Here is a 71,619-nt window from a genome sequence, read left to right as displayed (position 1 = left end):
CTGCCACCCAACTCAATCACTACGTGGGGAGATGCTTGTGAAAAATTCATGCTGAAATACTACCCAAGCCATAAGACACAGGAGTTGAGAACAAAAATAATGGAGTTCACCCAAGGAGCGGACGAGCCTTTGCATGAAGCTTGGGAGAGATATGAAGAACTCCTCCGTCAATGCCCTCAACATCAATTCACTAATGTTATGTTGATGCAGTTCTTTTACGATGGGTTAGTGCAAACTGCCCAATTTATGGTGGATAGCACGGCAGGAGGTAACATAGCTCGGAAAACAGCAACTGAGTTAAAAGGGATTTTTAAAACTTTAGCTGAGAGCTCCCAACAAAAATCCGTCCGTGGAAGAAGAGTTGAAGCCAGCGCAGTGACGAATCAATTTGAAATACAACAACAATTGGCTTCAATCATGCGGGACGTACAACAGCTGAAGATGGGCAAGATGGATACACCTTCCGTTCCGGTGCAGAATTCAGCTCTGCAGAATGCAGCGCTGCCGACGCCAGCTCTGCAGAATGCAGAACTGCCGATGTCAGCTCTGCCGGACCCAGCTATGCAGAATATGGAGCCTTGTGGTATTTGTGGAGATTTCAGCCACGGAGCTAATGAGTGCCATAGAATGGGAGAGTTTACTCCGGAAGGACAAGCCGAGGTCTATGCGGCACAAGGATTTCAAAGCTATAATCAAGGGCTAAGTAGACCATATGGGCAGAACATGAATCAAGGGCAACAGAATGTCAATGGAGGATGGAGAAGTCAACCGAATGCTGGATGGGGAAATCAAAATTTTGGGGGGAATCAATACCGTCGACCACCCCAAATGGGCCACCAACAGCAACCACAATATTTCCCTCCGCAGCAAAGCTCCTCTCAACCATATAGACCGCAATACCAACACCAACAATCAGCCCTGCAGCAGAGTGCACAGCCCATGCCACCACAGAAAACATCCCTAGAGGATACTTTGCAAGCTTTCATGGAGATTAGTAAGCAAAATATGGAGATGACTAAGCAGAATATGGAGTCCCAAGCATCTACCATAAAAAGGCTTGAAACAACTGTCGGTCAACTTTCTGGTACTTTGAATCAAATCCAACAACAACAGCAGCCCGGAAAGTTTCATGGCCAACCTGCTCAGCCGCATCAAGCTCTAGCTGTAACTGTTCTTCGTAATGGTAAGATGGTGGATAACAAAGTGGAAGTGCCAGCGCTGCCAAGATCATCCCTGACGAACTCAGCATTACAGAATCTCTCAAAGCCTAATTCAGCGCTACTGCAGTCAGCGCTGCCGAATCCAGCTCCGCCTAATTCAGCGCTGCCTAATTCAGCTCTGAATAGCTCTGCCTGCACAAGAGCAGAGCTGCCGAGCTCAGCACAGCCCAGACCAGAGATGCCGAGCTCAGCTCTGACCAGCCCTACCAATGGAGAGAAGGCAGATCAACAAAAAGATGGAGAGATGGAGGAAGAAAAGGAGAATAAACTTCATAAGTCTACCACACCCTATCGACCTCCGATCCCTTTTCCTAGCAGATTGAAGAATGAAAAGCTGGATAAACAGTTCGCCGACTTCTACAACATGCTTGCCAAGGTGAACGTGAATCTTCCTCTCCTTGATGTGATCAGAAAAGTACCGGCGTATGTGAAGTTTTTCAAGGAGTTGGTTTCCAACAAGCGAAAGTTCGGGGACAATGAGAAAATTTTAGTCTCGGAAGTAGCGACCTCAATCATGCAGCAATTCTTACCACCAAAGCAGCGCGATCCAGGTAGCTTTGTGATTAATATTGCTTTGGGAAATGGTAAGAAGGCCACGGGTATGTTAGATCTGGGAGCGGGAATTAATTTGATGCCTTACTCTATTTTTCAACAATTAGAGTTAGGTAATTTGAAATCCACTCGCATGTGTCTACAACTAGCTGATAGGTCTGTTAGGTACCCCCGTGGGATAGTAGAGGATATTCTGGTTAGAGTCGGGGGTTTGATTGTGCCTGTTGATTTCGTAGTGCTTGAGATTGGGGATGTGCATGAGAATGGTAGAGACCACACTCTACTATTAGGAAGACCCTTTATGGCGACCACTAACACTTTGATTGATGTTAAACATGGAACTATTAAAATGACGGTGTTAGGGGAGTCGGTGTCTTTTTCGGTGCATGAAAATCGTGCAATGCCTTCTACGAATTTCATAAATGAATGTTCATATATAGATGCTATTAATGGCTTGGTTGAGAAGGTATTTATTCAGGAACAGGAGTATATGGAAGCTTTTGCTGGATCGGCCGACATGGAGGAATTAGCTAAGGAAGCTGAAGAATCAGCGCTGCCTGAAGAGTCAGCGCTGTCGCAGCCAGCTCTGCCGACTCCCGCGCTGCTACAGTCAACTCTGCCGAGCTCAGCACCCTTCAGCACTGCCCAGCCAGCTCTGCCACCCTTTAGCGCTGACCAGTCCGCTCTATCGAGCTCAGCGTTGTCCAGCCATACCGAGCTGCCCTTTGATGAACAGATGGAAACCAAGAGGTCAGCGCTGGAACTAAAGGAAGTCCCTGCCAATCTCAAGTATGTATTTTTAGAAGCAGGTGAGGAGAAGCCAGTGATCATATCTTCCACGCTGACTTGGGAGCAAGAGGCAGCGTTGCTCAAGGTATTGAAGAGAAACAAGGCAGCGTTGGGATGGAGCCTGGCAGACATACGTGGCATAAGTCCAGCCACATGCATGCACAAAATCAACCTAGAGGAGGGAGCAACACCCAAGCGAGACGCCCAGCGACGATTGAATCCTATTCTGATGGATGTCGTGCGCAAGGAGATCCTTAAGCTGCTGGCCGAAGGGATCATCTACTCTGTCGCTGATAGTGAGTGGGTGAGTCCCGTGCATGTCGTGCCAAAGAAAGGAGGAATGACGGTTGTGCGCAATGACAAGATGGAGTTGGTACCGACGCGTCCTACGATGGGGTGGCGGATATGCGTTGACTATAGGAAACTCAATGCCGTCACCAAGAAGGATCACTTCCCTCTCCCTTTTGTTGATCAAATGTTAGATCGTTTAGCTGGGCATGATTTTTATTGTTTTCTTGATGGTTTGTCAGGATATTACCAGATCGCGATCGCCCCGGAAGATCAACTCAAGACTGCCTTCACCACTCCTTTTGGGACGTTTGCATGGAAGAGGATGCCATTCGGGTTGTGCAATGCACCCGGGACGTTTCAACGATGCATGATGTCCATATTCTCTGAAATGATTGGTAAATTCGTGGAGGTTTTTATGGATGATTTTTCGGTTTTTGGGCAGTCCTTTCATGATTGTTTGACGAAGATTGATGTAGTGTTGCAAAGGTGCATTGAAAGTGGCCTAACCTTGAGTTGGGAAAAGAGTCATTTCATGGTTACACGTGGTATTGTCTTGGGTCATGTGGTGTCTAAGCATGGACTAGAGGTCGACAGAGCTAAAGTGGAGGTAATCCAAAAGTTGCCACCCCCTATTGATGTTAAAGGAATTAGGAGTTTCTTAGGTCACGCCGGTTTTTACCGACGTTTCATTAAAGATTTCTCTAAAATTAGCCAACCTCTATGCAAACTGCTAGCTCAGGACATTCCGTTTAATTTTGATGACTTTTGCATGAGTGCATTTGAAACATTAAAACTAAAATTGAGCTCTGCCCCGGTGGTGATTGCGCCTGATTGGTCATTGCCCTTTGAAATTATGTGTGATGCATCTAACTCTGCTGTAGAAGCTGTGCTAGGTCAGCGTGTGGATAAGATGTTACGTGTAATTTACTATGCTAGTTTAACTCTGAACAGTGCACAAGTAAATTACACCACTACTGAAAAAGAGATGCTTGCTGTGGTCTTTGCCTTAGATAAATTTCGTGCCTACATCATTGGGTCTAAGGTTATTGTTCATAGTGACCATGCTGCGCTGCGATATTTGATGACTAAACCTCAAGCTAAAGCTCGTCTGATCCGTTGGGTTTTACTGTTGCAAGAATTTGATGTAGAGATCAGGGATAGAAAAGGGAGCGAGAACCATGTAGCTGACCACCTTTCACGCTTGGATAATCATCGGATAGAGTCGAATCTTAATTGCATCCCTGAATCTTTTTCTTTTGAGCAAACATATGCATTAACCTTTGACAAGTGCAGCGCTGCAGAGTCCAGCTCTACCGAGCCCAACTCCACCGAATGCAGCGCTGCCCAGCCCAACGCGGCTCAGTTCATCCCTGCGAGCCTTGCCGAAGTCAGCATTGATCAGCTCAGCGCTGTCCAGCCCAGCACTGCCGAACTCAGCGCTGCTAAGTACAGCCCTGCGAGCGCCGAGCCCTGGTATGCCGATATTGTCAATTACTTAGTTTGTGGTATTCTACGACCTGAGCTGACATCGCAGGAGAGAAAGAGGTTTTTAGCTCAGTGCAGGCACTACTATTGGGAGATTCCTCACCTCTTCAAGCTTGGAAAGGATGATGTCATTAGACGGTGTGTGCCGACAGAGGAGCAACAACAAGTGTTGAAGATGTGCCATGAAGATCATTGTGGTGGACACTTTGGGGGGCAGAAAACAGCACATAAAATTCTTCAATCAGGTTTGTTTTGGCCTTCCATTTTCAAAGATGCACACATTTTCACTCTTGCATGCGATAGGTGCCAGAGAGTAGGAAATATCGGCCGCAGGAATGAGATGCCTCTCCAAAGCATATTAATTGTTGAAATTTTTGATGTGTGGGGCATTGATTTCATGGGGCCATTTCCTACTTCGCATGGGTTTCAATATATTTTACTTGCTGTAGATTACGTGTCCAAGTGGGTTGAGGCTATTCCCACGCGAACATGTGATGCTAATGTGGTACTTAAGTTTGTGCAAGAGAACATTCTTTCTAGATTCGGATTTCCTAGAGCCATCATTAGCGATGGAGGCAAGCACTTCTGTAACAAGTTGTTTGCAAAGCTCATGAAGAAGAATGGGATCACGCACAAGGTAGCAACACCTTATCACCCGCAGACCTCTGGCCAAGCCGAGACGAGCAATCGGCAAATCAAGGGAATTTTGGAGAAAACGGTTCAACCCTCGCGCAAGGACTGGTCCGCAAAGTTGAATGATGCTCTTTGGGCGTACAGAACTGCCTTCAAGGGCGTGCTTGGGATGAGTCCGTACCGTCTCGTCTATGGCAAGGCCTGCCATCTGCCGGTGGAAATTGAGCATAAAGCTTATTGGGCGATCAAGGCTGCTAACTATGACTTGGACTCTGCTGTGAAGCAGCGCACGCTACAAATGGAGGAGCTAGATGAGCTACGCAATGAGGCGTATGAGAATGCGAGAATTTACAAGGACAAAGTGAAGCGACTCCACGATCGCCGCATTTGCCACAAGAATCTTTGCCCTGGAATGAAGGTGCTCTTGTTCAATTCTCGACTTAAGTTATTTCCAGGAAAGCTGAAATCCAGGTGGAGCGGTCCATTTTTACTCAAAGAGGTGTTCGAGCATGGTGCGGTAGAGCTGTTGAACGAGCACACAAAGGAGAGTTTCCGAGTGAATGGCCATCGAGTGAAGCCGTACTACGAGCACCAGAGCTCGCCTATGGAGGAGGAGTCTCAAGCTCTGCACAACCCTAGCTGAAGTTCAGCTCTGAAGTCGGGCTGGAGACTTTAACTCTAGCGCTTGGTGGGAGGCAACCCACCTTTAGTTTGTTTTTAATTTTTATTTTTCTTTTGCTTTCTTTGTTTTCGTTGATTGTTTTGAGTCTTTCCTCAGTTTTGATTGCCAACGCCGACAAAGGGAAGAAGGGAGCCAACGCTAAAAAAAAAAAAAAAAAAAAAAAAGCTGAAGGAGTTCGTTGCCTAAAAGATTGAGAATACACCAAGTCTAAGAGAAGGCGTTGAATTAAAATGTGTGGGCCAAAGCTGATTAAGGTGTTAAAAATTGCTAAAAGAGAGGGGAAGGAGTCAGCGCTGGCCAAACGTCGAATGGAGCGGGCTAGCAAAAGAAGGAAAAGTCACCAAAAATTGCAACCCGCAAGCGGCGCCCAGCCTGCCCAGCCATGCACCCGTCAACGCCGCACGCCTCGGTCACACGCCAGCGCTGCCAGCCGCCAAGACCGCCCAGCCACGCCCGCGGCAGCGCTGCCACCCGCCAGCGCTGCCACCCCGCCAGCCACGCCCCGCCCAGCCACACGCCGGCGCTGCCAGCACTGCCAGCCACCCCGCCCAGCCACGCAACCGTCAACGCCGCACACCCCGAACCGCCCAGCCCACCCGCCAACCGCAGCCCACCCCCCGTCAGCGCTGCCAGCACCGCCACCCGTCACGAGAGTCGTGTCAGCGCTGCCACCCCGAAACGCCCAGCCCACCCGCCAACCGCAGCCCACCCTGTCAGCGCTGCCAGCACCGCCACCCGCACCCGCCCAGCGCTGCCAGCCACCCTCGTCAGCGCACATGCCAGCCCGCTCAGCCGGCCCAGCCACGCCAGCGCTGCCAGCCCGCCAAGCCCGCCCAACCACGCCCGCGGCAGCGCTGCCACCCGCCAGCGCTGCCACCCCGCCAGCCACGCCCCGCGCAGCCCACCCCGTCAGATGTTTACCACGATTCCCGGCGTTGACAGGCGGGAATACTTACCACCCCGCCAGCCACGCCCCGCGCAGCCCACCCCGTCAGCGCTGCCAGCACCGCCACCCGCACCCGCCCAGCGCTGCCAGCCACCCTCGTCAGCGCACATGCCAGCCCGCTCAGCCGGCCCAGCCACGCCAGCGCTGCCAGCCCGCCAAGCCCGCCCAGCCACACCAGCGCTGCCAGCGCTGCCAGCCGCCAAGACCGCCCAGCCACGCCCCCGCCAGCGCTGCCACCCCGCCCAGCCACGCCCCGCCCAGCCCACCCGCCAACCGCCAGCACCCCGCACCGCTCAGCCACACGCCACATGCCAGCGCTGCGAGCCCAGCCAACCGCACCCGTCAGCGCTGCCTCATGCCCAGCGCTGCCCAGCGCCTTGCTCTCGCGCACCATGCCTCATGCGAAGATTAGTCTTCTATGCTTAGTGCACCATGCCTTCCGCGCACCATGCCTCTCGCGCACCATGCCTCATGCGAAGATTAGTCTTCTATGCCAGCGCCTTCGTTCTCCAAATTCAACAAGGCAGAACGTCAGCGCTGCTACATGAAAGCGCTGCCAGCACCTTCACTCTCCATATTCAGCGCGGCATAATGCCAGCGCTGCCAAATGCAAGTACCTTCACTCCCAAAGATTCGGCCCTGCTGCCACCACGCCCTGCTGCGCCCAACACCCGTCAGCGCTGAACTGCCCTAGCGTGGGGAACTCGTTAGGCGACTTGATTTCAAATTTGGCGATGGCGTTGAAAGGCGGGGCCGACGACACGAAGGTGGCGATATCTAGCTGCTACGTGGAGCCGCTCTTCAACACACTGGTAGGGCTGGGATTCTCTCTCGTGTTGGCGTCATTTAAGGTTTATCCGGCGGGATATACTATTCCCAAAGATTCGGATGTGTATGAAACCGTGGAATTCTTGATGGGAGTCAATTACTTTGGGGATTGGTTTGTTAGCAATTTATTTCTGTTTTCTGTTTTTACTCACTCTGTCGTGCAGAGTCAGCGCTGCCTTTCTAGTCTGCAGCTATCAATGCTGCTACTCTCCACACTTGCAACAAACCGCAAAACCCTTTCTTAACCGCCTCTCACGATGCTTCAGTTTTTCAATGCCGATAATCAGGGACGTTTTCTAAACTATTCGTATTTCTTTTCTTCCCTGAGGACATGGCATGCTTTAAGTGTGGGGGTGTTTTCTTGTGCTTATATTTAAAAAAAAATAATAATAAAAAAAAAAATTGGCGAGATTAGTCTTCTATGCTTAGTTTTTGGTCTTTGTCTCATGCGAATTTTTATGAATTTGTGGAAGAGAAAATGGTTTTTGATGTGCATTTAGGGTTTGTGAATGAATGGTGGTTATTCTTGTTTTATTTTTAATATGCGTCTCTTGATTATGCAAAGAATTATGAGTTTTGTTGCAACATGATTGTAAGTTAGTAAAACGTGATTTGTCCGATAGATACTAGAAGGAGTATTGTCAGTGTGATTACCTACGATTGTATCTTATCTGTGAAATGTGAAAAATGTTGGACGAATTGCCAACTCTGAAAATTCCAGCTCTGAAACATCTGGCCTGTTCTGAAAACGTGACAGCTCTGAGTCTCTGCTCCTCTAGACTAAATCTATGAGCATGGGAAACCACGTGAAAAGACTTTGGATTACATCCAAATGGTTTTATTTCATGAATTTTGGCTCAACTGTTGAAAATCTTAAGCACAAAAAGTGTGAAAAATGGGGATATTGATTATAAAGGTGATCACATTAGGGAATTCACTTCTAGCGGAGAATCGGGTCTGATCGAATTACTTGCATTACTCTTTTGTTGCGTCTTAAACTTTGAGTTACTTGCATGATCAAAAGATGTGTGTTGTTGATAAAATTTTGAATTGACTTTGTGAATGTTTGGATGAAAATTTGCATTGTTGAAATCAATCTCTTCCTAGGATTCATATGGATTTTGCTTGAGGACAAGCAAAAGGCTAAGTGTGGGGGAGTTGATTTATGCTTAATTGTTCTAATTTTAGGGGTTTGCATGTGCATATTTTAAATTAAATCTTCTGGAAATTGGTGCGTTTTATGGTTTGTTTGATGCTTTGCAGGAGATTTAGGTTTATAGATGGAAGAATGCAATTTTGGAGATTTTTGGGTTAAAAATGGTGTTTTTAGCAGACATCGACATAGCAGAGCTAAGTGCCAGAGTCAACTGCCAGCGCTGACCATTTTAAGCTCAGCTCATAACTGCCAGCGCTGACCATTTTCAGCTCCGCCCATTCTTGCTAGCGCTGACCATTTTCAGCTCCGCCCATTCTTGCCAGCGCTGACCATTTTCAGCTCCGCCCATAAATGCCAGCGCTGACTACTTTCCAGCTCCACCTATTTCGCCAACGCTGACTACCTTTCCCAAGCATAATCATCGGAGTTCACTTTCCAGAGCTATGTTTATTCTTTCCAGCTCCGCATATTCTTGCCAGCACCATTACTTTCCAGCTATGTTTATTCTTGCCAGCACCGATTACTTTCTAGCTATGCTTATTCTCACCAGAGCTAGGTCTATAAATAGGGTTTCATTTCTATTGTAAAATCATCTATCTTTTGCTATAGTTTTAGACTCCATCCTTGAGATCTCTTGGCATCCGAAATTTAGAATTTATTGCTTTCATAGTTCTTTTTCATAGTATTGAAAATTCATTGTTTTTAGTTAGTTTTCGATTAAGTTAAGTTTTTAGTTATTTATTGGATTGTGATTGCGTGACACAATTACACGTTCAAGACATTTACGGTATTTCGTATTTCAATTCAATTTATTTTCGTTTAATCATGTTTATGTTTTTAGTTCATGTTTATGCTTTCTTTTTAATTATGCAATTTAAATTATGCACTTTAGTTTCATGCCTAGATTAGTTTTATTTTTAATTTACAAGTACTTAATTTCTTAAGTTAGATTTTATTTAAGTTGTTTTAATTCTGCCTAGGGTTAATAATTTAATTCGCCTAGTAATTTTACAATTTGGTTTTAATTCAGTTTTAAGTTTCAGTTCTAGATTAATAATCAAACTCTTTACTGCTTTCTTTTATTACTTTTTCCACGATACTACTAGAAGCCCTTTAAGACTTTCCTTGAGAGATGACACTGGGTCAACTTACCATCACTAGAATGTCCTTGTTCTATTGCAAGTCAAACTAGAGGTGTTCTAGGTTGAGTCAAATTTTGATGTTTTCACATGGTACCGACATTGATAAAGAGAAGAAAGGTTTAGATGGCTGTAAAGACTGTGTTTTTGTTTGTATTGCTTGATTTTTTTCTGTGAATTACATCTACCCTTTATAGGGCTGAAAAGCAATATACAAGGAAAGTTACAAACTAGGAAACTCTAAATCATTGATCTTGATTTGATCTCCAATCAATGTAAATGATTCTTTCCTTTCCAACAAACCCGATTGTTCAACGAACCTCGGTCTTCCGGCACTCCTGCTGCGACAATAAGTAGATCAAGTCCCATTCTCAGCGTTTCTAAAAGGACGTTAAGCAGTGAGAGTTGATCTACAACAAGTGTCGCGCCACTTGGGGAGTAAAATGAGTAATGATCAAATCACTGAACAAACACCTGAGAACTATAATATCAACTATAAAGCTAGCTTCTAGTATTTCAAAGTGTGACAGACGCTTCGAGTCTATCGGCGATGATATCAACTCGTCGAAGCGCTCTAAGGGCTCGGATGGAAAGGGTACGACTACATCATCTGAGCTAAGCATAACGACCATGCCCTAAGGACATAAAACGGCCAAACGCAACAAAAGAAATAGGAAGAAGGCGAAATCCTCGACGGGCATGGACAAGGCTCAATACTACGACGCAATGGATCGCGTCGCCAAAGGAATCGAGCTTTTCAACACCACTCAAAAGGAAGCCCTCGATTTTAAAACGTGAGCATCTCAAAGATGGATCAATTAATATAAAATTATTGTAAATGATGAATGTATTTTTTTAATTATTGTAATTTTATTTTAATTAATATAATGTGATAATTTTAATTTTAATAAAATATTAGTAAAATTTTGGGTTAATAGCCGAAAAATACACGAACTTTCACGAAATTTGCAAATTGCACATGACCTTCAAAAATAGCCTCAGAATACATAACCTTTTAATTTTGTTGCAAATTGCACACGCGTTGACCATCACCTTGATCGGTGTTGACGTGGCACCGGAGTTTTCAGACGTGGACGCACCGGCATTCAAAACGACGTCGTTTTGAATGAGTATAAATTAAAAAAAAAGGAAAAATCCCCATCTTCTTCCTCCGATTTCCATCTCTTCCCGTCTGCACCTTCTTCCCGCCGCACCTTTTTTCTCCGATTTCCTCAAACAATGCTCCGACGACTAGCGCATCAAGGAAATCGGCTGCTCAAACGACGCTTTGATAGACCGGAGGCGGCTGAAATCTGTAAATTTGCAGGTCGCCGCAAATCTGTAAAACAAGGGGGAAATCCCAGATCTGGGGCCGGCGGCGAGGTGGAAGAGGATCTGGGGGGGTTTGGTGTTTGTTGTTGTGTGGTGTGTGTGGGTGGGAGAACATCTATTTAGGGAGCCATGGCGAATTTCTTCCCCAATTTCTTCTTCCTCCGATTTCCCTAAATCCAAACCCACAAAAACTGATGTTGACATAAATGCAGAGAGCTTGCTGGCTTCCGCCTCCATCAACATCGGCTTTGCTCTCCTCATTCTCCATCCTCCAGAAGTAATTTCGTCTCCCTCCACCCCCGCCTCACCGTCCGCCGCCTCCTCCCCTCGCTCGCCTGGATCCGCTCACCCTCTCCATAACCGAGGACGAGATCCTCGACACTTGCGGCCTCGAGATCCAGAGAAGCGGGGTTTGGCGGAGGAAGGTGAGGCAGCGAGAGGTGACAGCGTCGATGAGGAATGGGTGGTGGAGGTGGTAGTTGAGTGGAGGTGGAAGAGAGGAAGCAGCGATTGAACGACGTAGCTGCTCCTCGCCGGAGGAGCAGGGAGGCAATTTTTTTTTATAGCAAAATTCTTCAAATTATCAAAACGACGTCGTTTTGCCCACGTGGCTTGCCAGCGTGTAAAAAAGCCACGCAATATGCCATGTAATGTCCATGTAATCACCGGTCAAACTTATTCCTCGCCGAAAATCTCGCCATGTGCAATTTGCAACAAAATTAAAAGCTGATGTATTCTGAGGCTATTTTTGAAGGTCATGTGCAATTTGCAAATTTCGTGAAAGTTCGTGTATTTTTCGGCTATTAACCCTAAAATTTTTAAATTAAAGAGTTAAAATAGAATTAAAAAAATAGAATCCTCATTAAAATTCTTTGACCGTAGAACGAAGACTCTAAGATGAAAATCACCCTCTCGGATCCCCTTTGCTAGGACTGGAGATGCTCTAACTCGGCTTTGGTTGTGGTGTTTGGACTTTGGTGGCGGGCGTAGGAGGTGTTGGTGAATGGTGGTATGGCGTCGCCGCTGTCTCTTGGGAGGATGACGTGGGGGAATAGAGAGTGTAGAGTGGCATCGTTGGTAAATGGTGGTATGGCACTGCGGCTGTCTTTTGGGAGGATGACGTGGGGAAGAGAGAGTGTGGAGTGGCATATCGATGGATTTGATTTTCTTAATTTTAGATAAATGAAATAGATAATTTTATTGTTTTCATATGTGTGTTCTCATGTGAAATTTGATTTTTGGGGAATTTGATTTTATGAGCAATTTCAAATAAATAAATAAATAAATTATGTATTTACAAATTTTTAAAAAAGATGTAAAATTAGAAATAATTTGTATTTACATGCTACTACTATCTCATGAATAAATAGTTTATCTTCCACATATTTGAGTAGTTCCATTTTCTTCCTCTTCCCCCAAAACAGTGGCACAAAAAACCCTCAATCTCCAATCAGAACCCTACGCCGATGAAAAACCCCAATTCCTACTCTTACAGGAGCAGCACCGCTGTCGATTACGACGACGAGGACAACGATTTCGACGACAATGAAGACAACCCCGACAAGAGCTTCGCCCAGAACGGCAATTTCTACAATTTCGAGAATTCCAAGAGGCACCCCAAGAAGCGGAAGCTCGAATCATTCGTTTCCAACTACGAATTCGCGCCGCGCAGCGAGGCATGGAGCGAAGACGAGAGCTTCGTGCTGCTGGAGGTGTGGGGGGAGCGGTACATGGAGCTCGGGAGGCGGAGCCTGAGGGCAGAGGACTGGGTCGACGTGATGGAGAAGGTGGCGGAGATGAGCGGGCGGGAGAGGACGGAGGCGGAGTGCCGGAGCCAATTGGACGTGCTGAAGAACAAGTACAAGAAGGAGATGGCGAAGGTGGAGAGCGGGAGTGTGAGCAAGTGGGTGTTTTTTAAGAAGATGGATGCGTTGTTGAACCTCAGGACGAGAGGGTATGGCGGGTTGGGGTGTGGTCTGGATTCGGGGGAGTACGTGTTTATGAATCCGCGAGTGTATTTGGACAGGTCGAATGTGTTGGATGAGATGAGGGATAGCCCGGGGCAGTCGGATGAGGATAATGAGGAGGATGGGGGTGATGATGATGAGGAGGATTTGAGTGGGGATAATGTGGTGGATGATGAGTCTGCTAGAATGTTGGCGGATTCGATTCAGAAGTTTGGAGAGGTGTATGAGAAGATTGAGGAGAGTAAGAGGAGGCAGATGGTAGAGTTGGAGACCATGAGGCAGGATTTTCAGAGGGATTTGGAGTTGCAGAAGAAGCAGATTGTTGAGCGTGCGCAGGCTGAGATTGCTAAGATACGAGAACTGGATGATGACGAGGATGAGAACACTGATACTTCTGCTGAGAATTTTGGAGATTGATGCAGGTAATTTTTCAGCTCAACATATGAGTGGTTATGGCAGCTTAATGCTCTTAGTTGACTTGGTGAATTTGCCTTTTTGGTTGATTGTGGTGGCCTTTGAGTTATATTACATATGGTTTTTGGTTCTACTTCTTGATGAATGAAGATTTTAAGGTGAAAACTATTGGCTTTGTAAGAGATTTCTTGTTAGAAAGTGTTTCAGACACGTCTTGAGTTATGACAATGCTATTTAAATCTCCTTTAGACTTAGAAATATGCTTTCTCTGTTATTGTTGCTTATCTTGAGGAACTCATGTTAATATTGATGCTATTTCCTGAGTTCACAAATTTTATTTCTTATAAATGTTCATCATATTAGCTTGTGCATGTATCCATTGTTTCAAAGTAGAAAGAATTCTGTAAATTAGTAAGCTGGGGACTGTAAATTGAATGAATTGTCTCTGTTATTCTTTTCCATATTTCCTACTGTTATAGTTCTTAAACTTTGATCTTACTATTTTTGAGGAATGTCTGTCAATGTACCTTTTTGCTTAATTTATTGGAAATAATCATGCTGCTGTGCTCTGAAATTTAGAACTGACGAGAATAGAGAAAAGGATGGTTTTCCTTATGTAGGACGAGATAATGAATTGTTCAATTTTTGTTTATATCTATAGGAATACTGTGTACTTTACATATAGGTTGCTGAGAAAGAATGCATATTGCTGCTTCATAGCTGGTTTTTATGCGAATAGTTATAACTTACAACAACTAGTGCCCTTCATGAAGAACTGACAGCAGGTTTTATAGAATGAGAGTGCTCTAATTAAATTTTTTCAACTACCTTGCATCAGTGGTTTTCTGAATGGTAGTCGGAGGCAAAGGTGTTCTTTTTTCTTGTCAGAATATTATGTGTTGATTATATATTTTCATAATAATGTAACACGGGAGGAGCAAAAGATATGGAATAACATTAACGAAAATAAGGCTTTGCAAAATATTGTAGTTTCTTTATAGCTGCAACTTCCCTTTAGTTACTATATTTCTCTTGAACTTTTTCAGTTTCCTTAATAAATTGAGGAATGCATAAGCAGAGGTAATGCCTCTCACGAAGTGTTGAATCAGTGAACACATCAGTTTCTAATTTTGTATTTTTATTTCTGTTTTCAGAATTTAAGTAGTGTGTTCACAACACGTTTCTTTTAGTGGCGGCGTGGTGCCTTTAGCTTTCCTTTTCTTTTTTCCCAATTCTTTTAGCCCATCATAACTTTATTTCCTTTTCCAAATATTACCCTCCCTTTTCCTTAGATTTGATAAAACTTCCATTTTATCCAGTAAATGCGGACTCTAATCTCTGCTGAGGTGTGACTGGGCTCCAAAAACTCCATGACATTCAACAACTGGAATACTTAAGTCATTGGATTGGAAGTGTGTAAGTGCTCGAATTTCAACAACCACTAATGTTTCGTTACCTAGTATGATTATACTTGGCGCACTTCTGAAATTGGTTATGCTTGTTGAGATGCTACTTTACGGCTACCAAACCATAGGATGAACATTTAGAAATGCTAGAATTTCACCATCTTGCTCCTCTGCATTCTATAGACAAGATGTTCATTGTATAAAGGGAAAAAAAAAAAAAAACATCAAAATCACCCTAGGCTCGATTTCAATGATTTTGCAGATTTACAGTGCATTGGATTCACTGTGACTGACTTTGCACTACTCACATCAATTTATGAATGAATCAATCATTCATTCAGTCTGTAGGGTGGGCCTTACAGTTGATAAATTTATGCAAAAATTGTTCTATATGCTGCTGAACTTTTTCATCTTTGTCCTCCTCCCTTTATTGTTTTCCCAATGCATCTACGGTTCTAAAGCATGACATGCCAATAGGTTTGCATCAAATAACTTCCTAGTCTAACTATGCCTTTATAAGAAGCTTGTTGATCTGTGGGGTTTACTTTACTCATATAGTTGTCGTACTCGCGCCATCTTATTCTCGGACAGAGAAGTAAAGTTTGTCTTACTTGTTGCAGTATTTTCTTGGTCGGTCGGAGAAGGTGACAAGTTAAACCCTGGCAAAGAAGGGGAGTGATTTCTCAATGCGAGCAGTATAATGATGCACGTGCTTGTACTAGATTCTAGATGGTATCTCCGTGTCCCTTTAAATAGTAAACTCGATGCGGCTTTGCTGCAGCAGACTGCATATTTATGTGTAGAAGGATCCTCCTTGTTACTAATATTTATTAATATTGTCAATATTTCCAGGTTCCAAAAAATAAAATATTTCCAGCTTCTAAATCTCACTAAGTATGCATCAGGCATCACGTATTATTGCAACTTCCATTCACCATTTTTATGCTATTATTAACTAGAGTTGGAATGCTGCTATCAATTCCTTCTTTTCCTTTATTGAAAAATTGCATTACTATAAGTGTAACTTTTATTTTATATATATACGCATATTATGCGGCGATAGGTTCAGATAAGAATATAAAAAGGTAACGAGAATTATTTTCATTCATTCGATCATTTAGATATATGGTGGATGCATTGAATTTTAGAGGGAGCAATTTTTTTTAGCACATTAATTTTAACATTGGATGTATTACAAAGAATCATTTTAGCCTTTTAACAGCCAAGATTTATGGCAAATGCATCATCTTGATGGTTGAATGTAGTATTAGATTTTGAATTTTATGTGGGGTTTATTTTTATAGAGCAATTACTTACTAAGTTAATGCAGTAACTTTATATGTGTAGTATAATATTTTTAGCTTTCATGATAAAATGTACATATCCAATCATGAGTGTTACATGTATATTTTTTAAGGAATATAGTTTATAATATACTATATCCGATCATAAAAATTAGAATCTTATTATTACTTTCGTTTGTCCATGAAAATTAGAATTTATTTACTTTTTAAAATTACCCTTTATATTTTAAATTCTATTCACACTCAATATTTATAAAGAAATCTAATCATTTAACACATTATTATACCACATTATTGACTAAATAATGTATGATTATGGTGATTTATAAAATTTGTGTAGTTTTTTATTCACAAACATAAGATACAAACTCAAAATTTATAATTGTATACGTGCATCACACAAGCTATCCGAAAAATTAGTCAATTATTTAAATATATAATTAAAAATAAAAAGCAGTCAATTATTTGAATACAACGATTTTTTATTATTATTTTGTTTTAAATTATTTTTAGAAGATTGAATACGTTTTGGTAGACAATCAAACATATTTAACTCTTTATGAACACATCTCAACGATCATAATTTGAGAATTGTTCTGGTCGATTATTTTTAATGATGAATTTAATAATGATTAGCAGTCAATCGTAAATTCGTAACCACTGTTATATATATATATATATATATATATATATATATACTAGTGTATTACCCGTCAAAATTCGAGGGGTACATATTTTCTTGTAATTTATATATTTTATGTTATTCTTATGATAATTATATAAAATAATTTTTTATGTAAATTATTTATATAATTAATTAAATTAAATTAAATTAGTAATACATTTTAAATTATATTAATCTCAACAACTTTTAGCAATTAAATTATTAATTTTGTTGAGATCATAAAAATACCCATTAGTTTTCATATGAAATTATATAAAAAGTTGACGCGTAAGAAAAAAAAAAAAGAGTAGAAATACATATAAATTTGACATAGGTATGAACCGTATGATGGAGGATTGATTTGTTGCATTTGTTGTTACAAGATTTATTAATTTTTTTCAAATTTTTTTTTATTTTGCCTTTTGACCATAATTTTATATGGAATTTGAAAAATCATAATTGAATTGTGAGTATCATATAATTCCGAACTTCTAAAAGCATAACTAATTATGAAAATAATCTCGTATGATATTTAAAAGACCATAACTGATTTATCGAACATCATATCATTTGGAGTTTTAAGACCAACCAAGTTGTGGGCATCATCTCGTCGCAAACTTGACAGATCACCTCTAACTTCTGAGCATCTTCTTGTCTGAAACTTGAAAGAGAATCATCTCGTCTAAAACTTGAAAGAGCATCATCTCGTCTAGAGTTTTGAGCATCATCTCATCTAGAGTTTGAGAGAGCATCATCAAATATGAAATTATATTCAACCATGACTCCAATTGTCAACTATCTAACAAACATAACTCTAATAATTTAGATATTTTATTTATATATGTAATTTTATTAGTTCAAACTCTAGAGAGAAAGGAAATAGAAGAGTTCTTAAAGCAGTAAAAGAGAGAGCGTGTGCTTTAATTCATCATCGTAGGTATTTATAGGCATTACAGTCGGGGTAAAGTAGTAAATTCGTCTGGTCATCTATTCCGCGTGCTCGCCATTAAACTAATTAAGGCTATTATTAGATTATAACTTGTCAGGTCGTTGTCCCCCAATTACAGAGCTGGATTCTATCCTCATCATCCCGCTCTGGATTTCCTTCCTTGGGGCAGACTTCTACTCTTTGGCTCTGCTCTGCTAAGTAGCTCCGCCTTCTGGCAAATTGTCTCTGGCATGTGGCTCTGCGCTCTGGCTCCAATAGCTTAGCTCTGACTCTGGATTTGGCGATTTGGCTCTGGCTCTGACTCTAATGACTTAGCTCTGACTCTGGATCTGGCGACTTGGCTCTGGCTCTGACTTTAATGACTTAGCTCTGGCAGCTTTGCTCTGGCCCTCTGCTCTGGAAGCTCTGCTCTAGTTAGCTCTGGCTCTGGAAGCTCTGCTCTGGCAACTCTGCTCTGGCATCTCTGCTCTGGCAACTTGGCTCTGGCCCTCTGCTCTGGTTAGCTCTGGCTCTGGCAGCTATGCTCTGGAAGCTCTGCTCTGGCAACTTTGCTCTGGTTAGCTCTGCTCTGGACTTTCCCTCTGCCTATTTCTCACAGCTTCTTTGCTCCCTGCTGCTCATCTTTGGTATTCCAAGCAAAGCCATAACTCTAATAATTTAGATATTTTATTTATATATGTAATTTTATTAGTTCAAACTCTAGAGAGAAAGGAAATAGAAGAGTTCTTAAAGCAGTAAAAGAGAGAGCGTGTGCTTTAATTCATCATCGTAGGTATTTATAGGCATTACAGTCGGGGTAAAGTAGTAAATTCGTCTGGTCATCTATTCCGCGTGCTCGCCATTAAACTAATTAAGGCTATTATTAGATTATAACTTGTCAGGTCGTTGTCCCCCAATTACAGAGCTGGATTCTATCCTCATCATCCCGCTCTGGATTTCCTTCCTTGGGGCAGACTTCTACTCTTTGGCTCCGCTCTGCTAAGTAGCTCCGCCTTCTGGCAAATTGTCTCTGGCATGTGGCTCTGCGCTCTGGCTCCAATAGCTTAGCTCTGACTCTGGATTTGGCGATTTGGCTCTGGCTCTGACTCTAATGACTTAGCTCTGACTCTGGATCTGGCGACTTGGCTCTGGCTCTGACTTTAATGACTTAGCTCTGGCAGCTTTGCTCTGGCCCTCTGCTCTGGAAGCTCTGCTCTAGTTAGCTCTGGCTCTGGAAGCTCTGCTCTGGCAACTCTGCTCTGGCATCTCTGCTCTGGCAACTTGGCTCTGGCCCTCTGCTCTGGTTAGCTCTGGCTCTGGCAGCTATGCTCTGGAAGCTCTGCTCTGGCAACTTTGCTCTGGTTAGCTCTGCTCTGGACTTTCCCTCTGCCTATTTCTCACAGCTTCTTTGCTCCCTGCTGCTCATCTTTGGTATTCCAAGCAAAGCCACGTGTCCTGATCTTAGGACCTTGCATATTTCACCCCTCATCAGAGTTGATAAATCATATTGCTTCCATGCAACAATCACAACACGCTTGATAGCAGATGCCAACATTCTTCAAACAAAATACCATTAGTGAGAAAGTAGTACCAGCAAATGAGAGAAGTCAAGCTCCTTGTGTGTGACTGAGAATTCAATATAAAATCCTACTTATATTCTTAGGCATTTATCAAAAAATTGGTGAGCAATACCATATCATAGATCTTTAAATAAAAGGAAAATAAAAACACAATAGAGAGAAGAACAGTTACTTTAATTTGATGGATAGCTTTGACACGGCAACGACGACGACGACGAAAATTTCTCTCAAATTAAGCTTGTATCTGACTTGATTGTAGTAAAAAAATAAACCTTTCAAACCATGTTTTAGAGTGGTTTCCTGACTTGATTGTAGTGAAACGTCTGTGAGATTGAGAGAATTTTTAGGGGAATAGATTGGTAAGGATGAAGCAGAAACACTGAATCTCTCTCAATTAACTTATCTGCACAGTCTAAATCTCTACCATCCGAAACAAAAATCACGGAGCGGGATTAGGAATACAAGAGCGGGAAGTATTACCGTGACTGAGGGCAGAAAATGCGGCTGGGTGAATTGGGAGTGATTGAGAGAGCCGAATTTTGTGTTAGATCCACGTAGGCTAAGGGATTGAAAAGTTGGGATTTGAAGCATGCCACGTAGGCTAAGGCCTAATCGTATTATAGAATATATATATATATATATAGGGTCGCATTCAATTGAGACCATTTCTTATATGAGAATGAAGACCAAATCAAGGCCATTCATCTCAATCCAATCAATGATCCAGATTATTTCCTGATTTGATTTTTCATGTAATTAAATAATGATTAATTACATTTATTTAATCCAAGGGCAAAAACGTCCACTCAAATCCACGAATTATGGCATCTGGTTGAACAAATCCCGAAAATTACTCTCTTCCAATTCTGGGACCTGATTCGTCAATGAACATAATAGGTGAACATTACTATGTTCATTTGTTTTCCTATGAACATATTGATGAACATTAGTATGTTCATTTGTTTTTCTACGAACATTGTCATGTTCATTTATTTTTCAACGAACACAGTACAAAAAAATCGATGAACATTTTTTTTTCTACAAACACACTACGAACACACTACAAACATGACAATGAACATTATAATGTTCGTTATATTTTTCTACGAACACAGTACAAAAATATCGATGAACACATGGAAAAAATCGATGAACAAGGGCGATAGGCGGCGTCCTCACCGGAGGAGCAAGGGCGGCGACGGCGATGTAAAATCTGAAAAAGGGAGGCGGCAGCTGGGCGGATTTGCGGTCGTTGCTGCCGCCGATCGAAGTACAGATGAGTGCATGAACTAGCGGAGCAGAGGAGGAGGCGCCCACGACGATTGGGGAGGCGGCGGAGCAACATGAGGAGAGATGGAGGCGATTGGGGAGGCGGCGGAGCAGCAGCAGGAGAGATGTTATATATTGGGAAGGTGGCGGGGAGGAAGGCGGCGGAGCAACAGCAGGAGAGATGGAGGCGATTGGGAAGGTGGCGGGGAGGGAGGCGGCGGAGCAGTAGGAGAGATGGGGAGGCGGCGGAGCAGCAGGGGATTGGGGAGGCGGCGGGGGAGGGGGGAGAGTGATTGAGAGAGAGAGATAGAGAGAGCGTGAATGAGAGAGAGTGAGTGAGATTAGGGTTAAATAGAAAATGACATGTTTAACCTTTTGATTATAAAATAAATGAAAATTAATAAATTTAATCAATTAAATTACCACCATTAGATTAAGTTAGATCAAGGAACCAGATTTGGTCTTCATTCTCTATATAAGGGAGTGGTCTCAATTGAACTCTCCCCTATATATATATATATATATATATATATATATATAAAACATCTCATCAATTGAAATTTCAATAACATATAACCTTACTAATTAAAGAGAATTTATTAGATAATACTTAAACTAGCATTCAATTATAAAACTCATAATAGTATCATCCAATTGCACGAAACTTACTAAACTAATGATCAAACATTCAAATACTCCATTCGTCCCGGTCAAAGTGGTGCATCTCTTTTGGACACAAGATTTAAGGAGAATAAGATTGTAGTGTAAAGGTGTGTAAATGTGTGTGTGATCATATTGTTTGTAGTGTAAAATTATTACCAAAAAAGGAAATGCACCACTTTCGATGAAACAGCCCAAAAAGGAGTACACACACTTTCGATGGGACGGAGGAAGTAATTAATTTTTGGGTTAGACCTATAAAGTCCTCAAGGGATACCAAATGGTGCGACTTCCTGTATGTAAACAGTGACCGGCCCCTCCCAAACTCCCCCGAGTAAAAAAAAAAAAAAAAAAAAGCTTAGACCTATAAATAAATAAGTCGATCAAAATTTACGCGGCATTTTATACTTGACGAGCACAGCAGCACGCGCATCTATATAAATATGATTTGGCATCGCTACACTGCCATTTGGGGATTGTATTTTGGCGCCAGTTTCTGACCTCCCAACTAGTAAGCCCTCGCCACCGGAAATCCAAAATGCAGCGGCAGAAATCCATACTCTCCTTCCTCAAGAAACCAGAGGCCTCCGCCGGAGGCAAACCCACCGTTGCCGACGGAGAAATCAGAGGAACCGACACTCCACCCGAGAAGGTGCCCCGTCGGATATTTTCGGACAGCCGGCCTTCTCTCTTCTCCAGCATTAAGCACAAGTTCGCAAAAGTTGACAATTCCACAAACTCTTCATCTAACACCAGGTACGGCCGCCCAAAGTTTGTCTTTGTTTTTTGTGTGTCGAGAACTAGATGCTTCACAGAAATGTTTGGCATTTGTGTTATGATTTATGTTGATTCTCTGTTTTTAGTATCAATGTCACAATTCTTTAGTGCTGTTTTTTTTCCTCGCATTTTTAAACTGCATGTGCCTGTAGACTTGTAGTAGAATTGTGACATTGATTTGTGTTGGCTTGAGGCACGTAACAAAATGAAGTTTGGTATCATGATTAGACATTTATCATCAATTGCTTTGTGATATCATGCTAACAGTTGCGGGTGATGAAAAAGGACTAGACGTATTCCCCCATAAATGTCACTATATGTGTTATGGGGAAGGTTGATCAAACAATTACCGAGTTCAGTTCACTGTTTTTTTAATAATTTTTATTTTTTAGTTTTCCTTTGCTATATCGTTTTTGTGGTAGATAGTGTTTAGGAAATTGCAGAAGTGCCTACAAAATGTTGGAATACTGGTTTGGTCAGGGGTGTGAAGGCAAGAGGACTTTGGTACTCCTAAAACTTGTGTATTTGTATATCTGGGTGCTGAGAAATCTCCTCTGCTAGTGAGTTCTAAAGGCAACATTGTGACTTTGCAAATTATTTTAGTAATGTACAATTGTACGTACACTGGTGCATATCTTTGTGAAAGTGGAATGTGTATTAGTAGTTATCTAGTTTCTTTTTTAATTTTGTAATTCATTTATACTTCTGATGAAACATGATTTTCAGAGGCATTAGAGTGAAGCATGTTTTGGCATGCTCATGTTCAAGTATGATATTTTAATTGTTTGGTGCAACATGCAGGTGTGATGGGGATGAAAATTTTACTATTCGGTCTCTTCCCCTTAGGTTTGATGCATCAGAGGATTTAGGCAATGGATATTTGGTCTCCAAGCAACCCAGTGACCAGCATGTGTTAAGTTCCAGCAGAACAGTGTGTCCTGAAGGGGGCAAAGGTTCTTTGTTTCTAAAAACTTTGGAGGATGACGTTCTTGGCCCAGAGACACCAGGCATGAGACCACTTGTCCCTAGGTTAAAGCGAGTGCAAGAGGATATCTATAATCTTGAGGAGAAAGCTGATTTTTCTTTGCAAGATAATAGGAAAAGAATGAAACTTGAGCAGGCTTCTGATGTTTCAAAGAAAATTCATGATGAGGACTGTGATACAGTTAGCAAGTTTGAATGGTTACATAAATCCCGAATCAAGGATGCCAATGGAAGAAAGCCAATGGATCCTCTTTATGATAAGAGGACACTTTACATCCCTCCTGAGGCATTGGGAAAGATGTCAGCATCTCAAAAGCAATATTGGGATGTCAAACGCCAGTATATGGATGTGATTCTCTTCTTTAAAGTGGTCAGTTTCATATTCGGTCCATTTTCCTTTGCTCAGTTTGAAAGTGATTGCTAATCTGTTTTGTGCCTGTGAATTGTTGTATGGTGATCTTGATTGTTTTTATACTTGAGAGCCCTCCATGTGTTGAGTAACCTTATGGATTAAACAAAATGCATATATGAGTAGTGAAATCTCACATCATCATTAATATTAAGGCGCCTGAGGAGAAGAGGCTTAGCAGGAGAATATCTGTTGGGTTCTTTCTATCACAATCCCTAACTACAATGTTAAATTTTGAAATATTTAGTCATCATAGGAGGGACATGTTTGTATCCAATAAATTGCCCTCATAGGAAGTATATCAAGGAATTGCTTTTATTTTGTCCATAACGTTACTTCCTTTCCAATAATTTTTCTGAAACTATCAAAATTCTAGATATTCATATTTTTTCTGGGCACTCTTTATATATGAGTTATAGTATTCCTTAACAGTGGTATCATCACTCTGTACAGGGAAAGTTCTATGAGCTTTATGAACTAGATGCTGAAATTGGTCATAAGGAACTTGATTGGAAAATAACACAAAGTGGTGTGGGGAAGTGTCGACAGGTGAGCTCAATGTCATCATCTTATGTTTACATGCCTTTATGAATATTTCTGTAAGCATGCTGGGTATCTAAGATTTCTCTTATCCATGAAGCTGATGTCTCCATAAATTATTGCTACTTGCTCTAGGTTGGTGTATCTGAGAGTGGAATTGACGATGCTGCTCAGAAGTTGATAGCTCGTGGGTATGAATAATTCTCTGATTGGTTTGGTTCCTCCTAAAAATATGTCATCTCTCAGTTGGTGAAGATAACTTGGCTTTGATATGTCTACTCCTTATTCATCTGGAATTCCTCCTTTAGTGAAAAGTAATTTGAATAAACATTTCATTTTTTGGCATAAAGCACCGTCAGTTGAGGATATCAGATAATTTGTACTGATTTTCCAGTATATGATAAGATTCACTTTAAAAAAAGAAAAAGAAAAAGAAGGTAGCGACCTAACTATGGCAACTAATACGATGTCATTGTTTTTCTGTGGCATCCTTTTCGGAAGGTACAAGGTTGGTCGAATAGAACAGTTGGAGACATCAGAGCAGGCGAAATCCAGGGGCTCTACATCTGTAAGTACCTCACAATCTTTTGATTTGTACATTGTTCTGTCCACTTGCTGGAGATTAAGGATGGTACCGTGCTGTAATTGGCTTAGCTATGAGTAATTTACATATCTACATTTCCATTGCTACGAAGAAATAGGAGCATCTGAAAGTTTATTGAGTCTTTTGGCTATAAAATGTCAGAAGTGCAACCTTTTCCAACTTTAATCTGAAAAGTGAAAAGAACACACTTGATATGCAGCAGTGATGATACCATGGTCTATTTAAAATGATAGCTGTATATGAACACTTCTGTGAAATTACGTAGTGTGGTTGGAAGGGTGGTGGTAAAAAACTTAGGATGTCCAGAGGTGGGTGCACATACTTAAGGCTTTCTGTATAGATAATGTTTTCCCCCTCTTTCTCTCTCTCTCCCTCTCCCTCTTCTTCTTCCTCTTCCTCTTTTTGGTTCTTCTTTTTTCTTTCCTCATATATTTCAGAAAATTTCCATTGCATTATGGTAAATGCCTCAGGCAAACTAATAAGAGGTGGTTTCTACAGGTCATTAGAAGAAAGTTGGTTCATGTACAAACTCCTGCAACTACTACTGAGGGCAATATTGGACCTGATGCAGTTCATCTTCTTGCTATAAAGGAGGTTAGATATTTTGCATTTCCTATTTTTTCTTTCTTCATGAAAATCTGACATTATTGGTAACATATTATTGTCACCTATAGGCGTAAAACTAAGATTTGTTGCTCCCTTATGCTGCTCCTATGTTTGCATCCAGGGCGGCATGCTGGAAGATGGTTCCATTCTTTTTGGGTTTGCATTCGTTGATTGTGCTGCATTGAAATTTTGGGTTGGTACTGTCAGGGATGATGCTTCTTATGCAGCATTGGGGGCTTTGTTAATGCAGGTATGCTCTTCTATTTAGAGTTCTATATGAGACACTGGTGAATATGAAACTTTTTATATCATAATGTATCTAATATTGCTTTGAATTTCACCTTAGGTGTCTCCGAAGGAAATTATTTTTGAAGGACAAGGTAAACGTATTTTATGTACAAATTAATGTACAGGCAATTTTGTTTTCATGTGCTTTTTCTTGCTGATGTATTTTCTCTTTATTCTCCATATAGGGCTGTCTAAAGATGCTCAAAGAGCTCTCAAAAAGTTAAATTTGACAGGTAATAGTCAAGAAAACCATTTTATCACATTATGATGTGCATCAACTTCTTTGTCTCATGTGAAATTATCTCCAGTCCTAGTTTGGCTTATTCCATTTTCCTGGCATAAACTCTCACATGCAGAAACCGTCATTTTCTCTGTGCACATTTGGGTACGTTTTGTCTATTTTGTTTTCTGATACTATCTTATCTTTAAAAAAGATAAAATAATATTTTTTCTGTCTTTAGCTATAGGGAAATATTTTTCTTTTATCAATCCACTTGAAAAAGTTTATTTTCTGAATTGTTCATTCACATGATTTTATTTCCTTGTGAAATATTAACCTTATGGGTTTTAGATTCTTTACATGCTCAGTCAACATTATGTGGATAGTCTTATCAAAGTTGTTTGTCAGATAACTATATAGTTTTACAGACACTACTTCAATAAAAATAAATATAAGTATCAAACAAGCAAGTGAAAATTTTGATAATCTCTAATATCTGCAGGATCAAATTCATTCCAATTGAATGCAAGTGACACTTTTCGTGATGCATTTGAAATTAGAAGTATTATTGATGCGAATAAGTACTTCATTGGGTCTTCTGATTCATGGAACCGAGTTCTCGATGGAGTTGTGCACTGTGATCTTCCTTTGTGTGCACTAGGGGGGCTTATTAGTCATCTATCAAGATTGATGGTAAGGAGATGTATTTTAGTTTGAATTGTTGCTAAGATTAGAATTTAATGTTTTTCTGCTTATTTAACAGTTTTCCTTTGTGACTTGTGCAGTTAAATGATGTCATCCGCAATGGAGATATTTTTTCTTACGAAGTTTATAAGGGTTTCCTTAGAATGGATGGTCAGACTCTGGTAAATTTGGAGATCTTTAATAATAATGCTGATGGTAGCCAATCAGGCTAGTGACTCTCTCTGACTCTCTCTCTCTCTTTCTCTCTCTCTCTCTCATATGTGAAATGAATTAATATATCTGCAGGCACTCTGTACAAGTATCTTGATAATTGCATGACTTCATCTGGGAAGCGGCTCTTAAAGAACTGGATATGTCATCCCCTTCAAGATGTAGATAAAATAAACAAAAGGCTTGATGTGGTTGAGAACATGATGGCAAATTCAGAAGTTGTGTCACACATTGCCCAATTGCTTCGCAAGCTTCCAGATGTGGAAAGGTTGCTTGGACGCGTAAAGTCCAGCTTTCAATCTTCTTCTGTGCTTTCATTGCCCTTACTTGGCAGCAAGTTACTGAAACAGCGAGTAAGAATTTTTTCCTGAAACTGATTGCTTTTTTCTTTTGGTCTATAACTCCGCCTAGTTTAGATAAAGCAAGGGAAACTGTTATGTTGTCTTCTCTTTTCGAAGTCTTTCTTTCTGTATCTCGTCCTTAAAAAATTGACCTGAGGAAGTTCCTTAGGTTCTTAACCTCTGTATTTTCTTAATGGAGACCATTGCCTATTCCCCAGATTGGCTTTAATATTTTTATTTCTATTGAATATTGATGGATGGAGTAATTGAATATGATGATGGGTTTCACTAATTGAAATGGGTTTAGATGGCTTCATGCTGGACAGCATGGGGTTATTTTAATTATTCGTTTCTGGAAGCTCTGAGAGTTACCATCACAATCATAGCCCTCACTTTTTGTTTAGCACGTTTGGTTCTGGGTCAAACTTCAGCTTCTGACAGTATTATTGAGGTAATCGTGATTCATAATTTTTGTTTTGTTCTCCAAAATCTTGAACTGGAGAGTGTATACCTGATAATGCTTAAAAAATCACAGAAAATGTTTGGAGTTTAATACCTACATTACGTCAAGTATACTACATAGAATTGCATACAAAGTGCACTTCCTTTTGCAACTATCTTTAAGTATTTTGCATTGCTACCCAGTGTGTCCTTCAATTTCAACTTTAGCATGTCCAGCTTTATATATCATAGTTTATATCTTATTAAATGAAATTTTCAGAACTTAGATTTGACACATCATCCCTTGAAATAATCAAAGATGAACCTGTGCTTCCACAGCTAAAAGCTTTTGGATCTCTTGTACGAGGACTGCGAATCGGAATAGAAATGCTAATGCTTTTGCAAAAGGATGAAGTCATGACTGCTTCATTATCAAAAGTTGTACCTGTTCCTGTGCTAAGTGGCAACAAGGGGCTTGATGAATACCTTTCTCAATTTGAAGCAGCAATAGATAGCGAGTTCCCTAATTACCAGGTATGTTTTATTGATTTCTTGACATAGTTGTGCATTTGAAATATATGATTCTGGTTTGGTGCTTTTCACTATACTTTATACTTAGATTCTTACACAAACTCTGTATTTTTTATGTATTCTGATGCTTATGACTTGGAAAAGATTTAGTAAATGAAATTAATTCTTGATCTAATTCTCAAACATAATTATAAGCACGAAAAACTGGAAATGAAATGATTTAGAATGTTTCCAAAACATCATAAACATGCAATAGATCTCAATGAATGCCTCAGGAGATGCTGGTTGCCAAAAAATATGCTATTCTCTGGGAATTTTTCTTGTGTTCTTGTAATGCTCTCTGTTCTCATTGTTTTCTTGATCATGTCTAAATATCCCTCTTTTGTTTTTACTCTCCCAGCGCCATCATCTGCAATATTTCTAAATATCCCTATCATTTAGTTTTCCTGCTTTTAGACTGAATGATAATCTTTATATTGTTGCGCTGGGTCTTGGAACAATGTTGGAATCAGTAATAAGGAATTGTTGGAGTCTATTACTTTTTTTTCTTTCTCCATTATTTACTTTCGTACTGATCTATTACCAGATACTACCAAGTTGTTGCAGACTGTTTTGCCTTGCATTGGCCTTTGATAGATGCTGAACCTTATGGACTTGTATGCAATGCATATAATTTCATTCATAATGCTAGTCACTCTCCCTCTCTCTTGCTTGCTCTCTCACGATTTTAATTACTTGCTGCTATGATCCCTTACAGTATGTCTTCTGGAAAATAATATGATCTCCATATTGGGCACAATGTCCTCTTTTTTTATGACAGGATCATAACGTGACAGACTCGGAGGCTGAAACATTAACTATTTTAATCGAGTTATTTGTCGAGAAGGCGGCTCGGTGGTCTCAAATGATACATGCCATAAACTGCATTGATGTATTAAGATCCTTTGCTATGTCTGCGATTTCCTCTTGTGGAGCGATGTGCCGACCTAAAGTTTTGCCTCACTCCAACATTGCTAACTCTTTCATGGAGACACGAAGCCCCATACTTCATATGAAAGGGCTATGGCATCCTTATGCCCTTGGTGAGAATGGGGGGCCACCTGTGCCCAATGATATTCTTCTCGGAGAAAATGGTAGTAGTTGTACTCCAGGGACATTGTTATTGACCGGGCCAAATATGGGTGGGAAGTCAACACTCTTGCGTGCAACTTGTCTGGCTGTTGTTCTGGCGCAGGTTTGTTTTGATAGTCAGGAACTGGTTGGGAGCATGCAGTTTCATCTCGGTTTTATAATTTAATTGCTTAATAACAAGAATTTCTGTTCCACAGCTAGGTTGTTATGTGCCTTGTGAAACATGCACTCTATCAGTTGTAGACATCATATTTACTCGGCTTGGTGCAACAGATCGAATCATGACTGGCGAGAGTAAGTTTTTCCGTTAAGTAGTGTACCTTTTCATGGATGAAGAAGCCAGAAAGCTAAAAATTGTGATGATAGTAGTGTACGTCTTGGATGAAAAAGTTAGAAAACCAAAACTTGTGATGGTAGTAATATTATACTCCCTCCGTCCCATAAGAGTGTGCCATTATTTCTATTTTGGGACGTCCCACAAGAGTGCATTTGCATTTTTGGACACTACCCCATCACTAACTCCTTATTTCTTACTTTTATTTTATAATAAAGTGAATCACTTTTTCAACTCCCAATACACTCACGTAACATTTTATTAAAATCCGTGCCACCAAAAGTGATGCACACTCTTGTGGGACGGAGGGAGTATGATAGTTGTAACAGCATGAGTCTGAGGATTATGAATACAAACAATGTACATTGGTGGAAGAGAATAGGTTATTCTAGCAATTGTAAGACAGCTAGTGTTCTGCCTGTGATGTTGGATTGATTTGTCTGTAGCACTTGCCTGAATTAATCACATGATCCTGATTATAATCTGAAGTTGATTTATTTAATGTATGCTTGAAATTTTAGTATGTGATTTTGTATCACTCTGATAAAGTATTCATAGAAAGTGGCTTGATGATTCATGATTATATCTCTAGAATTCAGATGTATTCCAGGTTGCTTTGAGAATTTGAGTAATACTATTTGATAGTGATATTTATTTGGTTTAACTGGATTCTTCTGATATAGTTCTGTACTTCTGTGCAAGAAACATAGCATTCAAATGATGGTAAAGAAGCTTCTTCCGACTAATGTAGAGATAAAACTTCTCTCTGTAGGTACATTCCTAATTGAGTGCACAGAGACAGCATCAGTTTTGCAAAATGCTACTCAGAATTCAGTCGTTATTCTTGACGAATTGGGTCGAGGGACTAGTACTTTCGATGGATATGCTATAGCTTATGCTGTGAGATGCCTTTCTTCTAATTGGTTAAACATTTATGCTATGTTTAATATTTTTATGTTCATGTTGATGTCATCTTGGACAATCATTAATCACCTTATTGCCAAATTGTCAGATCATACATACTGAATTGCTTGCATTTTTTGTGCGCTCATCAATATTTTGTCTAGGTGTTTCGTCATCTTGTTGAGTCAGTCAACTGCCGGTTGTTGTTTGCTACGCATTATCACCCTCTGACGAAGGAGTTTGCAGCCCATCCTCGCGTAAAACTGCAACATATGGCATGCTGTTTTGATCAGGCTTCTAACACATCATCAGAAGTTGACCAAAAGCTGATTTTTCTGTATCGACTAGCCTCTGGAGCATGCCCGCAGAGTTATGGAATGCAGATAGCAGCGATGGCTGGAATTCCAAACTCAGTGATTCAAGCAGCCTCAAATGCTGGACAAGTCATGAAAGAAATTGTGGGGGAAAGCTTCAAGTCAAGTGAGCAGAGGGAGAATTTCTCAACTTTGCATGAGGACTGGCTGAAATCAATTCTATCTATTTCGAAGACAAAGGAAACTGATTTTGACGATGATGCGTATGATTCCTTATTTTGCCTGTGGCATGAGCTGAAAAGTTCTTTCAAGAAGATTAGGTGACAAGAAGGAGCACGTCTTTGGCCTGCGTCGTAATTTACTCCTACTTTTGTGTTATTCTGCACTCTCGATCATCACTTACTGAATGAATTCAATTGTCGACTGTATATGTACAGAGGTCTTTCTTGTCTTTGGGTAAGCTGGTTGTATAGGCTCTCATAGATGTTACCCTCTTGAAAATATGTTATGTTATGCAATGTCTGTCTTTGATTTGCATGCAGTTAGATATGCGTGATTGTGCAATTATCCACAATATAAGTTTCATGATGTGTCCTCCCCATGTGTCGCATTCAGCAAATCTGGGTTACATACAGTGCTTGTGCATCACCTATCTTTGAATTGCATAATACAAATGTAGGTTGCATTTATTAATACTAGGTTGTACATGTTATTGATTATTGGCCTGAAACAAGGAAAGCAAGAATGTATATTGTACAAATTCAGAAAGAAGTATATTGTACAAATTAAAATGCAATTCAAATTCGGATCGAGAAGAAACAAGGATTTGATCAAACATGGGGTGGGGGATTTAGAGCCAAGGAGAGTTGTGAATGGGCACGGCGACAGATTTAAGCTGAAGGTAGCTATGGAGAGACTCCATCCCCATATCCCTCCCAAACCCACTCATCTTGTAACCTCCGTAAGGAAGCGAATTACTAAACGCCAAGTAGCAGTTTATCCACACTATGCCCGCTCGAATCGACCGCGATACTGTGTTGGCAATGTTCAAGTCATTCGTCATCACCCCCGCCGCCAATCCATACTTACTAGCATTCCCCCTCTTGATCGCTTCCTCCACCGTCCTAAACCATCACCATATATATACTCCATTAATCAATTCATATGCAACACAATTAATTAATTACTTACTTGAACTTCATAACTGACATCACCGGTCCAAATATTTCTTCCTTGGCTATAGTCATCTCATCCTGAAAATTAAACCCAAATCTATGTGTCAAAAATATACTAATTAACTATTGCAACTTTCAATTTGGAATATATATATACTTACCGTTACGTCTGTGAAAATTGTAGGCTCAATGTAGTAGCCTTTGCTGGCGGCTGGCTTACCCCCTGCCAACAAAGTGGCGCCTTCCTTCTTCCCGATTTCGATGTATGAAAGAACTCTCTCGTATTGATTCTTATCCACCTATATATATATATTCAAACATCACCATATTAATTTATTAATCAAAAGATTATGAATAGAGATTAGCTGGGATCATACTTGGGGCCCTTGATGAACATTGGGATCGAAAGGATCGCCGACCACCCAAGATTTGACCTTCTCCACCAACGTAACTAGAAACTTATCGTATATCCCTTCTTGAACAAAAACACGCGAACCCGCCACGCAGATTTCCCCCTAAACAAGAGTTTAAATGTTAATGAACATAATTGAGATGGAATGGTAAAGAAATAGATAATGAATTTGCCTTGTTGTAGAGAATCGCGCGCACAGCGAGATCAACAACTTTATCAACATCCACATCGTCGAAGATTATGAAAGGCGACTTCCCTCCAAGTTCTAACGTCACCGGTTTCAGGTTACTGGCCGCGGCCGCCTGCATCACCAGCCGCCCTACTTCCGTGGACCCCGTGAAACTAACCTTATCGATGTCCATGTGAGAGCTTATCGCAGCCCCGGCAGAGTAGCCGTACCCCGTCACCACGTTCAGCACCCCGTCCGGGATGCCAGCCTGCATGCATGCGGGTGGAAAATCAACGAGTGTGACAAATGTGTGTACAGTCAACAAATTAATTATTACCAGCTTGGCCAAATGGGCGAGGAAGAGAGCGGAGAGAGGCGTCTGCTCGGCGGGCTTGACGACCATGGTGCAGCCGGCGGCCAGCGCCGGGGCGACCTTCATGGTGAACATCTGGGAGGGGAAGTTCCAGGGAATGATGTGGCCCACCACGCCTATGGGTTCCAGCAGCGTGTACCCGTGCAGCTGCCCGGCCATCCTCAACGTGGATCCGTGGATCTTGTCGGCGGCGCCGGCGTAGTAACGGAGGTTTTCGGCGGCGGCGGGGATCTCGGCGACCAACCCGATCCTGTACAGCTTTCCGGCATCGAGAGCGTCCAATGATGCCAATTCTTCCACGTTTTGGTCGATCAAGTCGGCCAACTTTAGCATTATTCTTCCTCTTTCCTGTAAGAACATTATTGTGTCTCATCTCATTTTCTTAATTCAATATGGTATGGGTTAATTTTGTTTATTTTTTATTTTTAGTTTTGATTTAGCCACTACGACAGTAGTGAATATCTCTTTCTAGCACAGACTTGGGAATATAGTGTGATACCAAAAACTTAAATAAAGATTTACAATTATTTGGTTGGTGGATAGAGGACATAAATATCATATTTTAATTTCAAATTATTAACAGAAAATTCTACAGATTAGACTACGAGTTTATATCGAATAAATCCACAAATTTATAGTTAGTAATAAAATAAATAACAAGTCGCAGACATAGAGATCAAACTTTTTTTAATTGAAGCTGAATCTCGAGTAGTGCGTGCGTTAACACAACATAATCCACGGCGGGAATCGTTCATTTAGAAAACTGTGTTTGTGGTATTAATTTAAAATTTAATTCACAATATTATCTGATTCTAAGATTAAGAGAGAGCAGCCGCCTAGCTCAAATGGCAAGTGGCAAAGTTGAGGCACAAACCAAGAATGATGGCCCTATATAACGGGAAATTTACAACAAAATTAATTCTTGGGCACAAATTATTTTATTTAAAGAACAATTCACAACAAATAATTGGTTTGGTTGTGAAAATACTTTATTTAAATGATGAACCAAACTTATTCTTAATTGAGAATTATCATATTTATGGGGCAATTTACAATCGAAAATATTTTTTACCATAAATTTAGTCTTAAATTCATTAATTAATGGAAAAATAGTACTTTAAGCTAAAAAATTGCTATTTTTATTTTTATGATTATTTTTTAATCTTTACAATACGAAATAACTATTCACATATATGAACTCTAATTATTATAGAAACAATATACTCGCATGACCAGTTTGAAGAAAGAAACATAATATTTGGTCACAAATTGAAAAAACACAAAATCTAGCCATTTTTTTTAACGTTTTATGACTGTTTTGCCCTTAATTAGCGCAGATCAAACTTCGGGTCAGATTCAGATTTGCGCGCGGGTTAGGCACACATGACACTATTAGTGCCATATACTCAGTATTGCACGAATGGTACTTATAGACATATTAGTGTCATTAGTGCTATACGCATCGTACTTATGTCCATATTAGTGTCATTAGTGTTATATACCTGTGTGCTGATATTATTTAGATGAGTACAATTATATGACCATTTTGAACACTTTCCTGCAGTAGGGTTTAGATTATCCATTTAAGGTTTAGATTATCATTTAGGGTTTAGATTATAATTTCGGGTTTAGATTCTCCATTTAGTGTGCTGCACGAATGATACTTATGACCATATTAGTGTAATATACACTCTTATGTAGTGTTGCACGAATGATACCTATGACCATATTAGTGCCATATACTTAGATTTTTTTTTTGGTTGGCATATATAGCACTATTAGTGTCATATGTGTCTAACTCGCGCGCAAACCCGAATTCGACCCGAATCCAATCCGCTCTAATTAAAGGCAAAACAGTCTTTACACATAATAAATGTCCAGATTTTGTGTTTTTTCAATTAATGACCAAATATTATGTTTTTCTTCTTCAAAATGACTATTTCAAATGCGCTCTCATTATTATATACTCCTATACCCTTGTAATTTTATTCGATTTTTCATTATCAAACAAATTTTTTTGAAATTAAAAATCTAAATCGAACAAACTTTATATTTGGATTTAATTCGACTCGATATTTCACTGTCGCTGAAAACTGATCACCCTTAAATGCCACCACATATGTATGTGCATATTATTAATCTAATAAGTGAGCAATAATATCATGCTGGCGTAAACCCACCTAAAATCTGGCTTCTCCACCTAAAATCTGGCTCTCCGAATGTATTTACTTTTTAATAATGCTATTTGGACAAAATACGTTCAGATAAAATATGACTAAATATTTTTAAATATAAATGTATTTAAAATTTTTGATTCAAAATAAAAAGAAATTTAGTTAGTTTCATTGTTTTCTCCATATTGTAGATTTTTAATAATTTTTAACAACTTTTTCAATTTTTATTATTTTTAAGGTACAAAAACTAAAAAAAAAAAATACTAATAATTGAAAAATCGTTAAAAAATTACAAAAAAAACTACAATGTGTAAAAAATGATAAAAGTAACTAAAATATTTTTAAATAAATTATGTTTTTAAAATATATATATGTTTTTATCCGAATAAATTTTATCCAATTAATACGACTCTGTGTTATTAGTGATGGCACCGACACCATAAATGATTAAAGTAAAAAACAAACTTTTCAAATTACTTTTCCGACCAAGCAGAGCAAATGGGAAGGACTTCAAGGACACGAGGAGCTTTGTCCTATCTTAAAGTTTGCAATGATAAGGACAAGCTGCTGCTATCCCTCTGAAAAACTGCCCCATATTTTTTTAATACAAATTTTAGTAAAAAAAATGATACATTCTTTATATAGTAAAAAAATAATTTTATTATTATATGAAATAAATGAATTAAGATTAAATTTAAAGTGATTTTTTGTAAATAACATATATTTGTAAAAATAAAAGATGATAAAAAAATATAGGCCTATATATACTAAAATAAAAAGTGCCCTATTTTTCGTAAACGCTAAAAATAGTAATTGTACCGCATTTTTCGTGGACATAAGAAATAACAAAATTATAATTAATATTCCCTCATAAAATAGGTGGTGATTTTTTTTTTTTGATAAATTACTTAAATAGATACATAAATTGCACGACTGATCGGAGAAGTCAACACCACTAGGCGAAATATGAAGAAGATGATCAAGACTAAAGATAATCTAAAATATAAAATTAACCATGGACGGGTCAAAGAAGAATCGAAGATGAAAAAAGTAGCCAATGTTGGAGGCAATCAAGATTGAAGGGTTATCATTGATTAAAATAAATATAATGGTAAGCATGGAAGATGATAAAAGGAGTGAGACCAATTTGTAACAAGCATGAGCTACATCAAGACTCAAGTATGATTGTTAGTCATGAGCGGACCAATGCCGATATTAATGGCAGAGAAATCCCTTAATTTGAAGATCACGAAGATACAATTCTTATTAGAGTTTGTGCACGAAAAGCTTAAAAGGACAAAATTATCCTTCTGCATTTGGATCCGAAAGGATGATAATTTCCTTAGCTTACGATTGCTTATAATTAAATAGATAGTTTTTTTTTTTTTTTTCTCATGTATGCACACTTCTTTAATCGCTTCTTGACTATACAATTCTACTTTTATTATTGTTCTATCGGCATCGCCTTTACTCAACAAGAATATAGAGTTGACTCTACAATAAAACGCATATAATATAAATATTTATATACCACGAGAAACATTAGTAATATTTAATGCAATAAATGTGAAATTAAAACTTACAGAAGCAGGCAAACGAGGCCATGGGCCATTATCAAAAGCATGACGAGCAGCTTTGACAGCCAAATCAACATCATCCTTGTCACCTTCCGCTATTTTTGCTATTACTTCTCCATTTCTTGGGTCTATTGTCACAAATGTTTTCCCTATATTTATTCACAATTTCCCCATCAATTTATATTATTAACCTACTCAAATCACAGCATTAGTAAGTATTACCCAACAATAAAGCGAAAAACTTGTTTGTTTGGGAATTAATCCCACGTAAATCTTTGTACCATAAAAATTGTCTCTCATAAAGGAACATTTTTCCTATCCACATAAATATTTCTTCTGACAACATATTTGATATCTAAATTAAAGCGCTGCCCTAATTTCTCAAATAAACACCAATCTTCACTATCTCATGATTCTCTCACCGTCTTATGTTTCTTTCTAATTGCAATTGCAACAACGTTGAAGAATCATTATTTTTTTTATTTTAAATTTAAAAGATAGAGATAGATGGGTAGAAATTAAAGTAGAGTTAGTTCTTTCAAGAGAGCAACCATTTTAGCGTGTTCCTCAGAATGAGCATACAATTTGTTAAAACATCTCAAACAAAAACTCTCTTAGAAAGTTATTCAAAAAAAAAAAAAAAACTCTCTTAGAAAGAAAAGGAGGAGTCAGATGGCTTTTTAGGGCAGTAATTTAGGTTGATTTGGAAATTAGGAAAATAATTTTCGGACTTATAAAAATAGGACACTAATTAATAAGTATTGCATCCGTAGGACATTTCTCGGCCAATTATCGAATTTTCGGACTTTCCCGCATGGATCAAGCACACGACATCCTATCTGGAGCCGTAAAAATGACGTGCTTGCCACATAATCAACCCCTCCGTGCGGGTTGCCATGTGCTTGGTCCGTGCAAAAAAGTCTCAAAATTCAATAATTGGCCTATAAATGTCCTACGGGTGCAACGCTTATTAATTAGTGTCCTATTTTTACAAGTCCGAAAGTTATTATCCTAATTTTCAAATCAACCTAAGTTATTGTCCTAAAAAAATCCTCTGATAACCAAATTTCCAATTGGATTGAACTAACGAAAAGTCAAAGCGACGAAAACTTATCATGTTGATGCTATATAAATTCGGTCACACTCACTCCTAGTCCTAGTTCTAGCTACATTTTTCTTCAAAGTGTTTAACTCTACATTTATTGCCTATTGAACTAATACGAGTTCAATCTTAATTACAGAAGAGAAATTAAAATGAATTTAATGATTGGCTACGAAACAATTTCCATCTCCTGCGGATTATTCGAGGTTCTAACTAAATTAACAGAGAGTCTTAATTTCTTGTCAAGAAAGCTATAGAACAGAATAATTTATTCTATGAATCCCAATCTATAGTTTGTATATATAGTCCCGTAATTAGAATTTAATTAATTTTTCGAAATCGTAAAGAAATAAGTAGTGATGAGGTGACGGAGTCTCTTAATTGTCAACATGCCGGAAGTATTGAACGTCCATGCGCGCGTAGGTCCACACAACCAAATTAATACTTCATAAATATAGATTCGGACAGTTAAAAGGTTGAATATAGAGAGAGAGAGACCTGAGATAAAATAAAAATTATTTTTAAAATATAAAATATGAATTATTTCAATGCTTAGATAATTAAGAACGATTGATTCATCACTTTAATTTGTTGGATGCATGAATTCATAGTACTGGAAACTTCATAAGGAACAAAAATTTTAATTTTTGAAATTCAGACATTTACACAATAAATTCAATCATATTCTACGTATAATTTAAACATTTGCACTACAATTATTAAATTATGGGTATATCAACGGTGTAAATTTGCTTTTAATTTATATTCTAATTCTAAGAGTTATTCATAACTTAAAATATATAAATAGATAGATAAGATAGATGGATTGGAAGTTAGTATATTTTAGAAGGTATAGTGAATTAGTAAAAGAAATAATCTGATAATTATGGACATCTACACTAAATATCCAACTTATGGATGAATCAAAGAGGATCAGAGAGACACCCAAAAGGCAAAAAGAAGTAGCTTCCTCCGATCCAATAGGAGATACACAAGCAATTAATCTAATAAATTAAGCACCAAAAACCAGAGATTATAAAGTCACGCTCATGTATGCGTGTATATATATGAAGAACATAACCTGATACAGCATCGAGAAATTGGCCGTTGATGAAGAGCTGAGTAAACTTGATTTTGGGTAAATTGAGGTGAGACTCCAAACTTCCGCTTTCGTTTTGTAGCGTCATTGCTTCTGTTTCAAGATGTTTTCTGGTGTTGATTGAAGCCCAATGGACTAAGCTCCATGTGGTTTAAATAAGAGAGAGAGAGAGAGAGAGCATGCCAGTAGAGATGGCTGGATCATGGGTCCTGCTTCGTCCAGATTCCTATTCAATTTTTTTTACATGGGTCCGGATCGGATCCAAATTTATTGAATTCAAAAAAATGAGATTTAGATCCATATTCATAAGATTTACAGGGTCTTGGGTTTAGATCCATATCCATATTTTTTTGCTCTTTTAAAATAAATTTTAAATTAACTAAAAAATCATAATTATTGGCTAGAGTTTCAACAATCATTTTAAAATAAATAATTACACTACATTCCGTAAAAAATATTATAAGAATTCATATAAGCAAAAATATAATAATCAAATACTATTAGTAGTAGACTATTATAAGAATTCATATAAGCAAGAATATAATAATCAAATACTATTAGTAGTAGACTAGTAGTTCAATAATATATCGAAACAATTTTTGTAATTGTTCAAATACATATTTTATGTTATAGCTACTTACAACATCATCAATATCCTAAAGAAGGCTTAAAAAAATATCCTAAAGAAGTTTAGAAAAAAAAAATATATTGAGATACACATTTATTTTAATTAAATAGGTATAAAAGAGATAAAAATTTATCATCATATCATTAAAATCAATTTATTTCTATATATCTTCATCACATTATTCAGTAACAATGGAACAATATATCTTCTATTTTACCTTGTAATAAGAAAAATAATATTATGAATACAAATAAAAGAGATAATAATAATTAAAAAAAAATTAAATTAACATAAATGTTACATAAAAATAAAAATAATCGAATTTTTAGGGTATAATTACATACAAATAAAAATAAAACTATATATTTTTTTTTATATATAATTGGATTCGCGGGACCAGATCTGGGACTCAAAACTCTTGCTCCAAATCCAAAAAATTTAGAAATAATTCACATTTGATCTAGATCCATCAGGTCCATTTTCTGCAAGATCCTGATTCAAGAAAAATGTTTTAAATCTGCGGATCTAGATCCGGTCCAAGATCCACGGTCAATCCTACACAATTGCACTCGTGCACTTGCGATATTTTAAGAAATTAGCGAATAAGTTTTTGTGTGGTGCAGAGGACACCTGTGTGCAGGTTGCTTATTTGATTATATATTTTATGCCTCTTGTAATTCTTTAAAAAAAATCTTAAAGATTAGTGACGGTTAATTGAGGAATTAATGGATGATTAATTTAATTTCCATGTTCATTTACTCATCTGGTTAACTGGCCTTATGAATTTTTATTAAGATATTTAATTATAAAACATATAAGTATTTTTGGTTCAATTAAAATGATTCTACAGATTAGATCAATGAATCAAGTTGGCCCAGTAATTTCTTAAAATACACAATAAACACCGCACATTTATATTGATCACACATGCAATAATTACCATGTGATGGTATATTGATAATTAAAAATTATAAATTTATAAATATTATTTTGTGTGTGACATTTGGGGCAAAGTGCAAGCCATTAGAATTTGAAATGTTGCCGAATTTAGTGCAAAGCCTTGGAATAGTATTTAGAATCGTTTTTATTTTTTCACTTATTTCTCTATTTCCGCCCAATAGTAGTATACTTCCTAGGATCCAAAATAACCTATTAATTCCTTATTTTTATCTAACTAAAAGCATGAAGACGGGTTAAGCTTAATTGTTTAGAAATTACTAAAGTTTCATCAAATTTTAATTTCACATGTAAATTTTGTTGTTTAGTATGATAATTATTAAATTGATTTAATCTAATTTTATTATTTAATCATGATTTTGGTCAAATTTATTGTTGGCATGACTAGCAAAATAATTGATGTTGAATAATCGTTCTTATATGGTAAATGGTAATCGATCGATAAAAGTGATATCAATTATTTGACTAGTTATGTCGATAGTACAATTGATTGGAGTCTTGATTAGTGGCAAAATCAGATTATATCAATATTTTAATAATTGACATTTCAAACATTGAAATTGTTAGACAAAATCATATTAAATTAATAGTTCTGTAACCACCACGCCAAATATTAAAATCTATATATAAAATTAGAATTTCATAAAAGTTGAAAACTTTATAGACAAAACCCTTTATATATAATTATGCACAACCAAATTTAACCGAAGTAATCAAAATTAATGAAAGAGCTAATGCATGCCTTATTTTTTCTTCGTCTTAATTGCGAAGAAGGAATCTCTCTCCTTTTTATATTGAGAATAAGAGATGGCATGTCAGCGTGGGTCAGCCTATTTATTGCCCTAACTCTTGTATGAGCAAAATGCATTTCCCCCTTTCTTATCCGCCATTTCCTATTTATTTTAACCGACTAACCATATTTTTTATTTAGTTTCCAACATTATTTGTGCAGAAATCAAATTAATATTCAATATATTAATATACTTTTGCAGCCCGCTTGCCATGTGCGGCCATGTGGATAAATTTGTTGGCTGAAATTCTGGAGAGAAATAAGGCCCAAAGATATAGAGATCAGAGAGAATAAAGAGATTTTTTTGGATAAATTATATAAATGAATAAAGAAAATTAAAAATTGCAGGATGGTGAATTCGAATTCAAGACCTTAGATTTTGGGTGTTAATCACTTACTAGTTGATCAACACACGCACACACTAAAGAGAATTTTATTTTGCTCAGGTGTTGTGTGTTTGGAGTTTTTCAACCTCATAAAAATGGACAACTTTTAGGTTTTCAGAGTGGATTATCAAACCCAAGTCTAGATTGACTGATGCCAACTTCATTGAGAAAAATTGTCAAGAAAAAAAACACAAATTAATCAAGAAAAATAAGGACCACCAACAGGTAGCTTTTACGCTAGAATATTATAGCACAGTGATGAAATCAGGTTATTATTAAATTATTAGAAATGTAATTTGAGGTTTCAGATATAAAATAGTAAACTTATTAATTTTTTTTTTGAGGGGAGTAAACTTATTAATTTTTATTATTATTATTTTAAACAAGAGACTATAATGAATAAAATATTAATTATGAATATAATCAATTTATTCCAAAAATAAGGTTCGGTCAGACTTATAGAATTCAAAAACTTGGCCTAAAAAATCAATCCACTTATCCAATCGGACTAGGGATGGCAACGGGCCGGATTTGGACCGGGTCTGACCAATACCAGATCCAGATCCGTTTTCATATACCAGATCCAGATCCGTGGATCTGACAATTTTGGATCCAGATCCAGATCCGTCAGATCCGCGGGTCCACGGGTCCAGATCCGTGGATCTACTATTTTTAAATTAAATTAAAAAAAATCACAAAATCAACAACATCTAATTTCCATCATGAAAAATATAACACAAAATACTTTTTATCTAATTACTTTTAGTTTTTATTATTTTGAATATAATTTATTTATTATTTTTAATTTAGTTAATATTATTAGTAAACTAAATATAAAATATAAAATAAAACGGATCCACGGGTCGGATCTGGGCCGGATCCGGATCTAAAATTTCAAGATCCAGATCCAGATTCGTTTTCAAAACTGAGATCCAGATCCAGATCCAGATCTATCGAGTCCAAAAAATTGAGATTCAGATCCGTAAAAACGGATCTGGATCTACGGATCTGGACCGGGTCCAAGATCCACTGCCATCCCTAAATCGGACCACTCTAGCTAATTTCAAGCCCAAAAATGGTTGGAATTTTCAAGTTAATAAGTTTGACTAATTTCGTTATATGTTTCCTTCATTTTTTTAAAATTTTTTTTAGGGAAGTTTCCTTCATCTATGTCCTTCAAATCCACAAAGTGGATATTTTTTTCTCTTTTTATCCTAATTATTTCATGAAAAATTAGAAAGATATAGAATTTGTCATTAATAGAATGGGCACAAAATTGAAAGTTATGCATCATTTTATAACCATGAAATTTTGAAAAGGAATATTTATTTAGGGACAACATTCATTTATTAATAGGACACTTAAAAAAGAAAGGGGGTAATGTTATAAATATAAATAACCATTTGAAATAAATATATATGTTTTGTATCTACACTCATGAAAGTAGATACATTCATTTATTAATAGGACACTTAAAAAAGAAAGGAAGAAATGTCATAAATATAAATAACCATTTGAAGAACACGAGTTATGGCCATTTTTATAATTTCAGTTCAAAATACCCTTGACTTCGCGGATCCTACTCTACCTAGCCCAAACCCATACACGTTATTCTCCCTCTGTCTCTCTCCCCCCTTTCTCTTGGCACAAATGAGCATAATTGTGTCAAGTATACCTAATGAATGACACAATTGACACGAATTTATCCATTTGTACCAACTGTACAATCATTCAATCTTTAATTACATTTGACACAAATGAGCATAAAGTGTACCTAATGAAAGACACAATTAACACGAATTTACCCATTTGTATCAATTGTACCATCATAACCCGCGTGTCCCAACCCGAATACGAAGCTCAACTTGCGCGTAAATATTGAATTTCATTGCTCAATATGACTATCTCAAAAGTTGACTCTATTTTATAACTAATTCAATTTTTTGAGATTAAGAAAAGAGTGTGCCACATTAAAGGATAACATAACTATATATCACTTTATAAATAATTGAAAAGGTAAAATTTGATTTGATATGTCAAATAAATAAGTTATCCAGGGCCGGCCCTTGTGTGTTTCAAGCGGGGTAATGGCCTAGGGCCCCAAATTTTTGGGGGCCCCAAAATATAAATTCAATATTAATATTATATCTTCAAAAAATCCTTTCACTACCTAAAGTCAACGATCAACAACAAGATAAAAAAAAAAATTATTACTAATTTCTAACCCCAAGTGGTAACAGAACATAGAACGCCTCTATGTTGCATAAATTTATATTCATAACCATAAAAGGCTAATTTTATTGGATGAGAATAAGTTGCATAAATGTTGTGTTAAACTTCCAGATGTCCTGAAAATATAAAGATAAATTTGACATTGATGCTCAAGATTTATTTTCTGAAATGCGAGTGCTACAAATGTGTTTACCACAAATGAAGTCCATTAATAAAGTTCTTTAGTTTGTTAAACTTTTAAATTGTTTTCCTAATGTTTCTATTGCATATAGGATATTGTTGACTATATCGGTTACAGTAGTTCCAACTGAAAGAAGTTTTTCAAAATTAAAATTAATAAAATCATATTTAACTAGGGCCCAATTTTTTGTTTTCGTCTAGGGCCCCCGAAATATCAGGGCCGACCCTGAGGTTATCATGTAGCTTTCCAATAAGATTATCGTTATTCAACTGTGACCAATTTTTCCGATGAGGCTAACAGTAATTCAACATATGAGCAATATTTCCATCTAATTAATCGTAGATATTGTGAGCACGGTTGATTTACGATTAATCTAACCGAAATATAGGTCATGATTAGTCTCATTGAAAATCTGGTCACATTTGAGTCACGTGAAATCGTTGAAAAATTGGTCATGTGATTTACATGCATTTTTCACTCATATGATGTGTTAGTCTTGTGCTTTATTGAGTGTTTTCCTAGCTAAAGTTGAGTTGTTTAGCTTTGAATTTGCTTATTGTGTGGATTAGACTACTCGTCCATGTTTCTGTTGTTTTGACAGATTCTTGGGCTTGCTTGGAGAATGTTTTGAGTATATATATGCAAGAAGTTCAGGAAAATACGAGTTCGTGGGTGCAAATGGAGCTCAAATCGAATGTCGAACGAGAAAGATCGGACGTCGGAAAGTATGCGTGTCGTCGCCACATTCATGACCGCGCCTCATGGAGGTCCCGCAGGGCAAGGGCCGCGGCCGCGAGCCACGACCGCGGGGCAGTCCAGGGAATTCGAGGAGTCCACGTGGGGAAGGAACGCGGGCGCGCGACCAGGCCGCGCTACTCGACGCCAGCCGCGGTCCAGCCCGCGGCCGCGTGCCCTGACCGTGGATCCACCGCTTTTTCAAGTCCAAATTCGGATTTTTTAGTTAAAACACAATTTTTTGGAGTGGAAAATAAGCCAGAAGACCTTGGGCATATAAAAGAACCCCAAAACACTTTGAGCGGGGGACTTTTACTTTTACTTTTCTGGAGAGCTGAGAGACGGACGGCGAAGACTTCAAGAGCAAGAACTGAAGATTCATATTTTTTTCCCCTACGGTTTATTTGTGAATGTTTATTTTTATTCTTGATTTTCCATTGCTAGTTCATATGTCTATATGTGGCTAGTAATCTTTTATCCTAGAGTTTAGGAAGTAAACATATTTGGATTCTTGACAGTTTTGATTCAATTAATCAGATTTATTGATCCTTTTTATGTTCTTGTGCATGTTGTTTGCTTTATTGCCCGATCACCAATGTATCACGATCATCTACATCACAGTGGCCAGTATTATATGAAAGCATAGATTCAAATTTATCATAAAAACACACTTAAAACATTAGACTAAAAAAAAATCACACAAGATGAAGCAACAATATAAATATTCAAAGATAGATCATAATTATAAGTGAATCTGCAAATAGCCATCGTGGCTTGAAAGTTGAAAGCGTAAAGCGTGAGTGACGTAAAAAATTTAATTAGTTAATTTGTCAAAGAATTCTAATTTTGATAGGATTTATCTATGTTTAAGTTAGTTACTTATTTGTTAATAATTGTGATCTTGATCAAATACACGAAGATACGTATGGAATCAATTTATTTATATTTGAAGAAAAAAATGTTAATAATTGAATTTAATGGTTATATATATATATATATATATATATATATAGGGTAGTGCTATTCAATGGTCTTCCCTTAGTCTATAATATAAGACTAAATCAACACCCTCTATTAAATAAATCCAACGGCTGGATTACCGTTTCTAATGGGCTGTGTAATTCATCCCATTAAATATAATATTCAGCAGAAATGGTGTCGTAAGGGTATTATAGGAATTGGATTTTGACCTTCCATATCTTTGATTTGTTTCATTCCGATTCTCAAGCAGCAAAAAAAATAGGAAAGTGAACATTTGCCATTAAGATTTGCCATGATTACAACTCATTATTTTCAAGGGAGTTACACGCTTTTCAATTAATTGATTCCTACCTAATAATTCATTCGAATGAAATGATGTGTGTGAATTAAAACTTGAAGTAAAATATTATGTATCTACACAAAAAATTTAATATCTTCTGGAAAAAAAAAAATTTAAGTTCATTCCACCCAAAGCAAAGCAAGACCGCCGAAGGAGGAGTAGGGTTTTTCTTCATCAATTGTGCGAAAATATCGATTGCCATGGGACGAACTAAAGCTACTACACCGGGTGAGATGAGCGAATCTGTTCTATAATGATTAGATTTGAAAAGTTTGAGGTTTCCATAAACTTTTTTGTATTTGGGTTCATTTGCTTTCCCTACATACTTTTGTAAAATTCAATTTTCGTATTGATTGAGGGGTTTTGAAGTATTGTGTGGTACCTATTTGTGTTTTTTGGGTGCATAGATCCGATAGCACGTGTTGTAAAATTTAATATTTTTTGGGGTTTGAGATGGATAGATCTAGTAGAAGAAATGCATAATTTTTTGATTTATATTTTTTTTGTGGTCCCTTTTTGTGTTTTTAGTTTTTTCTGGTTTAGTTTTTTTGATTTTTTTTTCCAATGGATTTTGGCTGTTTAGGAGATTATGAAGGGACAGTCTACACACATCGTAAAGCTTCGAAAGTCAAAGAACGTGGAGAAACGACGACAGGACCTGGTGTGAGGATGCGTGGCAGATATGCGCAGGGCGGCATTGACGACGTCCAGCTGAATTAGCGTGGTGAGCGGAGCGTAGCGGCGTTGCTGGAAGCGGCTTGAAGAGCAAGCCACACTCTGCGCAGCTTTTAATTGGGGCGAGGGGGCGGCGCACAATGATGAATGCCTGATTGCATGAATTGTTTGTAGTTTATGCATGAATTATTTGTTCTAGCATCAACTGGGTCGATGAGGCGGCGCACCGTGATGAGTTTGGAGTGCAATGCAGAAATTGTAATATGCTTATATTGGATGAATGATATACTGAATTTTATGAGTATAGTGTATGAATAATATTTGAGGATAGAGTGAATATCGTTTTTGGTTCGCACATCAAGCTTGCAACAAGAATTGTACCTTTTTGTGTGCTGAATGATTTACTTTGTGGATATGAATATGCAGCGATTGTTGTATGAATTTTAAATATGTATGTTCTTATTATATGCTAAGTAAAAAAAAACGTATATGGTGAGGGTACCGTATTTGTGTGTGGTTGTCTCTCATTTTTTTAAATTTTAGGTTAAGCAATATTTGTTATATGTTTTAGTATGAATGAATTTACTTATCAATATGAATTATTTATAGTTGTATTATGAATATTAGATAAATTGTTGCGGATCGATGTGTAACTACTGTGTGATGGAATGTGGTTGGTAATTTTCTTTAAGTTGCATTTTAATATTTATATGTGGGATAATAAAATGAATTTTATGAGTATAGTTTATGAATAAAATCATGGTAATCCAACTGCAAAACTAAATAATGTATAAAGTAAATGTCATTGTAATGTTAATCATCATTGCTCTCATCCTCAATGACCTATCCTCAATTGCATGAGTCATGGCGAACAAAAAGTCTCTATGTTGGACTTCATATATAATAATATTCGTACTTACTTGATAAATGTGTTCATATGGTAAGTGCCTAAAAATTCGTAAATATATAATTATAATAGTATGTAATATGGCAATCCACGGCTGGAATCCCATTTTTTGAAGATTTCATTTTTCATTGGAAAATTGAAATTATTCACACGCAATTTTTGATTCAAGTGAACTTACATATTTCGTTCATACCTCAATTGATTAATATTAATTCAAGGATAACGTTCATAGAATAGGTGAAAAAAATCTCATGTCTTGAGGATTTCAGGTTTCATTAAAAAACGTGTAATTGTTCATACACAATTTTAATTCATCTGAACTTATATTTTTTGTTCATACGTAAGGTGTTTCATATTCATGCAATTATAAAAATAAAAATATAGATCGTAAAAAACTTTATAAAGGCTGAAAATGTATTCAAGTTCAAAAGCCATTAAAAAAGCCCAAAATCATTAAAACCCAACTGAAAAACTAAAAAATGTAAGAATAAATTGTGGCTATAATATTAATCATCATCGCTATCCTCCTCTACGACCTTTCCACAATTGCGTGAATCATGGCGAACCATAAATTCACGTTTCTTGCATCGTCTCTTCGATTTCTTGGCCTTAAGAAGCTCTTTCTCATAAGTAGACTTCAAACACTTCCCACTACCCTTTGTTTTTACAGGATCGGGAGGATGGAACGTTATTTCAGATGGAAGTTTGGATCCACATAAAACATCTGAATCAAACTACAACTTTTCATATCATGAATGAATAAAATTATGGTCATTGCATGAATAAATATTAGTACATTCGTGAATAAAAAGTTCTATGTGCATGAATCTAAATAGCTAATCTTTGATCTTACTACATATAGGAATCATCCTTGGAACACGCTGTTATTGAACGAATCAAATAATACATGATTACAGGGTATGATTTTTGATCTTATTAATGAATCAAAATATACTCTCGGTATGAATAATTACATGTATAATCGTGAAATAAAAACATAGCTTATATAATAAATTAAACAAACAAAACACTTAATAATCGTATTTGGTATTATATTTTGTGAAGCAATAAAACAACCATTGATATTAGTGGAAGGATTTTCAGAGAAGTAAAATAGTATATATAATAGTACAACTACATGTCTTACTTACAGGTATTGAAGCCATCGAAAAAACAAAAATAAAAATCAGTTCTGGGCAAATTCATGAAAACCTGGATTTTTCATATAAACTGGAAGGCTGCTAGCGTGAAGACGATGAAGACTCTCGAATCCTTTATCTCTATTAACGGATGTGGGAAAATATGGATGAATGAAAAAGATATGAAATTGTAAAGTGTATCAATGTGATCCCTTAAATTATGGGATGCAATTAATTAATGAAAATGTAATGACATTGTTAACCTTGTTTTGCATTTTCGGCTGATTACATTTTAATCCATTCAAACAACATCTGGCCGTCTATTTTAGTGAGATGGAGCGCTGAGATTGTGTCTTATTTTATAGGTTAAGACTAAGTCTTATTTTAGCGCAACCCTATATATATGTTGGGAACTTAATGGAATATCTTAATCCTTGTTTTGATGATACCAAAATTCATAGGTTTCTTTTGTAATAGACTAGAGCTGTTCGAACTCAAGTGTTAGAGTTCTTTTTCTAGTTTAGTTGATGTTCTGAAGACTGAAGACTGAAGACTGAAGTTGCCGACTGAAGCAACAGTCGAAAAATCAGTCTTGAACTGATTACTTAATGCGTGCCACGTGGAATCAGCGGACTGATACTAAAGTCAAGTATCAGTTAAACATTATTCCTTGGACTGAACCTCCAACGTTCAAAGGAAGCCACGTACTCCAGAAGTACAGCCGCATTAAATGCAGAGATCTCAGGATCGTCCTTTCTCTGCAGAGGTCATTCCTATTTGGTGATTACTTTTTCAGAACGTCGCATCTCCTGCTCTTCAACATAGTCGTTCTCACCAAACAAGGAACCTCGAAGATTGAAGCCTCAACCCAAGTTCAAATTACTCTCTAACGGAAGAAATCTTGAAGACCTTCTCCGCCAACGGATCTATTCAAGACTTCTCCTATAAATAGCACTCGATAATCACATCAATCTTCACCGATTCAACAACATAAGCTGAAACTCTGCCAAAATTGTTTCTCAGCCAAAGCTCAAATTCCTCAAAGCTTGAATCGAAGAAGAGAATCTCAAAGCCAAAAATCAGTCACTGCTGATTACATAAATTCTCTTAGACCTTAGGCAAACCTTGTTTATCCAAAGCCTAAGTCAAACTAACTCCAAAGAACTTGTTCTTTGAAGTTTAGTTGGCAAGATTTCAAACCTCCCTTCGACCGATAGAATCGAGTGTTTGAGTTGCAAAGGAGTTCAGGAATGTACTCTGTCTCCGTGAGATCCTAGTGCCAGTTCGTGCTAGGAGTGAGAAATCCAACAAGGTGTGTTGGTACTGAAGATTGGATCTTCAGTTGTTTCGGTTATGTGCACCCGCAAGCACACGTTTCGGTTTGCTGTGCACCCGTAAGCACTAGCATCGGTTTGCAGTGCACCCGTAAGCACTTGCAGAGTGAAGTTGTTGGTCTGATCAACCGACCGTGGATGTAGGAAGTGTTTTTCGAACCACGTAAAAATCTCTGTGTTATTTACAGCCTTCAATATTTAATTTCTTACTTGTGCTCTTCCCTTCTTACCAAGTAATATCAACTACTGTCTAGTGTCTACTGATCCGAGTCGACACTGATAACTGGTTTGGATACGGGTCGGATCCTTCGACTTGCACTAGGATACTCCATCAAGAGAGATAAGTTCATATTTAAGACTAGACTATAAGAGAGGGAGCATTCCAGTGTTGTAGTTTAGAGTTTAGGGAATAATTAGTTTTCTTTTGAGAATCTCAAACAACACATTAACCATCATACCTTTCATTTTTCTTTCTACTTAATATATCATATAACACAGACTAGTATATTAAGTATTCAAAGGTCAGAACTCGTTCTACAATCTGCCTAGAATTTCCTTCTATGTACAATCTTCTTAGAATTTCTTTCTACATAGTCTCCTGCTCTTAACTCCATATCATCAAACTAGAATGCTCTTTATTTATTTTAGGGTGAGATTTTTATGTAGCACTTTCTATAAAATAAATAAGTTAAGTATCAAGGCTCATAAAAAAATAAGTTTTGTAGCACATTCTCTCTCAATATCTAATGGTCCCCACATATATCACTTCTCTCTCTCAATATCTAATAAAAAAAATTATTAAAAATGTCCACATCCCCACAAAATCTCGGCCACAGCATTCAAATGAAAAAGTAAGTCAATTTTCGAATCTTCTATCAAAATCAATTTTGTCATATATTGTCTTTCTCTCTCTCTCTTCCTACACGAACCCTAGCCTCCCGTGTATGCACAGAATTTTCACGCCTCTCACTCTTTTGCTCAAGAAAATTTCCAAGTGAAACTACCGTGTGTGCACACCATTTCCCTCTCTTGTACAAGCTCAAATTTCACCCAATTTGAGAGCAAAATTTCACCCAATTTCACGCCTCTCACTCTTTTCTACAAACTACCTACCGTGTGTGGTTTGAAAATTGAAACCCCAAAGCCGTGTACTCCATAATAGAGCAAAAACGACTTCGTGAATTATTCTATCTTCTCAATTAACAATGAGTGAAACTGAATCCGACTACTCGAGAGAGGAAGAACAGCCTGTAGAACGAGGCCATCGCCCGAGTACATCGAGGAGGGAAAAATACCCGACGCCGAATTCGGTAAGTGACCGTGAAATATATTTGTTAAAATTTAAATTTATGTGTTTTGTATTGTTAAATTGTGCACAATAGTTGATTATTAGGTGTTTATGTATGGCATAATGTTGGTAATTTGCGAAATTTTGAATCTGGAAAGTAATTTGAACAACCGTGTACAACCGTGTATAGTTCTTCAGTACACGGTTATACACGATTAGGTATTTATGTGACACGATTAGTATTAAATGATTTAATATGCCCTAATTATGTATTTTCAACGTATAGATGTATTTTTCGTGCTAGATTTAACCGTGTACAACCGTACACGGTTTGTTCATCTGTACACGGTTGTACACGGTTGGTCTATAGTCTAAAACGGTTGTACACGGTTGGTCTATAATCGTACACGGTTGTACACGGTTGGTCTAGAATCGTAAACGGTTGATATTTTTTGATACTGATCATCATTTTGAATTAATTGCAGCCTCCGAGGCATGTTTGGTTACGTCCGTACATGCAAGGTTATGCCGGACGAATCAATCACTACATCAAGGACAAAACACTGAAGGAAGTGGAGACCTGTCTGACGCATTACCGGTGTTTTGAACAATTTAAGAAAGGTCCGTTTGGGCATTTACTTCAGTTGAAGAGGCAGGATAGTGCGAATGCCGCACTGCACCATCTTCTTGCACGGGAGTTGTATGACGAAGCATTCGGTCCGTGGGAGAAGTGGTTCCACGTTGGTGGACACGACATTCGATTCGGCGCAGTGGAGTATTGTCTGGTGACAGGGTTGTGCTTCGGGCCATCCCCGCAGCGTTTTGATCCTAATGTGGATCACCGTGTTGGGAAGCAGAGTCTATGGCACCGAGTTTTGAAAGGCAAGAAGGTGGAAGTGAAGGATCTGCGGAAGCGGTTCGTTAGCCGCAGTCTGGGCAACAGTGCCCAGGATTATTTGAAGGTGGTCAATATTCTCGTGGCGTATGATCTCATCTTCTGTCGGGATTATAAATACGTGCACGATTGGGTGTGGGCACTGGTAGAGGATGATCAGGCATGGATCGACTTCCCGTGGGGCTCTTACTCATTCCAGATTTTGTGCCATGGGATGAGTGTGTTTAAGAAGCATCCCGCGAAGATTACCGGTACTAGGAGGACGTACCACTTCTATGGGCCCATATGGGCATTACAGATTTGGTCGTACGAGGCCATTCCGAGGTTGGGCCGCGCGTGTGGGGCTCGTGACACGAGCTTCCAGATGCCACGATTGGTCAACTGGACGACTTGGAAGTCGGCTTCTGACTTCGCCCACTTTTTTGATGTCGATGAGGTAATTATTGTTGTTTTTTTTACAGTTTCAATCCTTTTATTATGTTATCATTAACGAATAATGAGAAATGATCGATTCATCTTTGTGCAGGACGAGTGTCACCGGACACTCGAACCGGTCGAGGAGGAGAATGATTCATGGTATTTGCAGACTCTGAGGCTTCCAGAGCCTTTTTCTGTACGATACCATCCTGGAGGGAGATATGCTGGCTTGACAGAGCCACTTGTACCGGAGCCGCCTCCTCCTGTTAGGCCTCCTCCTGTTAGGCCTCCCCCTGTGCCGAGGAGTAGCTCACGAGCAGAGAGGGCTCGTGAGAAGCAGCCTGTCCATGTCCATGTCGAGCGATATAGACAGACGTATGAGGAGCCGGCTGGCAGCCCGTCGAAGCGGCGCAGGTCAGAGGAGTTTGATGATCGCGAGCCTCAGGCAGATCGAGATGAGGATTATTGGAGGCGACGCGATGATGACCTGATTGCCCGTATCACACAGGAGCAGATCCGGACCGTGATCCCTGAGATGCGGCGCGAGATACGGCGCTGGCTTGTAGATGACGACTCTGAGCATGGACTGGTCGCCAAAATTACGAAGAAGGTCATAGCCGCTGTGAAGGACATCTTTGGGAGACGCTCTTCTTCGAGGAGGCATAGATCATCATCCAGCCATGCCAGTCGTCATAGACATAGGAGTGAGGAGTTCGACCAGCCGAGACCCAGTCACAGACGGTCTACATCTCACATTCCTAGTCCTAGGCGATCAGAGCGTGAGGATCCACCTCATGTGAGCCATAGGCACTTAGTTGGAGACATGGATCCGCCTCGTGGCAGTCAGAGACGATCAGAGCGTGGAGAGGATCCACCCCATGCGAGTCAGCGGCGATCTGCCTCACGTCACAGTGAGAGGGAGGCATCTATGAGGCGATCAGCCTCACATCATGGTGAGAGGCAGACATCTTTGAGGCGATCCGCCTCACGTCACAGTGATCGCCCAGGGCCATCGGCTGGGTACCATAATCCAGAGACCCATGCGCCTAAGACGGGGGATGTAGATGATGATCTGAATGTTTCCTGGACTTCGTCAGAGGAGGAGGCGGATGCTAGAGAGAGGCCTCACCGCTTGGTTATTGACCCGGCCTTGCCGTATGGTAAGGGGGTGCTGAAGGCGAAGAAGCGGGGCTTCAAGGCGTTTATGAGATCGCCGCCGGGTACTTTTGTGCAAGTGATCGAGACGGGTTACGTGATGTCCCAGGAGCTATTCCAACGAATTATGAATCCTCGCGAGGAGTTGGACGGGGAGGTATAATAATTTGATTTTACTGTGTTTCTTAAGATTTGCATTGTCCATAATTAATCATGATTTTTTTAAGCAGATATTAGACCTATGGAATCTGAAGGCTCTCCGACGGCTCCGCCAAAATCAAGAGTGGATAGCTCGGGGGCAGACGAAGCTCGTTGCAGGTGTGACACGGGCTAGAACGCCGATAGCTTTTCTGGATTTTTATGTATGTTTTTGGTAGAATAATTTCTGTTTATGTATACGAGTACCTATAAATTAATCATGAATTTGTGATTGTAGGGGACCCTTTGGAGAGAGTTCAGGTCGTTGCATCCGAATGAGCCAGATTGGAATGACATTCAGGATCGACATGGATACGAGGAGTAGGTGGTGCCCGACAAGCTGATCGCCATGTTTCATGGAACTGATTCAGACCATACATGGCCTTGGTTGGAAGCGAGTGAGGTAAGTATAATATAAACATATTTTGGAATTTTCTAACTGAAATACGTAACGTTTCTAAATATTTTTCATATTGTGTTGCAGATTTTTGTTATTTGCAATGTCGATAATAATCATTGGTGTACTGTGGTTATATCTATCTCCGCATGGGAGGTGAGAGTGTATGACTCACTGTCACATGTGGAAGGTACACAAAAGCGTCGACTAAATGCATTGAAGCCAATCACTCGCCTGATGCCTAAATTGCTGCACACTGTGGGTTATTTTGCACACAATCTCGTGAGGTTTGTGCACGCTCCACATATGGCTATGAAGCTCGTCATGATGCCAATCTGAGAGCAATTCCTCCAAGAAGATAGTGTAAGTTGTGGTGTGTTTGCATGTGCTTATCTGGATCGTTTGATTTGTGGCACACCAAAACGGGAGCAGCTGAGGACACCCGCACAGATAAAAAAGTTTCGATAAATTATGGCTGTTAGGATATGGGAGTTGTGTACGGATCCTCCCCCTATTCAATGGCGTTCGTGATTAGTGACCTCTAATTGAACAATTTTTTTGTGATTTTGATGACTGTTAGAATACACTTGATTTACTGTTGTTTGGTGGTTTGATTTGTGATTTTTTGTGCTTATGTTTGGTGGTTTGCTGTTTTTGTGTTTGGCATGGTTGTTGGTTGTTAAAATACACTTGATTTTATCCCTTGTTGGTGTTTTTGGGGTGAACAATGGCTGAATGAGCTCTGTACACGGTTAGGCCCTAACCGTGTACAGTTTCTCGAAACCGTGTACGCAATCGTGCACGGAAGAACTCAAAACCGTGTACCGCACACGGACAGACCCTAACCGTGTCACCGTGCACGGTTGCGAGTTCTTCCGTGCACAGTTGCGTGCACGGTTTCGTGAAACTGTACACGGTTAGGGTCTAACCGTGTACAGAGCTCATTCAGCCCTTGTTCACCCCCAAAACCCCTGTTTTTCGAATTTTAAAGCAAGTTCAACAAATACCAACAACAAATTCAGACCCCAAACAACAAGTAAACATCCAACAACATTCCAACAACATTTTGAAGATCAAAGATTCAAAATCACTCACGACCCAACATTTTGAGGACATGCATTCCTAGTGTGTGTTCCACTCCTACAAATGCCGCATTTCTTCTTTCGCCGCCTTCGTGCATCGGGTGGTTGCTCGACACCCTCCACCGGCACGTTCAAGTCCAATGCAAGTACTTGCGCTGTGCATCTCCGGGCATTGTGACCTCTACCCTTGTAACGTGAGCATACTTGAGGTCGAGAATTAGGAGGACCCGAATTAGGAGGACCTTCAACTGCTGAACGAGCCCTACTCAACTTCGGTCGTCCCGCATGGATCGTGATATCCGGGGGTTTCACAACATAGGCTGATATCTCATCGGGCACATTCCAATACGTAGGATGTGGAACGGGAACAATACGCTCCATATATGTGGCCAACAACACGGATTGTTTGAAATATCCTCCAACAAAATCCGTGACTTGCAGTCCTGCACGCCTAATAAAATGCAAAGATAAAAAGATAAATTTACAAAAAATTAATGCAATATGCAAAATTTGTAATAAATGAGGTACCTAATAGCGGCACAAGCATGACGATACGGAATGTCATCCAGGTCGAACTGAGCACAACTACAAGTCCGATTCTCAAGATCGACAATGTAGAATGCATGATCATCCTCAACACTAAACATGTGCGTCGTCGTCCCTCGAACAGCCAATTGCCGACCCGCTTCGACAGCCACATGCAACTTTCCCTCTACTACCTCAGTCAACTCATGTGACCTCGATGCAGCCGAGATGCGTCGCCTATCGAACCATTTCTCCATAATGGCTCGATAGGTCTCGATCAATGAAGCAACTGGGAGGCGTCGTGCCCACAACAGTCTACTGTTCATCGTCTCGGCAGCATTCGACGTCATAAAGCTCGTGCGTCGTACAGGGCACTTGGACCTGGCCCATCTCTCCACACCAATAGTGTCGAGGCGTGTGTGCGCGTTGACTTTCAGTACTTGAAGCGCAGAAAAATTCCTTTGAAAATAGTCTGATCGATAGGAATATGCCGCTGCTTTGAAGACTGCAGCTACATGCTGCCCATAATGCGCGAGATTCTTCTGCAGATGGTAATAGCACAATCCGTGAGGGACGTTCGGGTAGACACACTCCACAGCATTTCTGATGCTCTTGTGCTGATCAGACACAATCAAGAGATCATCCGGCTGACCAAAGCAAGTCCGCAGTCGGTGGAAGAACCAAGTCCAAGACTCGTCATTCTCGATAGGACCAAGCCCAACTGCGAGAGGAAATATTGCTTCGTTCCCATCCTTTGTAACAGCAACGAACAAAATACCGCCGTTCCTTCCCTTCAGATGGGTCCCGTCTACGACGATGATCGGCCTCAAGTAACCCTTCTCAAAGGCAGCCACGCTCTGTCCAAGTACAACAAACATATGATGGAACTTGCCATCATCCTTCATCTCAAGGTCGTATAATGTGCCGGTATTACTCATTCTCAGCATATACAAATACGATGGGAGCATCTTATACGAGTTCCCAAAATCACCATATGTCATCTCAATCGCGATGTTTCTTGCACGGAGAGCGAAGCTGTAATTGATCTCAATACCGAATAAGCGTTGCATCTCTGACATCATCTCCTTCGGCTTCAAAACGACCCCCTCGCCTACCAATTTCCGTGCAAAATATCTTCCAACAACCCTCGCCGGAATCTGTCTCGGGGCAGTGCGATTCAAATCCATATGGCAGGTATGATCCATCACCACCTTGATCACTCTCCAGATCGATGCACTCTGAACGGCTCGCAGCATGAACGGACAATCGTTGCCAAGTTTGCAAACAAACCACAAACGGGTCATACTGGAACGATCCACGGCGTACTCCACGTGATTCTCCATATGGTACAGGCCAACAGCGATTGCCAAATCATCCTTCGACCGGAATAGAGCCCCCACTGATAATATTCCGCTCTCCAATACGTTAGAATCCTCCCAACCTAATGCCGGCGCATCGTCAAAATCGAGGACTGGAATCCCCCAATCACGTGCCTCAAGCTGCTGAACTCCAACACGAGGCTCGACATCGGGCTGATCATCCGATGTGAAATTCTGAGGCCCTGTCTGTCTCTACGCTTCTTGTTCAGTCGACACTGAATCCAATATCTCTCTGCGTCGTATCGCCTCTTCTTCCTCATCCGAAGACTCGGACTCGTCTTCCTCCTCCTGCGACGATGAATCGTCCCTACTATCATCGTGTGTAGGGATACTTCTTCCAACGTCCGTCTCGATAGGAAACACAGTAGACCGTTGTCCCTCATAATATACCCGCTCTTGAGTCTGAGGAACCGGAGCCGCAGATTGTTTTCCCTTCTCGATCACGTAAACAACGGGATATTTCTTATGCTAAGAAATCAGCCGGTTCAAATCCGAATCAGTCTTCAAAGCCACTTTTATTTTTCGCCCTTCGTCCGTGGTCGATGTGTAGAAAAGCATATAAGTGGATCGACCATCCTCGTTTAATTGATCGTGCACCTCTTGCATCAACTTCGCATGACAAAGGTCTTCCTTAGACATGTACACGACAACCTCATCGCCTCCTTCATACTCGGTTAATTTCCACTGACCACTGTGCCGTATAACGATTGCTTGAAATGACATCTGCTTCAAAACGACAAAAATACAACATTAAATACACAAACAGGAAACCGTGTACCCCAATACATCAACTGAATATACAAACATGCTAAAAATAACATCAAAATCATATTCAACCCAACCGTGTACAGCAAAATCGACCATCGTGTACAACCGTATACACAACCGTGTACACGGAAACCCTAACCGTGTACAGAAGAACACTAAGGGTTCAAAAATAAGGTAATTTGCGTACAGAGTGTTTTTTATGCCGTTTTTTAGTCCAAAACATGTAATAAGTCATATATATAACATAATTATTGAAATAAACAACAAAAAATCACTAAAACTCAAACTGTGTACAACCGTGTACTCAAGAACACAAACCGTGTACAGCCGAAATTTTAAAAAAAATATGTATTTCACATACCTTATGTAATACAAGCCTTTAGATGATTTTTTTTTATATTCGGAGCAACCGTGTACTACCGTGTATGTGTTTCGAGAGGATTTTCTTCTTCTTTCTTGTTCAAATGAGTGATGAATGAACATTTGATTGGTATTTTTCATTAACTACCTACCAGCAACCGTGTACGGACCAATTAAGTTCGTAAATTTAAGGTTGTTTCCTTAACAAATGTGTATGACTTTGAGTTGGTATAAATGCACCCAACAACCGTGTGATATGGTTTTAATTCCCACATAAAATCACGCCATAAATTCATGTGCACCCATAAATCATACACAAGATATCAGCCTATGGGAATCAAAATTTCTCACATAAAATAACGCCATTTTAACGTGAATAGAGAGAGAATCAGATTTTGGTTTTACTTTCTTATTTTTAAATAAAAAATAACTAATATGTCACTATCATTCACTTTATTGACTTGTACTTATGAACTTTAGGTCAAATGTGCTACAAAACTTATTTTTTTATGAGCCTTGATACTTAACTTATTTATTTTATCAAAAATGCTACTACTATGTATTGTCACTTTATTTTATGTTTCGTATATCCACGTACTTGTGTACAAAGTTATGAAAGTGTCCTTTTAAATATAAATCTGACGATTGGATCCGCACCTGTATCAGTGTCCATGTACATAGCTCCTGATCTGTTTATCATTATTTATATAAATGCATTTATTGATGTATATCCTTGACATATACTTGAATTAATCTTCATCTTGGCATTTGAATTATTATGCTATGGCAGGGATGGAGTGAGCGAGTCCCAGTTCAACCAAATTCTAAATGCTGAGCTAGAGCAGATCATCAAGGTCTCTCTTTTACCTTTCAAATCACCTGAGCCATTTTAGTTTCAGCTTGTGACAAATCACTTCTCTTAATTTACTTTGGATAATCTAGAAAAATGGATAATGTTAAATTGCTATTTAGGCTTGCAAGTTTCGAGATGAGAGATGGGATCCCAAGTTCATGCTGGTTGTGGCACAAAAGAACCACCATACCAAGATTTTCCAAGCCAACTCTCCTGAAAATGTCCCTGAAGGTCTCTCTCTCTCTACATTTTATACATAATCACTGAAACACAACTCGTTTATTTACTTATTATTATCTCTATCATGTGCTCATCAGGAACCGTGATTGACAACGAAATCTGTCATCCTAGAAATAATGACTTCTACTTGTGTGCTCATGCTGGTCCAATTGTGAGTTCCTTTCCTATGTCATTTACTTTATTCAGTAAGATGACGATACAAATTTACTAAGAGGGTGTTTGGCTGAGCTTATAAGCTCCTTAAAAAACTTATAAGCTCTCGACATTACATCTTATAGGCTCCAAGAGCTATAAGCTGTCTGAAATAAGCTTAGGAAACCGTTAGCACGTTATCTGAGTCTGTTGATTATTGATGTACAGGGAACAACACGACCAACGCACTACCATGTCCTATACGATGAGCTCGGCTACTCTCCTGATGATTTTCAGGAGTTTGTGCTTTCTTTGTCCTATGTGTAATAACATATCTCAAGTTGCTAACCTCTCTTGCAAACTGCACAGCCATAGAAAAATACCTATGTATCTGCTTTAGTTTTAGAATTTTTGCCATCAAACATTTAGTAAGATGAAAAGAAATTCGAATTTTCGCAGGTACCAGAGAAGCACTACTGCCATCTCTATAGGTAATAAACCACTATCACCCTTATTCTACTTTAATCTTTTTCTCTTCAATCTGATTAAGCTATAAAATGTACTGTTACAGAAATCTTTTTGCCCTATTGTTCTTTCATCATCTCCAAAGTTCATACTTAACATTTTCACATTTAGTGATAGGATGGGTAGTTAAAAGATAACATGAGTCAATCAATCATTTATTATGATGGATTGAATAATTTTGAACTTGTTTATCATCTTATACTTGAAATATATATTGAATCTTATGTTTTATCAATCTATCCTTAATGAGATCTTATTTGGTTCAGTTGCGCCTATACGCTATGCGCATCTTGCCGCTGCCCAGATGTCTCAGTTCCTCAAGTTTGATGACTTCTCCCACAGTGGCGGAGGCGCGCCGGCTGTACCTCAGTTTCCGGTCCTGTGTAAGAATGTCCGCAGCTCCATGTTCTTTTGCTGAGTGCCACATGTGATCAAAATCAGCTTTGCATGATTTCACCTCTGAAATTTTCTTTTTTTTTTGGGGGGGGGGGGGGGGAGGGGGAGTTTGGATCTATTGAATGCATACTTGAACGTTGATATGTATATACAATTACTAGTATTCGTGGGTGGGCCAAATACTTGCACGCCATGGTCCATAACACGAACAAAATTTAATTACCCATCTTTCAAAACAAGTTTAGTGAAATTTGGAGCATGGTAGATACTTCTTTCGTCACATAAGGATGTGTATTTTTATTATTTTAATACCTTCCATAAAAGTATGCATTTTTATTTTTAGACACTACTTCACCATATAATATTATAATTAAGTGATTTTATTTACACTCACAACACTCACCTAATATTTATTAAAACTCATGTTACAAAGTGATGCACACTCTTAAGGGACGGAGGGAGTATTATATACTCCCCTCGTCCACGAAACATCTTTCTAAGGGGAATGGACACGGATTTAGAAAGTTTCTTTTTGAATTGTCGGATTTAGGAAAAGTTAATTGTTCATTTGGATAGCAAATTATATTTTTTTTTTAGCAGAAATTAGAAAGATTAATGATGGGTTATTAAAGGATTAGTGGTATTATGGATTACATGCTTTAATTTAATGACAAATGGCTCAATTAAAATAAAAAGTTGTGGGTCTATTAGTCGCAATATGTGTAAATATGAAAAATTAAGGATGATTTTTCGACTTGGGGGAGTTGGGGAGGGGGGCAGTGGGGTTTAAACCCGATACATCATTATTCACACACAGGAGGTCGCACCGCTTGATGTCCCCTTTGGGACAGAAATTAAGGATGATAATTAGTGAATTATTTCCAAAAACAGGATTAAGAGAAGTTTTGTGAACGGGAGAAACTAAAAAAATAGAAAGATGTTTTGTGAACAAAAAAAAAGTATAATAGTTGGAGGATAAAATAAAAACTCTTCCGAAATAATCAAAGAATCAATTTAAATCATTGTTATTATGAGAATAATTATCTTTCAGAATTCAGAACCGTATTCAATTAGACAATTGATATATTAATTTAGAATGACTATCCTTTCATGAAAACTGTGAGAACACTGCACAAACTAGGGGTGAGCAAACTCGAATTGGACCGGCCGAATTCGTCTGGACCGACAGGTTGGGTCCGACCTATTGTAAGACCGATTTTTTTCGGGTCTAGATCCAGTCGAATCCGCTGAACCCGGACCGACCCATATCATTAAAAAATAATTATTTATTTTATATATTTAATATTTATAATAATATTAATAATATTAAATTTCAAAAATTTCTAAAACTTAAAGGAGAATTGATTTTGATTTATGTTTTTTGGTGTGATTGTAGATTGCGAATGGTGGAACTATGATATTGATATGTGTTGGTATCGCATTTATTATGTTTTATGTATGAAAATTAAGTGTGAAATAGGAAAAAAAATAATTTCGGCCTCGACAGCTTGGACCCGGACCGAACCGGACCCATTGCTCGAGTTCGGTCCGGGTCCGGGTCAGCCCACACATATTTTTTGGTCCGAGTCGGTCCATCCTATCAAAATTTTTGATCCAACAGACTCGACGGGTCGGTCCGACCCGCTGCACACCCCTAGCACAAATCTATACTTATATTTAATTGTTCACGGTCTCACCATTTCTTGTTCATATATTTTTTGTTTGGGCATAGTTTTGAATTGATTAGCCCATTTTTAAATGGTTTGTTAGATAGTAAATATTGAATGTGAATAAGGTTAAACATATAAAATTTTTGTATAAAAAAAAACACTAAGTATTATGGACAAACCAAAATGCCAAAATAATAATAATAATAATAATAATAAACCATTCAATAAATCTCACAAACTCACACATTCAACCAAGTCACCTCATAAGTTCACTATTCCACCAATATTAATGTTCTTTTTGGTGAGCTTTGCGCTTTGGTATCACATCCAGCAATAACCTAATACTCCCTCCGTCCCCAAAATAAGTTCCTCTTTGGGGACGGCACGGGTTTTAAGGAAAATGGTAAAGTGTATTGATAGTGAAAAAAAATATGTTATAATTAGTATTGGGAGTGGTGAAAATGTGAAAAAAGTGTTATAGTATTGAGAGTGGTGAAAAAGTGAAAAGTAAGAATAAATAAAGTATTATTAGTGGTGGGGTAGTTGTCCAAAAATAGAAAGAAAGAAAGAGGAACTTATTTGGGGGACGTCCCAAAATGGAAAAATAGGAACTTATTTCAGGGACGGAGGGAGTAGTAAATTTGTAACCTATAAATACCCTAAATTTTATGTTGAATTAAATTTTGGGACTTATTAGTAGCGTTCATATAGTATTCTCTAGTATACAAAATACAAACAATACAAATGCTACATGCATATATCAACAATATATTAGGAGAATATGGCTCTAATTCTTATGATTCGTATCCCAACATATTAATATAACTTCATAAAGTCGTCATCACACAGTTAATTTACAGGATTTTTCGGTCATCCAAAAATATCAGATAAAATATAATTTGATTGAAACTTAAAAAAAAAAAAGGAGTGGTCATAAATTGTAACAGTGAATACTATTCTCATTTAAATTCTATCTACAAGTAAGCTACATATATATGAGGGCTCCAGGAATTTCCTCACTCTAATAATCGGCGAAAACGAATGAAGATTGAATAAATATCACTAAACCACCAAAATCAATCTCTATATAAAAATAAAAAAATAGAATAACAACAATCGAACTCAGTGGATTAAATAAGTAATCGCCAGAGCAACAAGCAGGAGGATGTAAGCAATTCCTTGATCAATCGCAGTGCCTGCAATACCGAATCACAAAATTATTTAGCAATCTTTACAATTAAAATCCGCAACAGAAAAGAGAAAGAAATTAAAACAAAACATGCAACTCACCATCGTTGGAAGGCGCCGGCGCTGGTGAAGGAGCGCCGCTCTGTCCGGAGGCGAATTGGCAAAGCGCCGCCAGTATAAAGGCGATGATCGGAAGGCCGACGAAATTCCTCATGGCGATCGAAGTCATGGTCGGAATACGAGACTCGAAATCGAGAAGAAATTGAAGAGAATTGAAATTTGGGGATCTGAAGCAAAAAAGAATATCAAAGAAAAAGACGAAAATTTAATTTTTGAAGAAATAATGTGGAGTATGTTAATTAGAAAATACGGGAGCAAAAGGGTTAGACGGGTATATATAGGGTACGGTGGCGGACGAGTCTAAGGCGTGTTTGGAGAAGCTTCCAAGAAGACGCGTTCGAGTTGAATAGAAGGAAAAGAAATCGTGGGGAAAGCACGTGTTCAATACAAGGTGGCGGCAGAGTCAATCGAGGCCTATATTTCCATGATATTCTATTAAAAAAAATATTAAAGTCTCCTATTTATATTTTTCTTTTTTTTTTTCTTTTTTTTTTTATCAGGCAAAGTTATGTTAGATGTTAGTAATTAATTCCTCATCCACTACAAGAATCACCTTATCTCTAATCCACCTTATATCTCCAATCCACCTTATATCTCCAACACTCCAAGAATCACCTTATCTCTAATCCACCTTATATCTCCAATCCACTTTATATCTCCAATCTCCAATTCGCTCTTAAGAGGGATCGAACCCGGGTCACTTCACTTAAGTGAGGACCCGGTGGCCAGTGGGTTAAGAAATTGTTAACTCGTTATATATACGGAGTATTTTTTTGTTTTTTTTACCATTTTTTAATATGTTTTATACGAATGCTTATAAAAAAATTGTTTTGTACCAAGTTTTTTAATGAACAAATATTATTTCATCTAATAAAAAAATTCAATATTACGAGTCCTATACTAGTAATATTTTTTTTAAGTATACTGATATATATGCTAATAATAATTCTAAACGATGATAGACAAGAGGGTTGGTGCAGGTTCTGCGTCGTCTTCATGGTTTTTCTTTGATTGTTACTCACATCTTTCGGGAAGGAAATCACCCCGCGGACATAATGGCCAATGATGATAGACAAGAGGGTTGGTGGCCTTATGCGATTGACAATATTAAACATGCGGTGGCTCGTGATTTTTCTACCCATAGCTTTGTTAGAATGGTGCTTTAAGGTGTTAGTGTTTGTTTCGAATAGGTTGGATGCTTTTTGCGACAGGTGCGGTTGCTTCGTTGGGGTTTTGTTCGCTATTCTTTTCACCACGCCGCAAGTATACAGTGTAGTTGCAATATAGGGAAGCAAGGTCGTATTCCACAAGGATTGGTGAATTTAAACTTCTAAATATTATTAATGAGTTGTTTTCAATCTATTTAGACAACCAAAGATGAAGAGGTGTTGAGAACTAAAACAGAGCTAAATAAAGCAAGTAAATAAAATAACAACAAGATAAACTTAGTTAATAAATTGGGGAATGACTCGAAGGAAAGTTATCCTAGGGACTAGATTTCGATGGATCGTAATGAACTTCAATCTAAAGCAATATTAATCTTGATATGGCCTACTTATCTAGGGCGATCTCCCCACTAGTTTTAGCCCCCTCCCGGACGACTAAAACAGTAGATTACGGGTCATAATTGCCGTCCCCGGTCAATTTCTAACCTATAACTCCCAAGAGCACAAAAGATCAACAAGCCCTCACCCAACTCTCAACCTCCCGGTTTATTGAGATGATATGTATCAAACTCCTAATCTATTGTAATTATCCTCTCCCGATTCAAATCACAAATTAGAAATGCACAAAAGGTGGCCAACCAATCATACAAGAGATAAATCTAGGACTTGAAAAGATAACAATAAGCACAATCAAGATATATATAAGACAAAGAAATCAATCCATTACAAATCCATCTAATCTAATCCCTAAGATAAGGGATTTTAGCCAAGCATATTCATAATAAAAATAAATCCCAAGTCATAAGAAAACATAAATAAAGATATAGAGAGATAGAGATTCATAGACAAATCCTATAATCTTGATCTTCAATCATGTAGTCTTGATGAGCTCCTTTCCAAGTCTTCCCCTTCTTTCTTTGATTTTGGTATTGTTCTTGTGTGTGGAAGAGAGAAGAATGGTAGAGAATGGAGGCTAGGGTTTTAGATGGAGTGTTGGGGAAGATGAAGTGGGTGTGTGTGGTGAATGATATGAGAAAAGAGGGGAAAAATGGAATTTTGGGCTAAAAATCACGTCTGGGCCCACCAAAAGGCGGATCCCCGCCTCTTCCCCGCGGTCACGGCATGAACCGCGGTTGAAAACGCGGCTGGAAGCAGGGGAGGCCGCGGTCATGGGCCGCGGCCGCGGCTCGGACCGCGGGTGACTGTAAAAAACGTTCTGGACTGCTCTGGAGCAGAGGCCCGCGGTCGGGCCCGTGGCCGCGGCCCGGACCGCGGGTTACTGGGCAATTTTGGAGCAGAGGCCCGCGGTCGGGCCCGTGGCCGCGGCCCGGACCGCGGGTGCCTGGGCTTTATGCGCAGTCCGCTTGTTCGGCTCCGTTCTCCCTCGTCCGGACTCGGATTTGGTCACCGTTTGCGCTCACGAATTCCTATCGAGACGTACTTCGATCTCATGTCTTCAAAATCCTCCAATTAATCCTTGATTTTCCCTGAAATCACTCCAAAACTACACCAAGGAATCAAAACTCAACAAAACTCAAAATTGTGATACAAACACATATTAGCAATCAATTCATGGGGGAAAATGACAACAATTCATGCGATATTGAGGTACGAAAACCATGTTTGTCAGGTTTCGGTTGTCTGCTGGTGTTGGGATGGTTTTGCAGGAGAGTGGGGGAGTTCTGGTGTTAGGGTCGGGGTGTCAGCGGTGTCTTTTTTCAGTGCTCGGGTGAGCTCGACACTGGGAGCCGACTGGTCGGACCTCTTGGATCTCCGTGATCGGCGTGTTTCAACCGTTTCACGTCGAGCTTGCTTGAGGGGCGGCAGTTTTCGTCGTCGATGTGCCACCTCTTGGAGTGTTATCTACTTCTTCCGTTTGCATGGTTTTTCTTGGTTTGCTGATTTTCCTTTTACCTCCGCTTGTTGTGGATGCTGTCGTGCTGTTTCTGGTTTTCAGTTTGGTTCCTTTTTGGTTGGTCGTGTTTTTGCTTCTTTTTTGCTTGTTCTCTTTTGTTGGTTTGCTTTGATGTGTTCGGGAACCGAGCTGCTTAGGGGTGATGGTTCGGCCGGAATCTCTGAAGTTGTCTCACTTCCGTTCCCACACAGCTCCTTTTTAGACGAGTACTCTTTTTCCCTTTTAAGGATTTTCCTAACAGGTTTGCCTTAAAAGGGTTTTAATGAGGCTCGGCCCTTAGTTTGTTGTTTGTGCACTCAAGGGTTCTTGGTTCTTTTTTCTCTTTCTCTTTTTAATAAAATTTAATTTAATTAATTAAATTCTAAACGATTTAAACTCCTGACCTATGAAATAGTGGAAAAATATATTACTCCATAAACATTTTTATAATCGAGTCTTATATTAATATTAATGTGAATAATCCGACTGAAGTACAAACAGAATAAACATTTTCTTAAGAAAGAAATACAATGAACCTCGGAAAGTTGACCTGATTATTTCATGATTATCTTTTTTTCAATTAAAAATTATAAATTTTCTTTAAACGCAGCAAATAAACTTTTACCCATATATAAATAATTTGTAAATTCAACAAATTTTGACTCGGGCGGCGGCGGCTACGGTATACAAGTCCAATTGGCAATTGGGGCTCTCTCAAGTCTAACTGTCACGGGTGCATCGTGATAATTGATTAATTGTTCTAGAATGGTTTATTCCATTAGTTAGTAAATAAATTTTATTTTACTATATTATTCCTAGTCCCAATTTCAAGATATTGGTTAAATCATTACAATATAATTTCTACCAAAGATCCTTATAAATTATAATACGATGAACATTTTCAATAAATAAATAGTGAGTTGAAATTAGAACTTGTTGCATAGCTTAAATGAAAGTTTTATTAGGAAACGTTTACTTTGATTATAAAATTTTCATTGAAAAAAGATGAATAAGGAAAAAATGAGAAAATATTTTTTTTTTCTCCTTTTTGTATCATATATTTACTAGAGATGAAAATATGAGAAAATATTGGAAAATATTTTCACACCCCTACCCTAGGATAATATTATCCAATATTAAAGAGAAAATGAATGAAAATGAGCTGTGCGAGAAAATATTTAACCATGCTCGAAAAAAAATTCTAACATAATAAACATGTGAAAATTATGAAAAATGGGTGAAAATATATTGTTTCTCTCATTTTCGATCAAAGTAATTACACCCTTAAATGATTAGTTAAACACTATACTGCAAATTACACTACAGAAACATAAAAATATAATAGTAACAAACCAACACGTGAGATATGTAGCCACAGAATACCAACTTTTATGGTTGCACATCTCACTTTTTTTTTTTTTTTTGATCAAATTACATTGTAAATAATACAAACCACACACACACCCCACCTAGTGGTTATTGTGGCCGAGAGTACTCGAACCTGTGACCTCTTGGACAACAGGCAACCACCCCAACCACTAGGCCATCTAAAATTTCTTATTGATTCTTCAATTGTCACTTCTTATTGATTCATGAATGTGTTCATGTAGTTAGATATGTCAATCCAATCTAAAATTTCCAAGTTGATCCTAATACACTGACAATCCGAGAGGGTTAGAGTTGAAAATTTTAGCCCGAAAATATTTCAACCTGAAAGACTATAATCGAAAAGGCTTAATCTTCATTCATATATTAGCTTATCAATTATCATTGTTCCCATATTGATATTTTTATCATTGCGCATTGATCTTTATTGAACTTCACCATGAAAAAAACATAAATAAAAGGATAATTTTCACATTCATTTAAAATAAATAGATTCTTCAATTAAATTTGGTCATGAAAAAATAATTTAAAATAAATTATCATTCTCGAATTGATCTAACACATGCTCATATATATTGAATCTATATTAAATCTCACAATTCACAATTTAAATAAAATGATTATTAAACTTTACCATTTAAAAATCTAAATAAAAAAATACTTAACTTTGAAAAAATAATAAAAATATATTTAAATATATTTGAAATAAATAGGTTCTTATTGTTTGAAATTTTATCGAGATTATTAACTAATTATTGTTTGATATTTTATTTGTTTATGTACATATTTTATAAATTTAAACAAATTCGAGAAATTAATTGATATTATTATATGGGTTTAGGACGAGAATAAGTATTAAAATCATCACATATCTAATCACATGGGATCCTCTGTTCCACTATTTTGTGTGTATCACTCTTTATCTATTTTCTTTTTTATAATTATATTTTCTTCAATTTTAATTTATTATGCTTTAATATTATAAAAAAAATAATTAGCAAGGGTTCACTCGTCCAATTAAGGTTTATAATTTTTTATTTATTTATTTGAATTAATAATTAATTATTTGGGTTCATTAATTCAAAGTTAGGGTATATAATTTTTTAAAATTTTAATTTTTAGTTATAAATATTAATTAGAGTTTATAATATAATAATATTTTTGTATTTTTATAAAAAACAATTATAAGATAGATAAATTAAGAGTGGTACACACAAAATAGTGGGACAAAGGATCCCATCTGATATCTAATAGGAAAATGGAATACTCCTATGTGGCATCACCATATTTTTGCATTTTTATTTATCCTAATTCTCTAAACATTTTCATATTTATTCATTCTTATTTATCTAAATCTTCTCATCGAACGTTGATTTTTTATGAGATTTCATCAAAATAAAATCTATATAAAAGGATGTTCTTACTCTCCAAACCAAAAACCCACATTTAATTGGTGAAGTGATTGAGATTAATACAATTTAAATTGCAATAAAAGTTGATCAAGTTTATTTAGTTGAATAAAAAATTATTTAATTTTTTAAAAAAATAAATACTTGTGATTAAATAAATTATTTCTTCATTTTAATTTGATCATGAAATAAGATATTTTGCATAATTTTTTTATTACACATTGATTTTTTTATGAAAATTTATCAATTGAAATACTAAATAAATTGATATGATATAATTTGAATATCACTTCAATTTTCTCAAGCCTTAGATGAGATGATTCTCACAACGTAGTTATAGTCTTTCAAACTTCAAACAAGATGATTCTCACGAATCAGTTTTATTCTTTCAAACACCAAACGAAATTATGCTTGAAACTCAGTTATGATATTTTAAGCTCGAAATAAGATGATGCACAAATGGTGATTTTTTAAGCTCTATATAAGATGATGTTTAGAAGTTAGTTATAATCTCACAAGCTTCAGATTATATAATCTCACAAGTCAGCCCTGGCCTTTCAAGCTCATAATGAAAATGATGTTTAGAAGTGAATTATGATATTTAAAGCATCAGATAGTGATGTTCAAACGATTGACGCATTAAGTTAGGCATAGTATTTTAGGGTTTAGACGAGATAATGCTCAAAAGTCAGATATTGTCTTTCGAGTTCTTGATGATCATGAGATGAGATGATGCTTAGATGAAAAATGAGATCTTAAATTAATTCTTATCCATCAATATATTAAAAATGTACAAAATTTATATAAACGGGTATTTTTACTATTCTAACAAAAAGTTAACATTTAATTGACGAATATAATTAAGATTAGTATAATGTAAATTCTATTACATCAAACTAAATTAATTAAAAATTAATTATATTATACAAAAATAATATAAATAATTTAAATTATAATTTAAAATCCCGTCGAATTTCAACGGCTTATACACTAGTATTCTTAATCGTGATTTACTAGCATAACTGAAAGAAATCTTATCTTATCACAATAGGTTTCCTTAATTTAGACATATGTAAATATATTCTCTACATGGAATATATTTTCTGTGATTATGTGAAAGTATATTTTGTATACTTAAAACATGATTTTGTTCTGCCCATTAAAGAGTGATCCTAAATTACAACCTCAAACGTGTCGTTGTAATAATGGTTTAGAAAATAAAAGGCATAAGTTTGATTATATTGTGCCTTGTCCAAAAAAGAAAGAAAGTTTGATTATATTTTGATTATATTGTGCACTCGGATGTGTGATGTGTTCATATTAACTGAGTTCATCAATCTTTAATAAAATTAATTAATCTTCAATCATGATTTATTTAAAACGGAGGTAATATACACAAAAAATAACACACTAATCCCAAAACTCTATCATGTACATGTATCAATGCAAAAGTACCAAAATAACAGTGCTTATTTAACTAACAAGGCAGTATATACCGATGAACAATGCAGTATATATTGATGAATAACGAAATTTAAAATATCTCGCTCCCTACAGGATTCGAACTCTGAGAAAAAAAAAAAAATCTTCCTCTAGATGCAATATCAGTCATTGATGAAATAAATGCACGAGATCGTGTCTCAGGTCTCACTAAAAATAGAAGGTCTCATTGAAGCGCTCCCCTATATATATACATATAATTTCACACAAAAATGCATAAAGTTTCACATCAAAATGCATTAAATTGTATTAAAAAAATACATTTGATTTCTACAAATTTGGTATTTTTGTCACCCCACCCACACCCACCCCCCGCCCCCAAAACCATTTTTTTAATTATTATTATTATTATATGAAAATTTATAACTTTACACACAAAAATACATAATGTTACACACAAATATGCATTTAATTCTACAAACTTAAATGTATTTTTAATAAAAAAAAAAACTTAAATGACAATATTTCCCAAATTAGTCAAACATTAATTAAAAGTCATAGAAACATTGTCATCTAATTTGTACAATTAATGACATTTTATTTTTCATATTATTAATTTTAGATAATAAATCATGGGTCAAAATTTGAATCATATTTCGAATCAAGTTGTGGGTTTTAATTGAGTTCGGCTTGACCCAACAGTACACACCATATAGCCATGGATCGGCAAATGTTTGTATCGATCTCTTCCGTTCCCTAAATAATTTTTTAATTATTTTTTTAGTTC

General features: G+C 37.9%; 6 protein-coding genes and 1 long non-coding RNA gene across 8 annotated transcripts; 4 read left to right on the top strand and 3 right to left on the bottom strand.

The window, feature by feature from the left end:
- The first annotated feature begins 12,417 nt into the window (after positions 1-12,417).
- LOC130988309 (trihelix transcription factor ASIL2-like) lies at positions 12,418-15,730 on the top strand. Of its 2 annotated transcripts, XR_009090046.1 has the most exons (3): positions 12,427-13,442; positions 14,754-14,850; positions 15,461-15,730. XR_009090046.1 is itself a non-coding variant. In XM_057912122.1 (2 exons), exon 1 carries the CDS (start codon positions 12,520-12,522, stop codon positions 13,435-13,437), a length of 918 nt encoding a protein of 305 aa, XP_057768105.1. In that variant the 5' UTR covers positions 12,418-12,519; the 3' UTR covers positions 13,438-13,442; positions 15,461-15,730. The 2 variants fall into 2 exon arrangements, 1 of the variants encoding a protein (XP_057768105.1); XM_057912122.1 differs by lacking the exon at positions 14,754-14,850 and having other exon boundaries at positions 12,418-13,442.
- A 5,990-nt stretch (positions 15,731-21,720) lies between these two features.
- Positions 21,721-31,124, top strand: LOC130988307 (DNA mismatch repair protein MSH7). Its single transcript, XM_057912120.1, has 17 exons — positions 21,721-22,001; positions 22,824-23,376; positions 23,869-23,964; positions 24,091-24,146; positions 24,457-24,523; positions 25,058-25,153; positions 25,287-25,415; positions 25,512-25,545; positions 25,639-25,686; positions 26,176-26,366; positions 26,459-26,585; positions 26,664-26,941; positions 27,710-27,904; positions 28,722-29,135; positions 29,230-29,326; positions 30,139-30,266; positions 30,434-31,124. Exons 1-17 carry the CDS (start codon positions 21,784-21,786, stop codon positions 30,905-30,907), a joined length of 3,201 nt encoding a protein of 1,066 aa, XP_057768103.1. The 5' UTR covers positions 21,721-21,783; the 3' UTR covers positions 30,908-31,124.
- Positions 31,125-31,243: 119 nt separating this feature from the next.
- LOC130988308 (aldehyde dehydrogenase family 2 member C4) lies at positions 31,244-38,908 on the bottom strand. Its single transcript, XM_057912121.1, has 8 exons — positions 38,647-38,908; positions 36,470-36,612; positions 32,677-33,060; positions 32,344-32,607; positions 32,136-32,273; positions 31,920-32,057; positions 31,775-31,836; positions 31,244-31,707 (listed from the first exon to the last, which is right to left on the bottom strand). Exons 1-8 carry the CDS (start codon positions 38,750-38,752, stop codon positions 31,434-31,436), a joined length of 1,509 nt encoding a protein of 502 aa, XP_057768104.1. The 5' UTR covers positions 38,753-38,908; the 3' UTR covers positions 31,244-31,433.
- A 16,241-nt stretch (positions 38,909-55,149) lies between these two features.
- Positions 55,150-58,149, bottom strand: LOC130990422 (uncharacterized). Its single transcript, XM_057914657.1, has 6 exons — positions 58,057-58,149; positions 57,883-58,008; positions 57,532-57,753; positions 55,910-57,438; positions 55,395-55,832; positions 55,150-55,270 (listed from the first exon to the last, which is right to left on the bottom strand). Exons 1-6 carry the CDS (start codon positions 58,147-58,149, stop codon positions 55,150-55,152), a joined length of 2,529 nt encoding a protein of 842 aa, XP_057770640.1.
- A 1,019-nt stretch (positions 58,150-59,168) lies between these two features.
- On the top strand, positions 59,169-60,612 carry LOC130990421 (protein argonaute 4B-like; the record flags this gene model as incomplete). The annotated part of the gene is made up of 6 exons (XM_057914656.1): positions 59,169-59,267; positions 59,386-59,497; positions 59,584-59,657; positions 59,867-59,961; positions 60,098-60,129; positions 60,430-60,612. Coding segments are annotated over 6 exons (564 nt in total), but the record flags the coding sequence as incomplete, so codon positions are not given.
- Positions 60,613-63,163: 2,551 nt separating this feature from the next.
- Positions 63,164-64,010, bottom strand: LOC130988306 (uncharacterized). The gene is made up of 2 exons (XR_009090045.1): positions 63,520-64,010; positions 63,164-63,425 (listed from the first exon to the last, which is right to left on the bottom strand). It is a non-coding gene; the product is annotated as an uncharacterized LOC130988306 (long non-coding RNA).
- Positions 64,011-64,519: 509 nt separating this feature from the next.
- LOC130988305 (uncharacterized) lies at positions 64,520-66,977 on the top strand. The gene is made up of 2 exons (XM_057912118.1): positions 64,520-64,767; positions 66,334-66,977. Exons 1-2 carry the CDS (start codon positions 64,600-64,602, stop codon positions 66,868-66,870), a joined length of 705 nt encoding a protein of 234 aa, XP_057768101.1. The 5' UTR covers positions 64,520-64,599; the 3' UTR covers positions 66,871-66,977.
- The last annotated feature ends 4,642 nt before the right edge of the window (positions 66,978-71,619 follow it).

Source organism: Salvia miltiorrhiza, chromosome 6, assembly GCF_028751815.1.
Source record: "Salvia miltiorrhiza cultivar Shanhuang (shh) chromosome 6, IMPLAD_Smil_shh, whole genome shotgun sequence".
NCBI classification, from domain to species: Eukaryota; Viridiplantae; Streptophyta; class Magnoliopsida; order Lamiales; family Lamiaceae; genus Salvia; species Salvia miltiorrhiza.
The sequence above is the reverse complement of the archived record's forward strand: the minus strand, read 5'-3'. Positions and strand labels throughout refer to the sequence as shown.

Coding starts and splice junctions, on each gene's coding strand:
- LOC130988309 (XM_057912122.1), top strand. CDS start 12,520: ATGAAAAACCCCAATTCCTACTCTTACAGGAGCAGCACCGCTGTCGAT.
- LOC130988307 (XM_057912120.1), top strand. CDS start 21,784: ATGCAGCGGCAGAAATCCATACTCTCCTTCCTCAAGAAACCAGAGGCC. Junction 22,002..22,823: donor AACTCTTCATCTAACACCAG/GTACGGCCGCCC, acceptor TGCAACATGCAG/GTGTGATGGGGATGAAAATT. Junction 26,367..26,458: donor GTCATCTATCAAGATTGATG/GTAAGGAGATGT, acceptor TGACTTGTGCAG/TTAAATGATGTCATCCGCAA.
- LOC130988308 (XM_057912121.1), bottom strand. CDS start 38,752: ATGACGCTACAAAACGAAAGCGGAAGTTTGGAGTCTCACCTCAATTTA. Junction 36,613..38,646: donor ATTTCTCGATGCTGTATCAG/GTTATGTTCTTC, acceptor GAATAAATATAG/GGAAAACATTTGTGACAATA. Junction 32,274..32,343: donor GCGCGATTCTCTACAACAAG/GCAAATTCATTA, acceptor ACTCTTGTTTAG/GGGGAAATCTGCGTGGCGGG.
- LOC130990422 (XM_057914657.1), bottom strand. CDS start 58,149: ATGGTCGATTTTGCTGTACACGGTTGGGTTGAATATGATTTTGATGTT. Junction 55,833..55,909: donor CATGCTTGTGCCGCTATTAG/GTACCTCATTTA, acceptor GCATTTTATTAG/GCGTGCAGGACTGCAAGTCA. Junction 55,271..55,394: donor TGTCCTCAAAATGTTGGGTC/GTGAGTGATTTT, acceptor TTCGAAAAACAG/GGGTTTTGGGGGTGAACAAG.
- LOC130988305 (XM_057912118.1), top strand. CDS start 64,600: ATGATGATAGACAAGAGGGTTGGTGGCCTTATGCGATTGACAATATTA. Junction 64,768..66,333: donor GGTGCGGTTGCTTCGTTGGG/GTTTTGTTCGCT, acceptor CATGTTTGTCAG/GTTTCGGTTGTCTGCTGGTG.